Raw genomic sequence first — 70,746 nt, 5'->3', positions numbered from 1 at the left:
ACTCATCCTCCCCCCCAAAAAAAATAAAAATTCAAAAAAATATTTCTATAAAGAATGAAATCTTGCCATTTGCAACTACATGGATGGAACTAGAGGATATTATGCTAAGCAAAATTAGTCAGAGAAAGACAAATGTCATATGACTTCACTCATATGAGGACTTTAAGACACAGAACAAATGAAAATAAGAGAAGGGAAGCAAAAATAATATAAAAACAGGGAGGGGAACAAAACATAAGAGACTCTTAAATATGGAGAACAAACAGAGGGTTACTGGAAGAGTTGTGGGGGGAGTGGGCTAAATGGGTAAGGGGCAGTAAGGAATCCACTCCTGAAATCGTTGCACTATATACTAACTAATTTGGATGTAAATTCAAAAAATAAAATAAAATAAAAACTAACACTCATCTTCTCCTCCCCTCAGCCACTGGCAATCCTGGTTCTTGGGCCTTCAGGCTCAGGTCAGGATTTACACCACCTGCTCCCCCAGTTCTCCCCTCTGACTAGGACTGGGACTTACACCATTGGCTCTCCTTTGTCCTCAGGACTTTGGGCTCAGACTAAACTACATCACCTGCTTTCCTTGGCCTGCAGCTTGCAGACATCAGATTATGGGATGCCATATGCCTCCATAATAGTGTGAGCCAACCCCTCAGAATGAATTTCGACAGAGGGGGAGAAGGGGGGGGGGGAGAGAGAGAGAGAGAGAGAGAGAGAGAGAGAGAGAGAAATCCTACTGCTTGTTTCTCCTAAGAACCCTAATACAGGCTACTTGCTTAGAAGTAGAAGAGAAGACAGAGAAGCTTCCTCCTAGACTAGAAAAACTTTTTCTGGGCTGAGGAGCAAAGGAAAAAGTGAAAGGAGGTGGTCTGTGAGGCTAGAGTCACAGGAGCTGGAGGAGAAGGAGCCCTGTGTTCAGCAGTGATGCCCTAGAGGTTGGTCCTGCGTGGAGCATTCTGAGACTTCCACCACGAGGCGGCAGCATCGGCTCACAGATGCTACAACCGGCCGAGCCCTTCTCTGCAACATTCTGGAATATGCTTACAGAACACTAGAGGGTCCTGATCGCTTGCCTCCGTAAAGGGCAGAGGGCTGACTCAGAAAACATTTCCTGATAGAGGGACAGTCATCTTCACACCTCCGCAGGTACATACATACTCCTACACTCATGCACTTGGAAAGTACTGTTACCAAAAAAAAGGCAATGACGACAAAGGAGGAGAAGGAGAAGGAGAAGGAGAAGGAGAAGGAGAAGGAGAAGGAGAAAGAAAGAAAGAAAGAAAGAAAGAAAGAAAGAAAGAAAGAAAGAAAGAAAGAAAGAAAGAAAGAAAGAAAGAAGAAAAAAAGAAACTACTATTACATACTACAGAGGTGTTGCTATTTTATTATTTTAGAGAGAGAAAGAGTGTGCATGTGAGTGGCAGAGAGGGCAGAGAGGGAAAGAGAGAGAATCGTAAGCAGTCTCCACACTCAGTGCAGAGCCTGACACAGGATTCAATCCCACGACCTTGGGATCATGACCTGAGCCAAAATCAAGAGTCAGACACTTGGGGCCCCTGGGTGGCTTAGTTGGTTAAGTGTCTGAATTCAGCTCAGGTCATGATCTCGTGGTTTGTGAGTTAGAGACCCTCGTTGAGCGCCACGTAGGGCTCTGTGCTGACAGCTCAAAGCCCGGAGGCTGCTTCTGATTCTGTCTCCCCCTCTCTCTGCCCCACCCTGCTTATGCTCTCTCTGTCTCTCAAAAATGAATAAACATTTTTTTAAAAAACTTTTTAAAGAGTCAGACGCTCAACACTCAACAGACTGAGCCACCCAGGCATCCCCAGGTGTTGCTATTTTACACACACACACACACACACACACACACCGCTCAAAAGATGTCCAAGCTGAGAAAAGACCCCTTAACTACCAAATCTCAAGGTTCAGAGGGATCGTCTACCTGTTCCTTACTTCCTATTTTAAATACAGAAATCACTAGAGACGTAGCATATTAAACAACAGTTTCAGTGTCAGGATTTACTATCCCCCAATGTCAACCAGGCAGTTGTACCTTGCACATCCAAGAACTGCAGGAAACCACAAACAAAAAATTCACTGATGTTTATTGAGCACTTCCCCATGCCAGTCTCTGTGAAATAACTTTATCCTCTATTTTTACTTCAAGTAACTGATATTCAGTGCAGGTTAGTCACTTCTCCATTGTCCTACACTACCTATGACAGAAAAAAGATTCAAACCAAATTTGTCTGATTCCAAACCCCATTCTTTCTACTATTACAGCTTTTGCTACAATATAGGAGGGGGAACATGACAATATCCAGTTCTTTGAAAGGAATTCAGTGTCACAATAACACAATTTTTTCCTTCTACAAATAAAATCTAGTCGAAATAAACAAAGAATTTTGCCAAATACTAAGTAGGCATTTTCTTAACAAAGACAAGACATAGGTAAATGGTATGGTACATGTGAATTCTCACAGGTATCATATAAAATGCAGTTTTCTGTAATCATAATAGCACCCACAATGCCTCATCACCATATAAACCTTTTTAAGTTATATGAAAATTGCCTAACTTGTTCTCAAAAATGTTAATATATAAAATAAAATCAGCTGCATTTTTTCTTAATTTACATCCAAGTTAGCATATAGCACAACAGTGATTTCAGGAGTAGATTCCTTAATGCCCCTTACCCATTTAGCCCATCCCCCCTCCCACAACCCCTCCAGTAACCCTCAGTTTGTTCTCCATATTTAAGAGTCTCTTACGTTTTGTTCCCCTCCGTTTTCATATTATTTTTGTTTCCCTTCCCTTATGTTCATCTGTTTTGTCTCTTAAAGTCCTCATATGAGTGAAGTCATATGATTTTTGTCTTTCTCTGACTAATTTCACTCAGCATAATACCCTCCATCCACATAGTTGCAAATGGCAAGATTTCATTCTTTTTGATTGCCAAGTAATACTCCAGTGTGTGTGTGTGTGTGTGTGTGTGTGTGTGTGTGTGTGTGTATACCATATCTTCTTTATCTATTCATCCAATGGACATTTGGGCTCTTTCCATACTTCGGCTGTTGTCAATAGTGCTGCTATAAATATTGGGTGCATGTGCCCCTTTGAAACAGCATACCTGTATCCCTTGGATAAATACCTAGTAGTACAATTGCTGGGTCATAGGGTAGTTCTCTTTTTAATTTTTTGAGGAACCTCCATACTGTTTTCCAGAGTGGCTGCACCAGCTTCCATTCCCACCAGCAGTGCAAAAGAAATCCTCTTTCTCCGCATCCTCGTCAACATCTGTTGTTGCCTGAGTTGTTAATGTTACCCATTCTGAAAGGTGTGAAGTGGTATCTCTTTGCAATTTTGCTTTGTATTTCCCTGATGATGAGTGACGTTGAGCATTTTTTCATGTGTCAGTTGGCCATCTGGATGTCTTCTTTGGAGAAGTATCTATTTATGTCTTTTGCCCATTTCTTCACTGGATTGTTTTTTGGGTGTTGAGGTTGGTAAGTTCTTTATAGATTTTGGATACTAACCATTTATCTGATAGGTCATTTGCAAATGTCTTCTCCCATTCCGTCGGTTGCCTTTTAGTTTTGCTGATTGTTTCCTTCGTTGTGCAGAAGCTTTTTATTTTGATGAGGTCCCAATAGTTCATTTTTGCTTTGGTTTCCCTGGCCTCTGGAGACATGTTGAATAAGAAGTTGCTGCAGCCAAGGTCAAAGAGGTTTTTGCCTGCTTTCTCCTCGAGGATTTGATGGCTTCCTGTCTTACATTTATGTCTTTCATCCATTTTGAGTTTATTTTTGTGTATGGTGTAAGAAAGTGGTCCAGGTTCATTCTTCTGCATGTTGCTGTCCAGTTTTCCCAGCACCACTTGTTGATGAGAACATTGGATGTTCTCTCCTGCTTTGTCAAAGATTAGTTGCCCATACGTTTGTGGGTCCATTTTTGCATTCTCTATTCTGTTCCATTTATCTGAGTGTGTGTTTTTGTGCCAGTAGCATATTGTCTTGATGATTACAGCTTGAATACAGCTTATAATACAGCTTAAAGTCAGGGATTATGATGCCTCCAGCTTTGGTTTTCTTTTTCAAGATTGCTTTGGCTATTCAGGGTCTTTTCTAGTTCCATACAAATTTTAGGATTGTTTGTTCTAGCTCTGTGAAGAGTGCTGGTGTTATTTTGATAGGTATTGCATTGAATATGTAGATTGCTTTGGGTAGTATTGACATTTTAACAATATTTGTTCTTCCTATCCAGGAGCATGGAATATTTTTCCTTTTTTGTGTGTGTCTTCTTCAATTTATTTCATAAGCTTTTTACAGTTTTCATTGTATATATTTTTCACCTCTTTGGTTAGATTTATTCCTAGGTATTTTATGGTTTTTGGTGCAATTGTGAATGGGATAGATTCCCTGATTTCTCTTTCTGTTGCTTCATTCTTGGTGTACAGGAATTCAACCAATTTCTGTGTATTGATTTTATATCCTGCGATTTTGCTGAATTCATGAATCAGTTCTAGCAGGTTTTTGGTGGAATCTTTTGGGTTTTCCATATAGAGTATCATGTCATCTGTGAAGAGTGAAATTTGACCTCCTCCTGACTGATTTGGATGCCTTTTATTTCTTTGTGTTGTCTAATTGCTGAGGCTAAGACTTTCAATACTATGTTGAATAAATGGAGAGAGTGGACATCCTGTCTTGTTCCTGACTTTAGGAGGAAAGCTTCCAGTTTTCCCCCATTGAAGATGATATTAGCATTGGGTCTTTCATATATGGCTTGTATGATCTCGAGGTATGATCCTTCTATCTCTACTTTCTTGAGAGTTTTTATCAAGAAAGGATGCTGTACTGTGTCAAATGCTTTCTCTGCATCTATTGAAAGGATCATGTGGTTCTTCTCCTTTCTTTTATTGATGTGATGAATCACATTGAGTGTTTTGCAGATATTGAACCAGCTCTGCATCTCAGGTATAAATCCCACTTGGTCGTGGTGAATAATTTTTTTAATGTATTGTTAGATCCGGCTGACTAATACCTTGTTGAGGATTTTTGCATCCATGTTCATCAAGGAAATTGGTCTATAGGTCTCCTTTTTAGTGGGGTCTCTGTCTGGTTTTGGAATCAAGATAATGCTGGCTTCATAGAAAGAGTTTGGAAGTTTTCCTTCCATTTCTATTTTTTGGAACAGCTTCAAGAGAATAGGTGTTAACTCTTCCTTAAATATTTGGTAGAATTCCCTTAGAAAGCCATCTGGCCCTGGACTCTGTTTTTTGGGAGATTTTTTATTACTAATTTGATTTCTTTACTGGTGATGGGTCTGTTCAAATTTTCTATTTTTCCTGTTTTAGTTTTGGTAGTTTATATGGTTCTAGGAATTTGTCCATTTCTTCCAGATTGCTCATTTTATTGGTGTAGAATTGTTCATAATATTCTCCTATTGTTTCTGTTTCTGCTGTGTTGGTTGTGGTCTCTCCTCTTTCATTCTTGATTTTATTTAGGTCCTTTCCCTTTTCTTTTTGATCAAACTGGCTATGGGTTTAGCAATTTTGTTAATTCTTTCAAAGAACCAGCTTCTGGTTCATTGATCTGTTCTACTGTTTGTTTGTTCATTTGTTTTTGTTTCAATAGCATTGATTTCTGCTCTAATCTTTATTATTTCCTGTCTTCTGCTGGTTTGGGGTTTTATTTGCTCTTCTTTTTCCAGCTCATTAAGGTGTAAGGTTAGGTTGTATATCTGAGACCTTTCTTCCTTCTTTAGGAAGGCCTGGATTGCTATATACTTCCCTCTTATGACCGCCTTTGCTGCGTCCCAGAGGTTTTTGGGCTGTGGTGTTATCATTTTCATTGGTTTCCATGTACTTTTTAATTTCCTCTTTAACTTCTTGGTTAGCCCATTCATTCTTTAGTAGGATGTTCTTTAGTCTCCAAGTATTTGTTATCTTTCCAAATTTTTTCTTGTGGCTGATTTCGAGTTTCATAACATTGTGGTCTGATAATATGCACAGTATAATCTTGATCTTTTTGTATTTGTTGACGGCTGATTTGTGTCCCAGTATGTGATCTATTCTGGAGAACGTTCCATGTGCACTGGAGAAGAATGTATATTCCACTGCTTTAGGATGAAATGTTCTGAATATATCTGTTAAGTCCATCTGGTCCATTGTGCCATTCAAAGCCATTGTTTCCTTATTGATTTTGTTTGGATGATCTGTCCATTGCTGTAAGTGGGGAAATAAGCTACATTCTTAGTTTAAGGTTAGATGTTACATAAATCTGGCCCTGAAGTCTTTTTTTATATACTACTGCCAGCCACAGGGCCATTACAGTCAACATATTGATGGGCTTAGGTTGCAGGAATAAAAGAATACAGTTTTAAGCAATTGAAATGGTCATCACACTCTGTCTAGGACTTCTCAGGATGGTACTAAGGTCTTGTTACATTTATAGCAGGTTTTGTTTACCTGAAGAATGGCTATTGATGCCAACTTATTATGACATAAGATGAATTTTATTTTTTTAATTTTTTTTAATGTTTACTTATTTTTCAGAGAGAGATTGAGAGACAGAACATGAGTGGGTGAGGGGCAGAGAGAGAGGGAGACACAGAATCTGAACCAGGCTCCAGGCTGTCAGCTGTCAGCACAGAACCCAATGCGGGGCTCAATCTCATAAACTGCGAGATCATAACCTGAGTCATAGTCAGATGCTTAACTGACTGAGCCACCCAGGCACCCCTAAGATTAGTTTTATTAATCAGAGAAGAGAGATTAGGACAGCCATGAGCTGAAGAAGAAATGACCTAACAGGGGGAGCATAGCACCTGTACTCAAACATACATAGCCTTTATTATCTGGCTCTGGTGATCAGATGCAGGCCTATGAACTGAAGGTACACAGCGTTTATCTCATTATAAAGAAAAGCATTGTCACACCAAGTGCTGTCCCACAAATGAAATAGATGGCCTGATCAGTGCACCAACAAATATTTGATGAACCAATGAAATCCATAAGCGGAAAATTCTTCCATATACCGTGATATGCATAATGGTGTTGGAGGTAGGCTCTGTCTCTGCTGTCACAGGGCCTTCACTGTGAAAACAGAGCAGGAAAAAAAAAGGGACTTATAACTATAAAACATGAAATGTTCTATAATAAAGACAGAGTGCAAAACAGCCCATCCAAGAGGCACCTGACCCTAACTCTGGGTAGTCAGAGAAGGATCCTCAGAGAATGGTTACCTAATTTGAAACCTTACAAATAGTGAATGGGAGTTAAATTTATAAAGAAAATAGAAGAGAGGTGTCTGGGTGGCTCAGCTCAGGTCATGATCTCACAGTGTGTGAGTTCAAGCCCTGCATGGGGGGCTTGGGATATTCTCTCTCTCTCTCTCTCTCTCTCTCTCGCTCGCTCTCGCTCTCGCTCTCTTGCTCTCTCGCTCTCTCTGTCCCCTCCTGCCCCCTGCTGTGCACTCTCTCAAATAAATACACTTTTTAAAAAAGTAGAAGAAAGAGAGGATTTTCCACTGAGGACAATTCTCCTTCCCATAGTTTTCTGTGACCTTCATAAACACCAAGAAAAATAGCCCATTGTTATCAGTTATCTACTGCTGTGTAACAAACCACTCCAATATTTTGTGGCTTAAAATAACAATCATTTGTTTGCTCATGATTCTGCATCTTGGCTGAGCTCACCCATGTGTCTGCAGTCATTTGATAGCTCAACTACAAGGGACTGACCAACACTGCAGTGGCCAGGGTACCTAGGCTTTCCTCCACTAGCCTCCTAACTTCTGGAAGGCCAGACGGAGTTTCTTTACCCAGTGGTCTCAGGGCTGCATTCCAAGAGGGTAAATGAGGAAACAACTCTTCTTTTTCACAGGAAGAGCTGCAAAACACTGTGGCTCTACTTTTCAATCTACCACAAGTGTGCTGAGAAGACACCAAGTGGAAGAAATTAGGCTAGACTCTGGAGAAGAGCTGGAGCTTGAATTCAGTCTAAAGGATGAGTAAGAGTTCACTGAGGAAAGCAGGAGTGCACAGATTTATGTGGGCATATAGATGTCAGGGAGCACAGGTGACCTGTCTGGGGAAAGACACAGCAAAAGACGAACTATCTAAACACGCATTCGGCTGTTTATGTATGAGATGATCAATAAATATTTACTGTAGCCAATCAAGGACAAGATCACAAAGGCCTCTATGACAAATGTAGGAGTTTGCCCAGAGAAAATTTTTGATCAGGGGAGTTAGACAATGTGACTTTTCCTTCTACATCTGAAATGCCATTTCACAGACACAGCATAAAGTGACATCCAAACTATTTATTCCTATGGATCTGGTCAAGACTTTAATTATCTGTACTTTCTGTGGCTCTTATGTGACCTGTGTGAATTCTGAGTCCTTGTTCTGAGCACATCAATTTACTCAGGTTGGAGGAGAGAGAGAATATCCTCAGCAAGTACAATGACCCCATCAAACATGATAACTGACATTGAAGCCAGAGGATGACTATTAAAGCAGATAGGAAGGCAGATAGCTAACACTTAAGCCAACACATGTGATCTCCCTCGAGCTGGATCTACACAGGACTTTTTTTTCTATTCTTCCTCAATCAGTTAAAAGAAGACATCTTACTGCTAAAAGGCTACAGAAAGAAAGAACTCAGATAACAATCCTACAACTAACCAACATTGGCAAAGCCAGGAGAGAGGTGACTGAGGTTGCCCAGGGTCATCCCCTAGTCAGGGTGGGGAGGGGAGCAATGACAGGAAGCTGCTAAAGGATACAAAATTTCTTTGAGGAATGATGAAAAAAGCTCAAAAATTTACTATAATGATAGTTATACAACTCTGTGAATATATTAAAAACCACTGAATTGTATACTTTATTTTTTTTAAGTTTTGTTTTTGTTTGTGTTTTTTGTAATCTCTGCATCCAATGTAGGGCTCAAACTGACTATTCCAAGATCAAGAGTCAGGTAGTATTCCAACTGAGCCAGCCAGGCACCCTGAATTGTACAGTTTAAAAGGGTAAATTAGGGGCACTGGGTGGCTCAGTCAGGTGAGTGTCTGACTTTTGATTCTGGCTCAGGTCACGATCTCACAGTCATGAGATCAAGCCCCTCATCAGGCTCTGAGCTGACAGAGCAGGGCCTGTTTAGGATTCTCTCTCTCCCTCTCTATCTGCCCCTCCCCAGTTCATGCATGTGCTCTCTTTCTCTCTCTCTCTCTAAATAAATAAACATATTTTGGGTGGCTCAGTTGGTTAAGCATCCAAGTTCAGCTCAGGTCATGATCTCACTGCTTGTGAGTTCAAGCCCTGCATTGGGCTCTGTGCTGACAGCTCAGAGCCCGGAGACTGCTTCGGATTCTGTGTCTCCCTCTCTCTCTGCCCCTTCCCCATGCTCACATGTGGGCTCTCTCTCTCTCTCTTTCTCTCTCAAATATAAAAACATTTAAATTTTTTAAAATAATAAATAAACATTTTTTAATAAAGAAGAAAATAGGGGTGTCTGCGTGGCTCAGTTGATTGGGCGTCTGACTCTTGATCTCAGTTCAGGTCATGATCTTGCAGTTTATGGGATCAAGCCCTTCATCAGGCTCCCCACTAACAGCGTGGAGTCTACTTGGGATTCTCTCTCTCTCCCTCTTTCTCTGCCCCTCCCCTGCTCTCGTGCACTCTCTCTCTCTCTCAAAAAGAAAAAAATAAACTTTAGAAGGATGACTTAGTGATGAATCCACTCTACAGCATATGTAGCCCCAGACCTGTGTGGACCTGTGGGGTTCCTTCCTATCTCAGCAAAATAGAGTCAACCTGAGGCCCAGGGACATGTCTTCAGTCTTGCTAATCTAGTACAAAATGCATTGAATCAACAAGTCTTTATTTTTCCGCCTCCAAGAGACTCCACTTCTCCCCACAAAACAAAAACAGAAGGATAGTTTTTGCCAGCATTGAGGTTAACTGGATAATGTAAATTCCAAAATCAAAAGTTATTGGATTCTTGACCTGCATTTCTGCAGACGCTTCCCTTGAGTTAAACAAAGGGCACAACTAGAAAGCAGAAGACATTTATTATATTTGTTTTTGCCTTGAGAATATGTCTCCTCTTGATTTTGAAAACACTTTCTGACCACAAAAGTAGATCAGAGGATGGTTCACAGCCAGCCTCCAAATGGCAGGATTTGCATGAAAAGAGAGTTTCCACTTTAATTCAACTTAAATTTTTTGGAGCAGCATTATTATCATTCACATTATTTCTTAAATGTTTATTTATTTATTTTGAGAGAGAGAGAGAGAGAGAGAGCACATGTGCGAGACTTGGGGAGGAACAGAGAGAGAATCCCAAGCAGGATCTGTGGTGTCAGCACAGACCCCAATGAGGGGCTCAGTCTCACAAATCGTGAGATCATGACCTGAGCCAAAATCAAGAGTCAGATGCTTAACCAACTGAGCCACCCAGGTGCACCTGTTTTTTTTTTTAAATATATATCTATTTATTTTGAGAGAGAAAGAGAGAGAGAGAGCACACGCACAAGCACAGGAGGGACAAAGAAAGAGATGCACAAAAATGAGCAAAGGCAATCATGATGACACATATCTTAGAGGGCTTTCACATACTGCAGTCTCACATGATGCTCCTCCTAGACATGGTTAGGAAAGTTTTAATTACATTTATTTGCACATGAGAAAACTCAAGTTCAGAAACATCAGAATCATATAGTAGCCAGGACTTAGCTTTGGCAGAGATGGAGCTCTTAGTTCAGATGCCATTAATACAATGTATTAGTCTTCTGATGTTTTGCAAGTTTTGAAACTTTGCTGAGTTTCAGTCTCCTCAACTTTACAGTGACAATGATAATGCGTCTCTCTTAGGTTTGTGTGAAATCCAGGAGAATTTATTCACCCATCCACACGTATGCATAGACACACACAGGATGCCTGGTGCTTCAAAAGAGTTTAGAAATTGGTTATTAAACTGTGGCCTCTGGTTATTAAACTGTGGCCTCTGGATCAGACTACTTCAGTTGAAATTCCAGGCTTGTCATCTGCCAAAGTTCACAAATTTAAGAAGTCGGGCTTCTCATACCACGTTTCCTTAGCTACAAAATGGGGACAATAGTAGCAGCTGCCCCCACAAGTTTGTTGTGGAATTTAAAGATGATAAAGGCATATAAAGTTCATAATAAATAGTCAAAAAATGATGGAGATAAAAAGTATAGTGATAACAAAGGTAATTATCGTCTTAATTCTCAATTTGATCAGCGTCCATAACAGGTAAGGTAAAAGCAGTTTCCAATTCTAGGTCTTCTGACTTTAAATACTGACTTTAAATACTTATTTCCACTACTAGGTAAGACCACAAAGTCAAAAGCAAGGATATGAAATATTTTCAGGTCCCAAGAAGTCTTTGGTGGCAGAAAATCATTGAGCAACGTTCAGGAAACGATACATACTTCTAAAAAAGAGAGAAAGGAACACTTCCTAACTTAGTGAATGAGACCAATATTGTTGCCCTGATTCCAAAACTAGATAAAGACATGACAAAAAAAAACTAAAGATCAATTTCTTTTATGAATATAGATGTAAAAATCCTCAACTAAATACTAGCAAAGGGAACCCAACAGCATATAAAAATAATTATTCACTATGACCAAGTGAGATTTATCCCAGGAATATAAGATAAGTACAAAAGACAAAAAACAATCAATATAATATACCATATCAACAATATAAAAACAAAACCACATAACCATCTTAACAGATTCAGAAAAAGCATTTGACAAACTCCAACACCCTTTCATAATAAGAAAATAAATACATACATACATACATACATACATACATAAATCTCAATAAACCAGGAATACAAGGGAACTTCCTCAACCTCATCAACAGCATCTTTGGAAAATCTACAGCTAGTGTCATACAACTTGATAAAAAGACTGAACACTTTCCCCCTAAGATCAAGACAAGAATGTCCACTATTGCCCCTTCCATTCAATATTGTACAACATCATACCACAGCAATTATGCAAGGAAAAGCAATAAAGACATCCAGATCAGAAAGACAGAACAGAATCTTATACATATCTTATACCCAAAGAATCCACTAAGACACTATATGAGCTAATAAGCAAGTTCAGAAAGTTGCAGGATACAAGATCAATAGAAAAAAAGTAGCTGTATTTCTATACACTAGCAATGAATAACCTAAAGATGAAATTAAGAGAATAATTTCACCTGTAATAGCATCAAAAAGAATAAAATACTTAAAAATAAATTTAATCTAATAAGAACAAGACTTATACACCGAAAACTACAAAACATGTCAAAATTAAAGAAGATCTAAATAAGTGGGAAGAAATCCCACTTTATGGGTCAGAAAACTTAATATTGTTCAGGTGGCAATCCTCCCCAACAGATTCAGTGTAATCCCTACCAAAACCTCAGCTGGCTTCTTTGCAGCAATTGACAAGCTGATCCTAAAATTCATAAGGAAATTCAAGGGACCTAAATAGCCAAAACATCTTGAAGGAGGACTCACACTTCTTATTTTCAAAACTTACTACAAAGCTACAATAACAAAGACAGTGTGGTACTGGCATAAAGATAGACATCAAAGGAAGAAAATTAAGAGCCCAGAAACAAACCCATACATCTATGAACAACTGTTTTCCCACAATGATGCCAAAACCATTCAGTGGGGAAATGAGTCTTTTCAACAAATAATGCTGGGATATCTGGAGATGTAAAAGAATGGATTTGGGCCCCTACTCCCCACCGTATACAAAAATTAATTTAAAATGGATCAAAGGCCTAAATGTAAGAGCTCACATCATGAAACTCTAAAAATAAAACACAGGGATAAATCTCTGTGACTTTGATTGGAAAGTGGCCTCTTAGCTACAGCACCAAAAGTACAAGAAACAAAAGAAAAAACAGATAAGTTGGACTTCATCAAAATGTAAAATTTCTATGCTTCAAAGGATACCATCAAGATTGTGAAAAAACAACCCACAGATTGAGAGGAAATCTTTGCAAATCACCTATCTGCTGAGGTGCAATATACAGAATATATAAAGGATTTGTATACTTCAATAATAAAAAGACAAACAACTTTTTAATTTTTTAATGTTTATTTATTTGAGAGACAGAGAGAGAGCACGAGCAGGGAAGGAACAGAGAGAGACAGAGAATCCCAAGCCAGCTTCATGCTGTCAGCACAGAGCCCTATGTGGGGCTCTATCTCATGAATCACGAGATCATGACCTGAGCCGAAATCAAGGGTCAGACATTTAACCAACTAAGCCACACAATGCCCCAAATAATCAACTTTTTAAATGGATAAAAGATACCTGCAAAGAACATACACAAATGGCCAAAAAGCACATGAAAAGATGCTTAACATCATTATCCAGGAAATGCACATCTAAACCACAATAAGATACTTCTTTACACCCACTTAGACAGCCATAAGTTTTTCAAAAAGAAGAGTGGTGAGGATGTGGAAAAATTCAAACTTTCATACATTGCTGGTGGGGATATAAAATGGGAGGGCCACTGTGGAATAGTCTGGCAGTTACTCAAAATGTTAAACACAGAGTAACCATATGACCCAGCAATTCCACTCTTTCATGTACATCCAAGAGAAATGAGACATGTTCATACAAAAACTCATGCATGAATATTCACAACAGCATTATTTGTGATCGCCAAAATGTAGAAACAACCCAATGTCTATCAACTGACAGGTGGATAAACAAAATGTGGTATAACCACATAATGGACTATTATTTGGCCCTAAAAAGAAATGAGGTGTGAATGTATGCTGCAAGATGAGTCAACTTTGAAAACATTAATAAGAAATGCCAGACACAAAAGACATGTATCGCAAGAAGGGATGAGGAGGATGGCAATGGAGATGACTACTGAAGGCTTGGGGTTTCTATTTGGGATCATGAAAATGTTCTTGAATTAGATGGTGGTAACAGTTGTACCATCTTCTGAATAGGCTGAAAACAACTGAATTGTACACTTTAAAAGGGTTCATTTAGGTATGTGAGTGGCATGTGAAATTAGATCTCAATTTTAAAAAGAGAGACAACAAAAGCTGACATTAAGACCAGCATGGGAGGGCCTCCTCATGGCTAGAATGGGACATCTCTGACTTTAAGCAGGTTTCTAGGGAAACTATATTGCAAGACCAGTGTGGTCTGGTCTTGTGCAAAATGTGGTGCAAAACTGTGTTGGTCCTGTGCCTGAGTTACAGAGCTCCTGCAACTGGTTGTGAATGTCAGAGAACATCTTCAACTTGGTTTTGATAGAAGAGTTTCTGCCATGATCACAAGGCACTCATATACTTTACTCCTCCCTTCTTCTGCATCATTACCTGTCAAGGTGGTCATTTACATCTGGAGTAGAAAGTGCCTTGCCTAAGTCCTTCACTCATTAATTTATTTATTTTCCTGGTACTTTCACTTGTGTGAAGTCAAATAGTTTGTGTGTTAAGCTTCAATTTCCATATCATTGTTGGGAGACAGGTCTCCCTGGAATCCTCACTTTCTGCAGGTCTGGACCTTCTGAGCCAAAGATATGTGTGAGGGGTGCCTGGGTGGCTCTGTCGGTTGAGCATCTGACTCTTGATTTTGGCTTAAGTCATGTTCCCAGGGTCATGGGATCAAGTCCCACACCAGGCTCCACTCTCCCTGCCCCTCTCCCCTGCTTGCACTCTCTCTAAAATAAAATTAAAAAAAAAATTTTTTAGGATGTTTGAATAGCAAACAGCCTTGGAAGCTAGAAATATGTTCCCTCCTGAGCTATTTTGTTATTACCTCCCCAGAGATGTCCCAGAGTAGTAAAGATAAGCCTTCTCCTCTCTCCCTGGGAGATTGGCTTACATTCCGGAATAATGAGTAATCTCTCTCTCTCTTCCCCTTCTCCAGAGGGGAAGATGGGCAGGTCATCAGTTTCCTAATTTTACGGTTCCTCTCCTGTGGGGCACCCCACTACATGTGCAGGTAACACCCAGCCCTCATTGCATTTCCCCGCAGAAACTGGAGCATGGGGAAATGTTGTTCTGGTTCCTGTTTTCTCTGTGAGTAATAAATCTGTGTCGCTGACCCAGCAGTCATATCTTCTGTCAGTGTATGTATATAAAATTGTGCCAGACTAATTCATAAGCTTGCAAGTCACGTACAATCTCAGATCTTTCACAATTTCTAACTTAACGTTTTGTAAAATTGGTAATTGCAATGCTTATCCCTTAAGAGTTTTAATCAAACCATGTGAATAATGCACTTAGTTAATTATTGGCCAGTCACTGTGCCTTATTTTATCCATTAATTTCTCTGCTAAAGACACAAAGTTAGGGATGCAGTAGAAAACAAGGAAGGGATTTGGCTCTCAGATTTCTGCCTGAAAATATGAGTTGGAGTTCTGGTTCCACCACTCACCAGTTTTATGACGAAAGACAGGTCACTTCTCTCTCAGACCTTTGTGTTCTCATCTGTGAAGTTAGAATAATGGGAAAGGTCAACATTTAATAGATATTTTCCTAGAAACATTAGACTCATGAGATTATTCTGGGGGAGAAAAGGGTTCTGCGGACACAGAGGTCTGGGAAATCTTGCATCTAATAAATCTCCCCTAAAAATGTGTAAGGCATATAGTAAAAAGTCAGAGAGCCCTGCAGAAAAGAAACCTGTTTGATTGAATTAAGCCAATGTTTCCAAAATGTCATTTGACGGCAGTACCCTTGTTTCCTCATGACAGCAAACTACCATCGCATGGACTGTATTGTAGAAAATGCTAAACTACATGACCTAAGAGTCTTTCGAAGGTCAACAACCTTTTTCGTCTCTACTGTCATGCACCCACACCTGATGTTTTGTTCTACAGTTTCAAGCTCAGGTGTGAGTGGCATTGTCTTCTTGTGGACAGGAACCATACTTGTCACTCCTAAGTCACATGGGGTGGGCAACCAACAGATCTATATTTGCATAGAGCCACACCAGTAAAATACACACCCATCAGCAAATGCACAAAGAAGACAGCAACATCGGAAGTTTATACATGAGCTGCCCAGAATTCTTACTGCCACCAAACACACTTTGTTTTTCTACCATTCCTGGGAAGCCAGGTAGGGCAAAAACTTTAGTAATCAGGTGGAGGGAAAAACTTGTTACCAAGAAGCCTTTTTCTGTCTTCTAAATAGCTACATCCAATAAGAATGATGGCCTGGAATCTGGAAGCTTTGGATTTTAATTGTGTACACCATGAACTCACTCCTGGTTTGAAGTGAGTTATCTTCTGTATCAAATCATGTGTTTTTTCCATCTTGAAAGTGAGGGAGGGGGCTGGGTGGTGTCTGTCTTCTCATGCAGTTTGAGATTGTTGCTTCATTCTGAAGAAATGGCATCTAAAGGCAGCTTTCGGTCCAGCAATTCCACAGTGTGTCAGTCCAGCCTTCTGCAGGAGCCTTCTGGTCCCATGCAGTATGCATTAGCCTCTTTAGCCTCCAACAAGCAAAGCTGGAGGTGGGAACAGCTCGAGCCCATCTGGGTCTTTTCAAAAAGGCTACATCATGCCTCTCGGGGTCTGTGCCCCACACTAATGTCACTCATACTCTTTGGGAAATGCTCTCTCCAGTGTTGAGGACAGGCTGTGTCCACCAAACCAATGGCTTGGCCTTCTGTGATACTGACATTTTCTTTTCTTTAATGATTAAAAAATGTACAAAAATACTCGTTTAAGTTGTGTGAAGGAGTTTACTTCAACCTCCAAAAGCAACGAGAGCTATGCCTGGGCCTGGAAGTGGGACCAGACACATGGCTTAGGTTAAGGCAAAAGAAGAGCTTCAAGTTTGAAGCTAAAGTTTGTTCTTATTTTGTGTGTGTGTGGCTCGGTCAGGGACTCAGCATGGCTAAAGCATAGCTTACTTGGGGGAACTACATGCTGTGAATGTGTAAATTGGCTCCTATTTTTCCAAACTGTGCTGAGGAGCTCAAATCCCCTTAACCACTGAGCACAGGGAATTTCTCCCCAGTGCAACCTCCAGCCTTGGCTTTGAGGTCACTGATTGCACCCTGTCCCTGCCCTGCCTATAGTCAGCTGAGCGAGGCCTTGCGCTTATCTGGATCCCCTCAGTCACCCTCTCAGGGCTGCACGCTTGCAGGGAGAGGAACAAGGAAGGCCTGGTTGGCTCTGACCTTATTGATCTGTGACCTGGAGCCACTCATGTGGCCTCTCAGGGCCTCAGACACTTTCTGTCCCTATAAAATGGGGCTGATAATCCTGCCATGAAAACCTCATCAGACCACTGGTGGAACACCTCCTGCTCCTCCCCAACTCGTGCTGTAATATCTGGGAGCATCTTGACTTTGTCTATCTACCTCTTCCTCTGGTATCTTCCAGGCTTGACAAGTGCTGCTCCTTCATCCTGGTAACATCCTTCCTTAAATTTTACTCATTCTTCTAGAGTCAGATCAAGTGTTTTCTCCTACAAGTGACTTTTCTTGACATCACAGGCTGACTGTCTCTATTCTGCACTCCTCTGGCAGCGGCACCTATATTTACATTTGCTACTGAACTTAGAGAACCTGAAATCAATTTCAACCTTTAATTAAGATGCTCAGAGATAGCCTTGTCTGAGGAAATCCTCAATGTCCTAGAGCTTGGAAAGCTTAACTTCCCAGCCTGCTGTCCCAGACCTGAGCTGCAGCCTCCAGCCCACCCATCCCTCCTGAAGGCTGGCTCCCCCCACAGCCATTTCTGTCCTAATGGAGTGTTGTACAACCTTTAGTCCACAGGTAGTAAGAAGCCAAGGACCGGTTTTCCCTCCGACATCTGTGAATGCCTTAACCCCCTTTATTCTACATTAAGTCCTAGTTTAAGTTCTTTGAGAATGAGCAGAGGAGGGGCAGAGAATACCAAGCATGCTCTACTCTGGCAGCTCAGCCCAATGTGGGACAACGTGAAGATTAGGACCTGAGCTGAAACCCAGAGTCCACATGTTCAACCGACTAAGCCACTCAGGCACTCCGGTCCTATTTTAGCCCTAACATCTCCAAATGGTGAAACACTTCAATAAAATAACCATGATTTTGGGAAAAAAAAAAAAAAGATGCTCAGAGACAGGGGGGCCTGGGTGGTTCAGTTGGTTGAGTGGCTGACTCTCTATCTCACAGTTCATGAGTTCAAGCCCCACATCAGGCTCTGCACTGACAGTGTGGAACCTGCTTGGAATTCTCTGTCTCCCTCTCTCTCAGTCCCTCCACCACTTGTGCACTCACTCTCTTTCTGTCTCAAAATAAATAAATAAACTTTAAGACACACAGATGCAACATATTCTTTTGTAACTGGCCTTTTTTGCAATGTCCTCCTCGGGTGGCTAACACTAGTCTAGACACATGACTGACTGTTGAGAGTGAAGGCACGTGGGGTGCAGGGGCCACCAAGACAGTAGAAGGACCCAAGGGGTGTGTGTGCAGCACTGGCATTGTCTGCGACATGGGAGGAGGCCAGCACCTGCCTCTCTCCATGATAGGCAGATCCTGCAAGGCCTCTCAAGGGTTATGTGGAGGGGACTGGACTCTATCTTGAGGAACCTCTGGAGGATTTTAAGCAAGAGAGATATGATTGGCCATATGTTTTAGAGGTTTATGTTTATGTTTATGTTTATGTTTACGTTTATGTTTTGGCCAATATTGGCCACTGGCTACTGTAAGGAGAATGTATAGAAGGGGCAAGACTAGAGTCAAACAGTCCAGTGAGTGGCTTTTAGTGTGACCCACGAGAGGGCTGCATCTGGATGGCAAGAGGACAGTGGCTCCCTTTCCTTCCATATAATAAGGAGAAAGCTGGGGCTGAATCCCAGCTCTGCCCCTTCTTGACTATGGACTTTGGGTGCCCACTTCACAGCACTCTGTGAGGGATAAATGAGACAATAAATGTTTTAGTAGTAGCAGTATTCCAGAAATGTCCTGGAGGTCAACTGGGGAGTATGGGAGGTGAGGGAGAGCCAGATCAAGGATGACTTTTGGATTTCTGGCTTAAGGAAATGGGTAGATAAGTCAGAAACGACTCAACTATGAGCATGTCAGGTCTTGGGATAGGTAGGAGGGCCTATTTGGAATCTGTCAGTGGAATGTGGGGAGGCCCTCCTATCTCAGCCCTGGCTCTCACTCCCATGGGCAGGGCAGGGTGGATCCAACATAGGTAGCCAGAAAGGGTGGAAGTGATTGGAAACAACAACAGGCCAATTATCTGAAAGGCTAGGCCCTATCAGAGGTGCTCTGTAGGGCCCTGGGTAAGTCACTTCCCTGTCTGGGAACTGACTTCACACACATGTGAATCGGGGAGACATCCTCGTCCAGCCCTGGTTTCCCCAGACACTGAAAGCTGGGAAGTGCAGATCGTGATGTTGAAACACCTCCTCTGCATTCAGGGCCCCGCTCATGTGCCCCCTCCTCCACGCCACCTCTCCTGGCTCCCCAGCCAGCAACAACCACTCTTCACTCTGGGCTCCTAAAACTGCACACCCAGAGAACTTCCTTCCAAGCTATGTCTGGCCCCTGCCCACCCCACAGTACTGATCCACCACACGGCTCATTGCCGCAGGTGCTGCTCTGCCCCGCTCACTGCAGGTGGCCAGCATCGGCCCAGGGATAGTCCGGAATCTGCAGCTCCTGCTGGCATGATCCTAGCCAACGGGGGAACTGGATGATTTTCCTTCTGGTGGAAAGTCTAAGTGTGAAGCAGAACAAAGACACACCCAGGGGCTGTATGACAGGGGAGCCACAGAAGGACACCATTAATAAAGTATTTTTCAATCATGTATTAAAATCCTTAGAGTTCTCAGGTAGAGATGGGTAGGTGGGCTTTTCCAGAGTAATTTCACATACGCAGAAAAGTGTTTGCAGACACTCTGTGAGAAGGTGGGAGAAGTTTCCAGAGGGCCCACCAGCCAGAAACCAGGATATTCGGAGGGGGGGGGGGGGGGCTCAGAAGATGCTCCGGCACCCTGAGGAGAACCACAGTCCCCAGAAACTACCCCCTTCACCTCCTGCTAGGAGGAGGCCGATTGTGGCAGGGCAGTGCCTGGCCCAGACATCCCCCAAGCTATTCTTCTGAGGCTTTGTGTTTCTCCTAAGGCAGCCTGGGAATAGAGGACAAGGGCTGTGAAGATACAAAAGAGCCTGGTCAGTCCAAAGAAAGAGCTACCTCCTCAAATGAGGTGGCCCTCTCACCCAGCACTATCCCTTCTCCATCCAAGGCCACTGAGGCAGCCCAGCATCCCCACCCTGGCCCAGCAGGTCTCCCCTGTCCTCCTCAGCAACAGGAGGCCACAGAGCTTCTTATCCGATGGGCTTGAAAGCTGGCACACAACTACTCCCCACCACTCCCACATACGGAATACCTGCATGCAAACAGGCATGTACATGGTCGTCTGCAAAGAAACACACCACTCACGTCACGTATGCACACAAATGCCAAACACAAAGTCTCACTCAAACACGATCACCCCCACATGCACATGCATGCCCTCCACAGACATCAAAGACAGGCATGTCCATATACAGCTATACACACACACACGAGCACTGCAAGTACTCTCCTTACAAATTTTATATACACAGTTGTGTACTAGATGCTCTGGGATGCCGCTCAGGTCCCCGGCCCCTCTATCCACTGAAGCATCCACTTGCCCAGGCAAGGTCACTCAGCAGGATGAGGCAAGAGGGAGTTTGGGAGGGGGAGTCGATGCACAGGTACAAAAGGTAGGCCCCACTGCCTCAATTCAAAACAACTCTTTGGGGCTGCTTCCTTCATCCTCCCAGGTGTTGATCAGAGTGCTCCCCAAAAGAGCCATGAGTCTGTGCAGAACTCTTCCTTTCTTTAAGGACCTTCAGTCCTCCGGACTGGGGGAGACTAGAACTTTTCTCCCTGCGGCCTGAAGGCTGACCTCTCCTATAGCCTGGGCCTGGAGCCCTGAGAGGATTCCTGGAAAGACCCCCAAGGGGCTGACTCAGGGCTGGGAGCAGATCAAGGATCCTCTGAAATACCTGCAAGTGATGCTGAAATAGGTACAAAGGAATCTATCCTTCATCTGTGCTTTTGATTCTAGTCTCAAACCCTAGCTGGCCATGTGACCTTATGCAATACTTCCCTCTTCTGGCTTCAGATTTTCCATATATATAGTAGGAAGTCTGGAGTTGGAGACACAAGCTTCCTGTGATACCTATAAAGGGCTGGCAAGGTACGGTCTAGATCTGTGCTGCTCAAAATGTGGTCCACTGGCCAGCAGCACGGCCCTCAGCAGGGAGCTTAGAAAAGCAGAATCTCAGGTTCCTCCCAGCACCTGCTGAATCAGAATCTGCATTTTAACCAAATCTCTGGGCAGTGCTGATGCACACTCCAGTGTGAGAAGTACTGTCCTAAATGAGCTCTGAAAGCCCTTTCAGTTTCTAGAGTTCTATAAGTTTCTATAGTCTATTGGAGTAGAGAATGTGGGGCTTTTGGTTGAGAAGAGTTATTGATTTGCCAGCAAAGATTTTTGTCATTCTCTGGTGACCAGATAGCTCTCTGATTTCTACAACTGGAACCGAGTCCTCTCTCCTGGGCCCTCCGCTGGCTCCCTCTCCTCCATCTGATCTTTGCCACGTTCTGCCTCCTATTAGCTCCTTTAAATGATGGCTAGTGTGGACCCTTTGCACTTTATCTTTGCCCCTTCCTTTAGACTCCTGGCTGGAATGGAGACATGTGGCTACTACCTGGGATCACTGGTTGAGAGCCACACTTAGGGAGGGCAGAGTCACAAGCTGGAAGTACCTCGGTCCCTGAGGACTTTGTGGGGCAGAAATGCCATGCCAGCCCTGGACTACCTATCTCCAGATTTTTAAGTCATAGAAGTAAATTTCATCTCGTCTAAGCCAATTATTTGGGGTCGCTATGACTTGCAGACAACCCCAGTTTTAGCTGATATACTGGCAATTATTTCAGACCCCTTTTCCACCTCTCCCTGCATCTAATCACCAAACCCTTTTTATCTACCTCCTTGATATATCCCAGATCTGTAATCTTTTCTCAACCACTGCCACTTGCACTGAACTCAGACAATCAGAATTTCTTCCCTGGGTTACCGTGTCAACCTTCTTTCTACCTAGTCGCCCTACTTTGTAAGGTCTGTCCCTTCCCATCTGTCTTTCCTACCAGTAACTCAAATCAGCTGTTGTATGAGAAACTTGAATATATATATATTTTACAGAGACCAGTAGAACAAAGATACACACCCAAAATGATGACCATTGTTAATATTACCTGTAATTTTTTATGAGACAAATATGACAAAGTTGTGTCATTCCCTCCACAAGGGCCTGATCCTGTACTGAACTGTATCCTTGGAGTATTTTTTCAAACTTTACATACATTTACAAATGAATATATGAAATGATTTTGTGAATGTTAAAAATTTATCTAAGTGGTGCCATACTAACCTATAGTTCTGCAACTTGCTTTTTAATATTTTTACGGTTTATCAATTTTGATACCTATAAATTGAGTTTGTTCATGTCAGTAGCTCTACAGCGCTCCATCGTGTGAGTATAACAGCACATCTATTTACCTATTGATGAGCAACTATATTATTTCCTGCATTTTTCTTTCATAAACAATGCTTCACTAACATCCTTATATATGTATGAGGTCTCTGGGGTCTATAGCTGGAAGTATAATTGCTGGGTCTTAACAATAGTGATGGTTATGGGATGAAATGCATCCCCTCAAAATATATGTTCCAATCCCAGGTACCTGTGAATGTGACTAATTTGCAAGTTGGGTCTTTGCAGATGTAATCACCTTAAGATGAAACCACTAAGGTGGGCCCTGATCCAATATGATCCGTGTCCTACAAGAAGAGAACCAGAGAGATACACACAGGGAGAGAACACCATGTGAAGACAGAGGCAGAGATCGAGTGATAGGTCTACAAGTCAAGGAACTGCTTGCTGGCAGGGACTTGTGGCAACTGCCAGAAGCTGGGAGTGGCAGAGAACAGATTCCTGTCTCGGGGACTCCCTGCTGACACCTGATTTGGGGTCTCTAGCCTCCAGAACTGTAAAACAATACATTTCTGTTGTTTTAAACCATACAGTTCGTGGTAATTTGTTAGAGCAGCTGTAAGAAGCAAATGTAGTGGTGGAATCAAAAGACTTGGCCTGTGGGAACATAAGTTGAGGTCAGAGAGTGAGCAGATGAGTCTGAGACAGTTGGGGCTAGACTGGGAAGGGCCTACAATATGACCCTAGATAGGTATTTGGACTTATTCATTCAGGCAATGAGATGCCACAGAGGATAAATTACATCAGCAAGGGACACAGTTGGGGTTAGAGAAGTGTCAAAGAAACAGCCATTCTTTAGCCATTTCTGCAGGGGGTTGTTTGTTTGTTTGTTTGTTTGTAAAGAAGGTTCCACACCTAATGTGGGGCTTGAACCCACCACCCTGAGATCAAATGTGGCAAGTTCCACCACTGAGCCAGCCAGGCGTCCAGAAATGGCCATTCTTTAGAGTGGACTTGTTTGAATCATTCAACTTCTGAGATCTCAGATTTATTCACTTTTTCCTTTAAAAGTGATTAATTCCCTTCCACACACAACTGCAGGATTTGACAAACACCAAGTTTGTCATTAACAACCACAGGTTATCTCGTGCTTACTAAACCAAGCCCTGTTTTTAGACATAAGCGGCTAATCTCACTTAATCCTCACAAATACCCCACGAGACAGGCCTGTTATCTTCTACAAACAGAGATTTAAACACACACACACACACTCGGGAGGAAGGTAAAGTGATACGCACTTAGCGAAATACTCAGTTGGGTGCTTGGCTGTAGGCAGACTACTTCAACTACATCAGCCTAAATTTTCTCATGTTTCAAACTGGCATAAAAACAACTACCTCTACTGTCCGGTCCACGGTGATTAAACGAAAAAGGTTTTCAAGCTCTTTGAACCTTAATATACGGTGTCGTCACCATTCTCCGGAACCACGTGGCCGGAGTTGGCTTGGAGGGGCGTGGTGCAGACTCCGGGGCCGCCCCGCCCACCCACCGCTCAGCCTTGGCCTCGCCGCTGCGCTCCGGCCGCCAGGGTGCGCTGTAACGCGGCTCAGACCGGCGGGCGGCCGCTCTAGCCGCCCCCGGGAAGTCGCTGTCCTTACCTTCAGAAGCAGCCCGCGCCTCGGTGTGTGCGCCCGCTGGCCCTCCGCTCCGTCCTGCAGCTACCCACTGCCTTCTCGCCGCCCACCATGGCCCTGCTGCACACCGGCCGCGTCCTGTCCGGGGTCGCCGCCGCTTTCCACCCGGGCCTCGCTGCCGCGGCTTCTGCCAGAGCCAGGTAAGCAGGACAGACGGAGACGGAGCTGGGGACAACAGGCCTGCCCAGCCGGGCTGCGGGCGCCCCCGGACATATCCCCCCTCCCCCCAAACGCAACCACCACACACATGCTTTCTCTGACACCCCTTCGGCCTCACTGGGCGCTGAAAATTGAGCGCCGGCGCCTCAAAGTAACCCTCGGGGTCCTACATCCCTCCCCTCTTTTGCCCCCAGGACTGCAGGAGAACGTGTCAGCGCGTTCCCCGGGGTTAGGCAGTGTGGCCTTCTACGGCACCCGGACTTCCATTCAAGGGTGGGGGGTCACGAGACGCGGATTCGGCGCGGTGGGGGTGGGGTGGCGAGGGAAGAGCCAGCGGGGCTGAGGTGCCGGTCCCGGACGGCCTGGCGCCCATTGGCTGAGCCGCCGAGGCTGCCTCGCACCGATTGGCTGCGGCGCGGAGGGGCGCGGGTGCCCTTGATGGGCTGCCCAGGGGCACGGCGGGGCTCACCTATCGTGGCCGCCCTCCGGCCTAAGCAGGGTTGGCAGGGCCGCGCGGTACTGCCGGTCGTGGGCCTGGGAGTAGGAAGTACTCGAGAGGAAGGTACCCCGCGGAGGCCCTGGCTTTCCAGCCCAGCTTTCTTTTCTGCATCCCCTGACCTTGGCGCGCGGCATCCTCCCATCCGCGTTACCGCCTATGTCGCCGGTGACCCCTTTGCTTGGAAAAGAACAGAGGTGTAGTTCACCTCCGTTTTGTTTGCCCTTAGGGGGTCTGATTGTAGAGAAGTCACCGTTCTTCCTCTCCACCTCGCTCTGCTCTCATTCAGTAAATACTTCGTCAGCTATGAGCCAGGTACTAGACCCGATGCTAATGATGGAGGCTGCGGTGAACACGCCTGACGGGGAAACAGGTGCCACTCAAAAAATTATAAATATGTCATTAAGCCTTGCGTGCTAAGTATTGCCATTAAAAAGCACGGAGTTTAAAGCGAATTAGTAATTCCTTCCTAGTGGAGATCTGAGCCAGGCGGTTGATTCACTCAAGAAGGCGATTTGGGACAGGATCCTTAAGTACCACCTAATGAATCTAGTCTCCAGCCCACCTCCAGCTAGATATTGACTACAAGGAGCAAAGCCTTGGCCTCTTTTATGTGCCTTGGCCTTTCCTTTGATTGCGCGTTGTCTTCAAGTCAGCAGAAGTGTGTCCTTACGGAGCCTCGCACTCTTGGCAGTACAATTTTGTCTGGGCTTTCACTGCTCCTTCTCTCCCAGATTTGGCTCCTCTTTGGCCCTATGTCAAGGTGTGCTCTTTAAGCCATGCTACCTAGTGAGCCAGAATTAGGGAGTGGTTATCATTCATGCAGCCGGTTTGGAAAGGGGTGCCTAAACGATGGGCCAGAGAAAGTCTTTCAACATTGTAGTAACCTTAAAATAATTATTGTTTTATAAATTTGGCTGCGTGTCCTAAAGCTTACTTAAAGTGCTTGGTGAAAATCCCTATGGGTGTGACCTTTTAGTCATTCTTTGAGTGGCTGACTCATTTTTCTTTTCAGTCTTCTCACAATTAGAATGTACGTTCCACGGGGGCAGAGACCTTACCTACTTTGTTCCCTGATATAAAGCCTTAAAATAGTTGAGTGCCTGTAGTTGAGGAGGTGCTGTTCAGGTTTAAGCAATGATACTTAATTGGGTAATAGAGCCTATAATGATCTGTTCTTAATTCTGATTATTTAATTTTTTGTGAAATAACTGAAGGAGTATCACGAGACCCTTTGGAAGGGCAGTGTGTGGTAGTTGTATAATAACCAGTAGCTAGAAGATCAAAATTGTACTATCTTTCCCATTTTTTACTCTGTGATCTTGAGCAAATTAATTAACTTCTCTTATTTTAAAATAAGAATATGGGGGCGCCTAGGTGGCTTAGTTGGTTAAGTCACCAACTCTTGATTGTGATCTCACAGTTGTGAGATAGAGCACCACAATTCAAAATAAAATAAGAATGTGAAGGAAAACATTTTTTAACTATTCTTAAACTATATATTTTAAACTATTTTAATTTTAGTTTTTTTAGTTTTTTTAATATTTATTTTTGAAGGAGAGAGAGAGAGAGAGAGAGAGAGAGAGAGAGAGAGAGAGACACTGTGAGTGGGGGAGGGGCAGAGAGAGAGGGAGACACAGAATCCGAAGCAGGCACCAGGCTCTGAGCTGTCAGCACAGAGCCTGATGTGGGGCTTGAACTCACAGACCGCGAGATCATGACCTGAGCTGAAGTCGGCCGCTTAACCGACTGAGCCACCCAGGCACCCCTAAGCTATTTTAATTTTAAAGCACCAGGTAGGTTCCCAGGAAAATTACAAGACATTTGAATTAGAAAAGCTTATCTGAATAGTTTGTACCTAACATCTTTTGGTTTGTTAGCCAACATTGCTCAATGGCTGAGGTTTTGCACTTGTCCAAAGTACATTTGTAGGAATCACTTTGTAGGCCACAGGTTATCAGCATCAGTTTTGTCCCTAGCACTCTTGTTTTCAGCTAGTACTGTCCCTTGAAAACATCATGGTTCTTACATTGTGGGTATAGAGTCTTTACAGTTATAAGGGAGGGAATGATGAAGGGCATAGAGGTTCTGAACACGATTACTAATGTAGAACTAATCAAATTGGGTATCCATGCTCCTGTATTTAGATTAAGATTCAATATGGTGTAGTTGCTTTTAGAATTCTTAAAAGATACACTCCAGAGGCGTCTGGGTGCCTCATAGATACTGTTATGTGCTCAGAAAAAGAAAGATTCCACTCTTGATCAGATCCCTGCCAGAAGACTTGAGGCTTTGGTTTCTCAGAGAATCTCTGTACTCAATAAACTTTGTAAAGAACTTGATGAATAAGTGCTTTTCACATCATTTAATAAGAATGGCACCTTCTGTGCTTGTGGCTTGGGGCAGCAGTCCTGTCATTGTTGATTAAAGGCCTTAGAGACCAAGACATCTGTTTTGAAATGACAGTTGCTTCCTGCAGGTTTTCTATAATAGGTCTTTGACATTCAAAGTATTCCTTTCACTCACCAGTTAATGGCAGGGATATATACAGGCAGGTGGCTGCAAGCTTTCAGGGTCTAAACTGTGGGTAGGACATAAAGGAAGCTTTCTTCAGGCCCAGGTCAGAAGTTGTTTCAAGGTATCTGTTTCTTACTATTGCTTAGGTACGGGAACAACTAAGCAGCCTACAACAATGAAAAAGAACAGAGGGGTTTTGAGTCCTGGCAGTAAAGCTAATGAGGGAGATGGATGGTAATGATAATGTCTCTCAAAACTGTAGGAAAACTAGTAGTAATTGAAAAGCAAGAGGCACCTGGGTAACTCAGTCAGTTAAGCATCTGACTCCTGGTTTTGGCTCAGGTCATGACCGCATGGTTTGAGAGTTCAAGCTATGCATCAGGCTCCAAGGTGGCATGGAGCCTGTTTGGGATTCTCTGTCTCCTAGCTCTGCCCCTCGGGCATGTTCTCTGTCTCTCAAATAAATAAACATTTTAAACAACTGAAAAGCAAGAAAGACCTGTATTTGGTCATAAAATTATGACCATTTCCTTCTTGAATTGTCTACATACTTGCCTTGCGAGGCTCCATACTGGCATGGTAGAATAGAAGCATAGAAGGAATAATTTAGTAGCAATGATACCAGTGAACAACAAGCACTCATCCTATTCTAGGCTCTGAGTGTTTTATATTTAATAACTCCTTTCATCCTTATAACAACTCTGTAAGGTAGGTACTGTTATGTGCTCATGTATAAGGAAGGTTGAGATGTAATTGGCTTGCCTGTGCGCACACAGGCTTGTAGGCAGCTGAGCTGTTATTTGAATCCGTGCAGTTTGCCGAGTACTGACATTATCCGAGGCAAGCTGATAAAAGTCTGGGAAATCCAAAAATGGAATAATCTACCCTTTGATAACAGAATTAACTATATGTCACAATTACAGCTATTAATACAGAGGTAGTTTCAACTTGTCAGGAGAGCATAAATTTAACTCTGTAATGCTGTGCTGAGCCATCCAGTGTGCCTCGTGGAGGAGTGAAATAAACGAGTGCTGACTGGCCACTGACTAGTTCAAGAGAATCATTTTCAGAAAAGAAACTCTGAATAATTCACTGAACTTGTCAGCGTGGTGACCGTAGAGAACTTTCACTGTGCTGTGCTGAAACATTTAGTTGAGATTGGATAAGTGATTACTAAAGGAACTTGAGCTGTTTCACCTGGGTAATTTGGAACCTTGCTTCCCTAGCTTTCACCTTTCCCTGCAGCACTCCCCCTGCCACCCCTCTGCCCCCAGCTCTTTTTCACCCTTAGCCTTTCTTATGCCTCTGCTGGGAACGCCTTTTTCCTCCTCTCATCGGTAGCACTTAGCTCATGTGTCACCTCTTCCTGCAAGCCTTCTAAGCCTATACTATCTCCCCCTTTCCCAGGTTATTAGGTCCTCTCCTCGGTCTCTTAAAACTAATATTCTGTGCTCTGAGCCTGTCTTTATCGCTGAAGGTCATCCTCCGACCCCAGCCTGCCTACAGGTCACCCCACTGGGCTAATGTGGTAGATAGTCAGGGGTTGTTTTACTCTCCCTGATATTCCCAGCTCTTAGCACATAGCACATTCTCAATGATTGATTTAGACAATCATAAAGACTTTTCTGTAATCTGCATCTGTAAAGAGCTTTTTGCTAATTTATCCTGAAGAAAAGGGATAATCTTTTTTTTAGAACAGTAATTTACCATGAGGTAAAACCTCAGTTTTGATACATTAATGCATCCTGCTGCTGAGAGTGTGTGTTAGAAACATAGATGGTGCTTCTTGGGTGCACCCTTAGAAATCTCGCAGTAGTGGGGCACTGGGGGGCTCAGTTGGTTGAGCGTCCAACTTCAGCTCAGGTCATGATTTCATGGTTTGTGAGTTCAAGCCCCACGTCAACTCGCTACTGTCAGCCTGCGTGGGATCCTCTGCCCCTCCCCACTCACACTCTCTCAAAAATAAATAAAATAGTTTTTAAAAAATCTCTCAGCTTAAAAATAAAAAATCTCTCAGTAGGTTTAGATGAAAGATAGCCTGAAAGTTTTATGTTTTCTATGTTTAGGATTCAGTTTGAGAAGGCCAGATCAAAAAAATTGTTAGGTGATATTTGGTCACTTGATTAAAATAGGATTTTAAGTATCTGAGAATTAATCATTGTTTACCTATTTAATTAAAATGAGAAAATATTGAATTAAACATACAACATGATTGTAAAGAACCTTAGTTCATTCCTATATGAGGAACTGTGTTTTGTTTTTGGACATAAGAATCAACATAAAGCATAAAGAAGTATTCTGGTAAAACACAGAATCTCCACTGTATAGGCATATAACACAGAAGGTAAAAAATAACCTTTTATATTATAAAGTCATTAATCATTGAACCAAGGAAGAATAAGCAGTCTTTTAAAAAATGTTAACACATTTCTTAGTTTCTTTTCAGACTTAGTTTTTATGAATCAAGACAAAATTCACTTTGCAAGTTTTGTCCTTATATGCTCTTTCATATTTGGAACAAGCTGATACTCTAGTGTAAGAGATTCTTAGTTTTAATTTCTGATACAGTAAATATCGGTAGTTATACCCCACATAAATAAAAGCTATTTCAGACCCCCAACAAGTTTTAAGAGGAAAAACAGATCCAAAGACCAAAATGTGAAGATCACAGCTTTAGAACAACATGACTTTTTTTTTTCTTTGAAAGACTAAAACATACACAAAGTTGTACTTCTCTTGTCACAGTTGATCTGAGTATAGTCTCAACCACTCATTAAAAATAACTTTTAGGGGCGCCTGGGTGGCGCAGTCAGTTGAGCATCCGACTTTGGCTCAGGTCAAGATCTCACGGTCCATGAGTTCGAGCCCCGCATTGGGCTCTGTGCTGACAACTCAGAGCCTGGAGCCTGCTTCAGATTCTGTGTCTCCCTCTCTCTGGCCCTCCCACACTCATGCTGTGTGTGTCTCTGTCTCTCTCTGTCAAAAATAAATAAACAATTTTTTTTTTTTTTTTTTTAATAACTTTTAGAGGCACCTGGGTAGCTCATTCGGTTAAGCGTCTGACTTTGGCTCAGGTCATGATTTCGCAGTCCATGAGTTCGAGCCCCATGTCAGACTCTATGCTGACAGCTCAGAGCCTGGAACCTGCTTTGGATTCTGTGTACCCCCCTCTCTCTGCCCCTCCCCCACTCGTGCTCTGTCTCACCCTGTCTCTCAAAAATAAATGTTTAAGAAAAAAAATTTTTTTGAATAACTTACAGCCAGGATGCCTGGGTGGTTGGATCAGTTAAGCCTCCAACTCTTGATTTCCACTCAGGTCATGATCTCACAGTGGTGAGATCGAGCCCCATGTCTGGCTCAATGCAGAGCCTGCTTCAGATTCTCTATCCCTCTCTCTCCGCCACTCTTTCTCTCAAAATAAGTAAACTTTACAAAAATAACTTTTAGCCAAAGTAACTTCCATTTCACAGACAAAACTGAGGGGGCGGGCATTGATGCCAGTCCTGCGCAAGCATTTTAGCAGACTAGTGGGTGCACATAGTTCAGCTTCTGTAGCCACACACATATCCCTTTTATACTTTCTTTTATATATTTTTTCTCTTTTATTTAATGTTTGTTTATTTTTAAGAGAGAGAGACAGAGCATGAGCGAGGAACGGGCAGAGAGAGGGCGAGACACAGAATCTGAAGCACACTCCAGTCTCTGAGTTGTCGGCACAGAGCCAGACATGGGGCTGGCACTCAAGAACTGAGATCATGACCTAAGCTGAAGTCGAATGCTTAACCAACTGAGCCACCCAGGCACCCCTACGCTGTCTTGAAATGGCAACAACATGCTTACTAAAATGACCCAAAGCTATAGCCTTCTAGCCTATGTAAAAATAAGAAGTAAAAATATATGAAATTTAAATTATGTTTAGTAATAAATGTGTCTATATCCTCTCTTAGAAATTGTCTAAGAATCCAGTGATTAACCCTTTAACCCATAATTAAATTAGTCCACGATTTTAAGTTACTTAAAGGTCTTGGGAATTGTCTTCAAGCTAACACATTACAAAATACATTATTTTTCTTCTAAATACCCATAACTCCGGTCTAATGAGAAAAATATCAAATCCAATAGAGGGGTACCCTGCAATATGCCTGACCAGTACTCCCCAAAATTGTCAAGGTGATAAAAAAAAGCAAGGAATATCTGAAACTGTCATCACCAAGAGAAGCCTCAGGAGACATGACAAATAAATGTAATATGGTATCCTGGGTGGAACTTTATAACAGAAATAGGACATTAGGTAAAAACTAAAGAAATCTAAATAAATTGTAGGCTTAATGTGTCGGTTCATTAATTGTAACAAAAGTACTCCACAAATATAAAATGTTAATAGTAAGAGGAAACTGTTGGGGGGCAAGTTGTGGGAACTCTGTACTAGCTGCTCAATTTTCTGTAAATCTAAAACCATTCTAAGAAATTTAACCTAATAAAAGTTAATAAAAAAGATACATAATTTTTTATTTTTTTAGTTTAAATATAATTAACATACAGCATTATTATATTAGTTTCGGTTATGCAACATAAGGGTACAGCAATTCTATGCATTACTCAGTGTTCATCAATCTAAGTGGGCTCTTAATTAATCCCTTTTACCTGTTTTTACCCATTCCCCACCCACCACCCCCCTGGAAACCATCAGTTCTCTATATTTGAGAGTCTGGTTTTTTGTTTGTCTCTGTTTATTTTGTTTCATAAATTCCACATATGTGTTAAATGATACAGTATTTGTCTTTCTGTGACTGGCTTATTTCACTTAGCATTATGCCCTCTAGATCCATCTGTGTTGTTGTAAATGACAAGACTTCATTCTTTTTTATAGCTGAGTCATATTCCATTGTGTATGTATACTATATCTTCTCATTCATCTGTGGATGGGCACTTGGGCTGCTTCTATCTTAGCTATTATGATGATGCTGCAATAAACATAGGGGTGCATATATCTTTCGAATTAGTGTTTTTGTTTTCTTTGGGTAAATACTTCATAGTGGAATTACTGGAGCATATGGCAGTTCTATTTGTTTTTTTTGTTTGTTTGTTTGTTTGTTTTGTTTTTTTTAACGTTTATTTGTTTTTGAGACAGAGAGAGACAGAGCATGAACAGGGGAGGGTGAGAGAGCGAGGGAGACACAGAATCTGAAACAGGCTCCAGGCTCTGAGCTGTCAGCACAGAGCCCGACGCGGGGGCTTGAACTCAAGAACCGCGAGATCATGACCTGAGCCGAAGTCGGACGCTTAACCGACTGAGCCACCCAGGCGCCCCTATGTGTTTGTTTTTTTAACTTTTGTTGTTGTTTTCTTTTTTAAGTACTCTCAATACCCAACATGGGGATCAAACTCACGACCCTCAGATCAAGAGTCACATACTCGGGGCGCCTGGTGGGGCAGTCGGTTAAGCGTCCGACTTCAGCCAGGTCACGATCTCGCGGTCCGTGAGTTCGAGCCCCGCGTCAGGCTCTGGGCTGATGGCTCAGAGCCTGGAGCCTGTTTCCGATTCTGTGTCTCCCTCTCTCTCTGCCCCTCCCCCGTTCATGCTCTGTCTCTCTCTGTCCCAAAAATAAATAAAACGTTGAAAAAAAAAATTTTTTTTTAATTAAAAAAAAAAGAGTCACATACTCTACCCACTGAGCCAGCCATGTGTCCTCTATTTATCTCCATAGTCTTTTCCACGGTGGCTGCACCAGTTTGCATTCCCACCAACAGTGCATGAAGGTTCCTTTTCCTCCACATCCTAGCTGACACTTATTTCTTGTGTCTTTGATTTTAGCCATTCTGACAGGTATGAGGTGACAATATGTCAGAATAATTAGTTGAACACAAATTCAGATTTTTCATAGCTTTAAACATTATATTAGGAATGCTTTGTGTATAGTATGAGTAAACCAATGTAAGTTTAGGAAAAACAAAGCCACATAGAATAAAATGTATGCTTGTGTCTAAATAAAAGACCTAGCTTTTTTTTTTTTTTTCCTAAGCCTCACATGGAGCCCCATAAGGGACTTTAACTCACAACCCTGAGATAAAGACTTCAGCTGAGATCAAGAGTCAGACACTTAACTGAGTAAGCCACTCAGGCACCCTAGAAGACATAGCTACTTTTATTATGTCAGTTAAACTACTCTCAAAGGTTTATCTCATTTATGTGAACTTGAATTTTTTAAACATTTCTGAGTTAGTTTCTTTAAGAAAAAACTTTTGTCTAGCACATTTAAAGTAATAGGAATTCAGTCCCTATAACACAATCAGAACAGAGTGCCTTTGAGATTTTTATAATCCAATTTATCAGTACCCTCCAGAGCTGGAAAACATTTCGCATTCAGACACTCAGACAAAACAAAAAAGCCTTTCTGAATTACAGACACATAGAGATCTTATAGCTCTTTAGGTCTAAAACTTCAGCTCTTTAGGTCTAAAACAGGCAGAGAATAAACACAAATAAAAGCCTCACAATTCTGATTTAAAAAAAAAGAAACAAGTGGCGCCTGGGTGGCGCAGTCGGTTAAGCATCCGACTTCAGCCAGGTCACGATCTCGCGGTCTGTGAGTTCGAGCCCCGCGTCAGGTTCTGGGCTGATGGCTCAGAGCCTGGAGCCTGTTTCCAATTCTGTGTCTCCCTCTCTCTCTGGCCCTCCCCCGTTCATGCTCTGTCTCTCTCTGTCCCAAAAATAAATAAATGTTGAAAAAAGAATTTAAAAAAAAGAAACAAAATCACACAAACAATAAACCATATTATGTGTCATCTCTCACCCAACAGAGAATAGATCTTTGCTGTCCATTTACAGAAATTACTGAATGGTCAGATCATAAAACCAGATTCACAGTCATTACTGCCAATGAGGACTAACTTACTGGCCATACGTGGAACAGAAACAAAACCCCAAATCAGTAGGGGGTGGAGAACAAGCCAGAGAAACAAGCCTCAGAAATTTAAAGCTCTGTTGCCTCGGAGTGCCAGGGTGGCTTAGTAGATTGAGTGTCAGACTCTTAATTTCAGCTCAGGTCATGATCTGGAGTTAATGGGATCAAGCCCTCCATCGGGCTCTGCGCTGTGTGGAGCCTGCTTCTGATTCTCAATCTCTCTCTCTCTCTCTCTCTCTCTCTCTCTCTCTCTCTCTCTCTCTCTCTCTCTTTGCCCCTACTCTGCTCACTCGCATTCTCTCTAAATAAATAAACTTTTAAAAGAAAAGCTTTAAAGTTCTATTGCCCAAAAAAAGGTTCTGTTGCCTCTTGAGATTACCTCAGGGCACTGAGGACAGATGTATACTTCTCTGGCAATACAGTTCACCTGGCCCTGGTGGATGACCTCCCCCGCCACCACCACCCCAAGACTGTTAAGGGATAATTTTTAACATTTATTTATTTTTGAGACAGAGCATCAACGGGGGAGGGTCAGAGAGAGAGAGGGAGACACAGAATTGGAAACAGGCTCAGGCTCTGAGCTGTCAGCACAGAGCCCGATGCGGGGCCTGAAGTCACGAACCGCGAGATCATGACCTGAGCTGAAGTCGGACGTTTAACCGACTGAGCCACCCAGGCGCCCCAAGGGATAATTTTTTTTACGAGATAATTTTTTAAGGTAAAATCGTGACTCTCATATAAATAAAGAGTAATGAACATTGTCCAGCATTTTTTAACTTTGTAAGTAGTGAAGGAATCAGTAGGATGTTACAAGCAGTTCTTGTTGATTTTTAATTCCTAAATACCTCAAAATTCTGTCTTCCTCTCAAGCCCTACTGCCCCATCCTCATTCAGGCCCTCCTCTAACTCTCTGGCCATGTAATGAGCCAGTGCAGTGAGTGATCCTTCTACATCTACTCTGACCACTCTGCATTCAGTGCCCCACCTTGCTCGCAGATGGGCTCTAAAAAGGCAAGGCTATCCATGCCACTCCCCTTACCTGATCAACAACCCTAACCCTCCTCACACCCAAAGAAAACAAAACTTTAATGACTCCACATGTTCTCATTATATCCAAGATGAGACACACAGGAACCTGTATTTTTTTTTAATGTTTTTATTTATTTTTGAGAAAGAGAGAGAGATCTAGTGAGGGATGGGCAGAGAGAGAGGGAGACACAGAATCCAAAGCAGGCTCCAGGCTCTGGGTTCTCAGCACAGAGTCCGATGCGGGGCTCGAACTCAAAAATTGTGAGATCACGACCTGAGCTGAAGTCGGACACTTAACCGACTGAGCCAGCCAGGTACCCCAGGAACCTGTATTTTTAACAAGTTCTCCAAAAGATACCCCTTAATAATTTTGAGAACAAGATAAAACCCAAGCCCCTTTGAGGGGACAGTGTCACATAATACTGTTGCCCTTGTTTGCTTCTTTTGTGTCATCTTTTACCACTCTGTTTCTCATAGCCCTCTTTGCCTGGAATTCAGGACAGGTGTGGGCTACTTTAAAAGCCTACACATGCACCCTGTCCTCCCCATCCACCTTCTCCTCCTTGCATTTGTGTTAAAATCTTTGGTCTTCTGCATTCTTCTGCAAAGAAATGGATTTTCAGCAGATCTGAGATGTCTCTGGCCATGGAAATCTAGCTACTATGACTGATTTCATTTTATTTCCCATTTCAGCTCCTGGTGGACCCATGTGGAGATGGGGCCCCCAGATCCCATCCTGGGAGTCACAGAAGCCTTTAAGAGAGACACCAACAGCAAAAAGATGAATCTGGGAGTTGGTGCCTACCGGGACGATAATGGAAAGCCTTACGTGCTTCCTAGTGTCCGGAAGGTGAGTTTGCCGTTCATCTCCTGCCTTCTCAGGGTGGGTAAACTGGAGAGAGCTCCTAGAGAGTGGCAGAAAGAGCGCCACGCTGGGAGTCAGGAGACCTGGGTTCTAGTTCTGGCACTAACTGCTTGAATCACTCAGGTTGTCTGCTGTGGTCTCCTTGGCTGTAAAAGTGACAGATTGGAACTGTGTGGTCTTTTTCAAGATTGAATTTACGTGATTTTCTACTGAAGCAGGCATCGTCTCGTATTTAATCCTGAGGGTACACATAAGGACGAAGAATTAAACATTGCCTTTTGGTGATAAGAATAGCCCTTTGTGGATGAGGGTTACTGTGGTTATTTTCCATTTCCTCTCATGTTGATTGCCTTAATAAAGCTCTCACACAGGCATGCTCTGTCCTTTCTTCCTACTGCACTGTAGAATAATTTGTTTTATTTTTGTTGTATTTTTATTGGTAGTTTTTCTATTGGTTATCATTATAACTTTAAATAATCCTCTTAGAACAGTTTTTTTGAAAGAAAGTATGAGTGTCCTTTTCCTCTGCACCTCCTCTGTTGATATATGAATGCTTCTTTGTCACTTCTCAAAGTGGGGTGGTGATGCATCATTCCCCCATACAGGCACAGTGAGTGAACATTTCAAAAGAATACTTCCAGGTGAGGGTAAGGAACTCTCTAACCATCTGAGCTGCGCACTATACAGCAGGCTGGCCCAGCCCTCATGAGCCACTGAAATAGTAGAACGTGGCCTGAATGAACCACTGGAAGAAGAAATTTCTTCCAAAAGTGTGGGAGTGTGGGTTAGGTGTCCTCTCTATGACTCTCTGAGTACAAAAAAAGGGCTCAATTGTGAGGAGAAGACCCATTGAGAACTGCTGGCTGCTGGGTCTCAGGTCATGCAGAAATTGCTCTGGTCTCAGCAAGTCAGTTTAAAGTACTCAGCAAGTATTAGCTGTTTTGCAGGCTGGAACACCACCACAAGCTTTTGTACATACTTCAAGTTGTTCCCCCATTCAGCTGAGATTCAGGAAGGTTTTACTAATTTGCTGAGACTCACACAGCTAAAGGGACAGCCACGCCTCCATCTCCAAAGCATGAAGATATGTGGCTGTTACTGTTAACGCTTTGAAGTTCTGAGACTGGCGTATACCTTGAAATACTACTTTTTTATGTATTTAGTTTGATTTTATCATCTCATATCTACTTATAAGTGTTTTAAGTGTTGCTCGTAAACCTTGTTCTTGTGCATTCCAAGAATGCCATTTTATATTAAATATTGACCAAGAGAACACTGTACCCATTCATATAAAAACCTAAACCATATAAAAAATATATATGTGATTTTAAAAATTAGAAATATTTCTGTTCTGCAATATAAAATATTAAGTATTCTACTTTTTTTTATAGTTTGTATTTATTTTTGTGTTTTCAAGATTTTCTTTAGATTCCAGTTAACATGCAATGTAATATTAGTTTCAGATGTAGTACTTAACCCTTTTCCTTGGACAGTACTTCCAAAATAAAAACAAGGCTTCACTTCCTTTATATTGAATATATATGTTTAAGTTATAAAACATTAAATATTAATCACAGTAATTCCAGGTAAGGAGAAGAAACTAAGCGGGTGCATTTTCTCTTGTCTAGGCAGAGGCCCAGATTGCTGCAAAAAATTTGGACAAAGAATACCTGCCCATTGCAGGACTTGCTGAATTTTGTAAGGCATCTGCAGAACTAGCCTTGGGTGAGAACAATGAAGTGTTGAAAAGTAGCCGGGTAAGCAGAGCAGACTCGGGCATCCTACAGTCTGTGTTTAAATTTAACAGTTTAAACAAATGTGAACTAATTTAAACAAATAGAGATACATCACTTTGTATGATGGTTGTTTGCAGTAACCACACTATTGCTAATATCTCTCCTTTAGAAAGTAAGTTGGCACTTGTTAAATAAACGATTTCATATAACACCAATCCCAAAAATGCAGCAGTAGTCCTGAAAATGGAATAGTAATTTGATTGAAGATTTGACACTGCTCTGTGTATGCCTATGTTTATCTTGTACTGAATATGCTTTAGAAACTTAAAAAATGAAAGGACAAACTACAGGACGCCTGGGTGGCTCAGTCGGTTAAGTAAGTGTCTGACTTCATCTCGGGTCATGATCTCACGGTTCGTGAGTTTGAGCCCCGCATCAGGCTCTGTGCTGACAGTGCAGAGCATGCTTGGGATTCTCTCTCTCCTTCTCCCCCTGCCCCTCCTCACTCAAAATAAATAAACTTTTAAAAAATAATAAAATGTAGCAATATTATTATAATGTATTGATTTGCTTTTCAAGGAGCTTTGATGTTCAGAGACACATTGAATTTTGTATAATTCTAGAATATTTTAATGTAGTGACCATGGTATATGTATAAATTAGCCCTTATTCATGGGGAGCGAGTTTGGGTCTTGAAAGTTTCTCATCTACCATATGATACCAATAACAAGCCCTAAGGAATTAGCTTCACCATCAGCAAACGTGTTGGAAACTGAAGAGGTGGGTGTTTTGAGAACTCCAAGGAGAATCAATCTGTCTCTTAGCAAATGGGGAAATGAAACAATTAGTGCTGTTTTCTCGTTTGCAAATACCCATTTGGAACATTGTCTTCAACTTCTGAAAAATGAAGGGCAATGGCTACAGAGTACTGCCTCTGTGGGCTTGGCCTCGGTTCTGTATCTGTGGGCCTCTAGCGAGTGTTGGACCTCCCTGACCGTGGTGTCTCTCCTTCAGTATGTCACCGTGCAGACCATTTCTGGAACCGGGGCCTTGAGGATTGGAGCCAGTTTTCTGGTGAGTCTGGAAACTCCTTCAGGAAAAAGCTGTAAGACAGTCTGTAAGCTGAGGAGGAGGGTGTTTTCCTATTGCATGTGTGTTTGCTGACTTCTTTCCACATAATTGGAAGATTTCCTATTCTCTGATAAATGGAGTCACGGGTAAGGAATATGAAAGTACTTTAATTTGGATTTAAGTTTAAAAAAAAAGTACTTAAAAACTACAAGGAAGATATAATAATAATAAGGCACCTGGGTGGCTCAGTCAGTTAAGCATTTGACTCTTGGTTTTGCCTCTGGTCATGGTTTCATGGTTAGTGGGTTCGAGTCCTGCATCAGGCTCTCTGCTGATAGTGTGGAGCCTGCTTGGGATTCTCTTGCCCTTCGTCTCTCTCTGCCCCTTCCCCGTGAACATGTTTCTCTCTCTCTCTCTCTCTCTCTCTCTCTCTCTCTCAAATGATTAAACTTTAGAAATTATAATAACAATAAATATAATTTATTGAGCACATATGTTACTAGCAGCTTTTGTTTTAACTCAGTTAATCTTTATGAAGGAGGTTCATTTAATGCTATTTTACAAATGAAGAAAGTGAGGCCCAGAGAGGTCCCTAACTACACAGCCAATTTCCTTGTCAGAGCCTGGATTCCAACCCAGGCAGTCGTGATGCTGAGTCATACCGTCTCTCAGTCATTACTGTCTCTCAGTCATTGAGATAAACTGAAGAGAAAAATAGAGAAAAATGTCTTCCTCCATAAACTATGTCACTTTATTTTTCCTTCATTTTTCCATTCCCTTTCATCCCATTTTTTAGCAAAGATTTTTTAAGTTCAGCCGAGATGTTTATCTGCCCAAACCATCCTGGGGAAATCACACACCCATCTTCAGGGACGCTGGCATGCAGCTACACGGTTATCGATACTATGACCCCAAGACATGTGGCTTTGACTTCACAGGCGCTATAGAGGACATTTCGGTAAGTGTGGCTTTCAGGGCAAGAGGGGTGAAGGAACAAGCTTCCTTGTGGAGATTTGATGCCTCACATCTCAGTCTCAATATCTGACTTAAAATACTGGGATGAGCTAATTCTCAGAACTCAAATTATCTTCGTTGATCAAAAATAGTGACCCTACAGCATTTCAGGTAAATTATCTTGTTGAGGGCTGCAAAATCATCTGTTGGTTGTCTTTTTAGAAAATGCCACAGCAAAGTGTTCTTCTCCTGCATGCCTGTGCCCACAATCCCACGGGAGTGGACCCTCGCCCTGAGCAGTGGAAGGAAATAGCAACAGTGGTAAAGGTAAGGAGACTGAACTGACTGGTGACAGTTCTGTGTTCAGTAACTAGCCTTAGATGTTTGCCTTGGCAAAGTCTTAACAATGAGAATTAATTACCCTTGAGCCCACATTGTTAAGTTGTCAGGAAAGAACTTCTCTTTTGCATAATTAGCAGTTCTTAATTGATGATACGTGAGCAGCTTGCAAATAATTTTTGTTCCTCAGCCTAGATGTGGGTAATTCTGATAAATCTTGTCATTGACTAGCCTGTACAGTGGGTACCAACTGGTCCCGGGATGTCTGTCGTTTGCCCTGGTCCTTGTTACTTGTTCATCTTTTATACACTGTTTCATGTCCCCTCCTATCCTTGCCTGTTTGCTCAGCATTGCCATTACCATTCACAGCATCAGCTGTCAGAGAAGGCCCTCGTCAAAATTTTAATGGAGGAGGGGCACATTGGTGGCTCAGTGGGTAGACGTGTAACTCATGATCTCAGAGTGTAGAGCTTGAGCCCCACATTGGGGATAGAGTTTACTTAAAAAAAAAAAAAAAAAAAATTCCAAGGGAGGAAAATATTCCTTTTGCCTTATGTCCACGTTTTCACTTCTTTTGGTTTCCCTTTCTTTACATTCTGTCAAACCTAAGGTGTAAATAAAATGAGATGGGGGGGGGGGGGGAGACAGAGAAAGAACATTCAGAGAGCACTTTGAAGATGAGATGGTTCTCATGAGGCCTTCCCATGATTTCTGGGTATAAGGTGAGGCTGCCAGAGTTACATTAGCCCCAGAAAAGGCTGATGCTGGTCCTGTGTCGACTGGACCACAGTAATTACCCAGACTCCTGTGGGCCTGAAAAGAGCTTCCTGTTGGATCAAGCAGCTTTCTGGGAAGACTGAAATTAAGAGTCTCTTTTCTTAATGTCTTTTTGAGGGACCATATCCACCAAAGTAAAAACATATATAATGATACCTTAACTCAAGGAAAATTGAACATCTCCAAATTGCCATTTGGAGAGAAAACTGTGTTGACTCTATGTGAGGCACACATTGTCCCAATAAGCACAGGCAGCCATGTGGGTTGTCTTGAGAAGGACTCCCTAAAGCTTTGCTCTTCTCTTTCCTTCCCAGAAAAACAACCTCTTTGCATTCTTTGACATGGCCTACCAAGGCTTTGCCAGCGGTGATGGTAACAAGGATGCCTGGGCTGTACGTCACTTCATCGAACAGGGCATTAACGTTTGTCTCTGCCAATCCTATGCCAAGAACATGGGCTTGTATGGTAAGCGGAAGGCCCCAGTCTGTGATGTCTGTCCCAGTGAGATTGGAGAAGCGCTGGAAAAGGACACCACAGAGTGTCTGTGCCTGTCCATGCGTGTGTGTTACCCAGAGAGGAAAGACCAGTAACGTGGATCTAACTGATCTTAGTCACATCATCTTTTGTGTCTCTGAATTCCTCCAGCAGAGAAAACTATTGTTTCTCTAAACAAGAAGTAACCATTCCATGAGCCAAGAAGTTGGATATAATAAGAGATCATTGAGTTCTCAGACTTTCTTTCTGTTATCTCTAAAGTCACCATACTGGATGTTGAAAGGTTTTTATTTATAACATATTTTTGTGGCGTTGCTGATGGAAGCATAACATGTAGCAAATTGAATCATGATTTGCTTCAGCATTTTAGATTGGAAAACTCGAAGACAGGATCGCTTTTTGTCTTCTCAGGTGAGCGTGTGGGAGCCTTCACTGTGGTCTGCAAAGATGCTGATGAAGCCAAAAGGGTGGAGTCACAGTTGAAGATCTTGATCCGTCCCATGTATTCCAACCCTCCAATCAACGGGGCCCGGATTGCCTCGACCATCCTAACCAGCCCTGACCTGCGAAAACAATGGTAAGAGCACACTGCCACTCCCCAGCCATCTGTCTGTCCCACCACTGATCTTTCAAAGCTCCTTTATAATCAGCAACTAGTGACATACAAATATCACGCAACCTCCATATATGGAAGAGGCAGAAGGGAGAGAGGAGTGGGCATTTGTTTTTTAGCACTTCCAAATAAATACATTGGAGACAAATGATTGAGAAATGGCAGGGTTTTTTATTCTATTATCTCCATGCTAAGTAAAACCTGCCTTCTCCTCAAATTGAGTTCAAATTGAAGTACCTTACATAGGAAAACTTTTTTTTTTTTTTTTAACGTTTATTTATTTTTGAGACAGAGAGAGACAGAGCATGAATGGGGGAGGGTCAGAGAGAGGGAGACACAGAATCTGAAACAGGCTCCAGGCTCTGAACTGTCAGCACAGAGCCCGACGCGGGGCTCGAACTCACGGACCGCGAGATCATGACCTGAGCCGAAGTCGGCCGCTTAACCGACTGAGCCACCCAGGCGCCCCGGAAAACTTTTTTTTTTTAAGAACACTATATTTTTGGTTCTTAATCCTAGTAATAACTACCACTGAACCAGTATTTCTGCTTATTTTGAGTTTTTATTTTTCCTACCATCTGAATCTCTAGGCCCCTGTGCTCTTAGTGTTACTCGATCTCTTTAACCACAGTCCACATAAGACAGATATTTGTATCATGACTCTGAACACATTACCTGTAAACATATATATAACTGACATGGTTGTCCAAACTTAATATTAGGCTTCATGTGTTATATTTAAATTTTTTTAATGTTTATGTATTTTTACGAGGGAGAGAGAGCATGAGCAAGAGAGGGTCAGAGATGGGGGCACCTTGGTGGCTCAGTCGGTTGGGCATCCAACTTCGGCTCAGGTCATGATCTCGCAGTTTGCGGGGTCAAGCCCTGCATCAGGCTCTGTGCTGACAGCTCGGAGCCTAGCGCCTGCTTTGGATTCTGTGTCTCCCTCTCTCTCCTTTTGTCTTTCTCTCTCTCTCTCTCAAAAATAAACATTAAAAAAATCAAAAAAAGAAAAAAAAAAGGGTCAGAGAGAGAGGGAGACACAGAACCCAAAGCAGGCTCCAGGCTCTGAGTTGTCAGCACAAAGCCTGGTGCGGGGCTCAAACCCACAAACTGAGATCATGACCCGAGCCAAAGTTGAACACCAAACCAACTGAGTCACCCAGCCGCCCCTTCGTGTGTTATATTTTAATATTTTCTTTTTTTTTTTATTTAAATATTTCCTGAATGCCAGTTGCATCCATCTACCTTGAATTTATGACCTACTCATGAGTCAAGACACACAATTTAGAAAAACTTTATCACCTACTAATGGGTCCTGACACAATGTAGAAAACCTTGCTCGAGATCAGAGGTTGGCAAACTTCTATGGATCAAATCTCGTTTGTTCCCTGTTCTTGTAAAGTTTTATTGGAACACAGCCGCACCCATTTTTGATGAATTATGTGTGGCTGCTTTTATGCCATATAGTAGAATTTAGTAGTTGTGACAGAGAGCAAATGGCCCACAAAACCTAACAAATTTATAATTTAGCCCTTCATAAAAAGTTTTCCATGTTAACTCTACTGGAACTTAAAAAAAATAAAATTTAAAAAGTAAAAAATAAAAAGTTTGCTAACCCCCTGCTCTATATAATTCAAAGTTAATTAACCAACGGGCATCTGGGTGGCTCAATTAAGTGTCCAACTCATGATTTCGGCCCAAGTCATGATCTCACAGTTTGTGGGTACAAGCCCCACATTGGGCTCTGTGCTGAAAGTGTGGAGCCTGCTTGGAATTGTCTCTCTCCCTCTGCCCCTTCCCTGCTCGTGTTTTCTCCCCCCCACCCCACCAAATAAATAAACTTAAAAAAAAAAAAAAAGCCAAGATGCCCATGAACGATGTGATTTGTTATAACAAGAGTTTGTCCTGTGTAGCCAGTTAATTGGGGGAATAGATTCCTGAGTAGCTTCCTGAAGAGAAAAGCTAAATCTGTTGTCTGCTGTCTGCAAGGAACTTTATCTGCAACCCCCCAACTTTTCACATGACAGCTACTCTTTCTACCTTAAATTAATCCTGTGAAACATTGAAGTAAGTCTAGTTCAGGGTAGTTCTTTCAGTTCAGTAGTCCATGGAAGGCTTACCAAAATATTAACTACTTTTTAAATTCTACTTTTTTCCATTATAACATTAACGTGTAAGTACATTTCAGAAAGTTTAGGAGAGGGAAAAAATTAACTGTAAATATAGTCACTGTAACCCAGCTTTTTTCTTCACTATTTTTCATCATTGTAACATACTATATATTTTACTCCTATATATGCGTGTTGTAGGATTAGTTTCGATTTGTCTCTTAGAATTATACTAAGCTTTTTTTTTTAATGTGTGCACATCAGTACACATCGAAAGTCTGTAGTGTACAAAGATGACAAAGGTAGTATGCTGGATGAGTAAGACATTTCTACCTGTAGAGTTTATAATCCAGTGAGAAAGGTAAGTGTATGGCATTGATAAAAGAGACAAGGAATAAAGGCGGATGAAAGGAGCAGCCATCGATTCTAGGGGGAAATGAGGGAGGACCTAATGAAGACAGCAGCATGCGGGCTGTGCCTTGAAGAGAAAAGGCGGCTTTTTTTCCCCCAAAGGAGATGAAGAGTAAATGAAAACCGGACAGATGTGCATGAAGAAAGGCACACATTACATGATGTGCATCAAAAGTCCCAAGTGGTTTTTTGTGGCAAAGACACTGAGTGGGAGGAGGATGGAGAAGGCAGCAAAGCTGGGAAGGTGGGAGCAGATAGATCATGGAGCACCTTCACTGGTATCTTGAGAAGTCAGAAGTTCATTCTGTGGGTAGCAGGAAGCACGGAAGGGCTTCACCAAAGTTGCCCTGGATCTGGCCGTGGTCACACTCCCTGCCTTTAGCACCCCGGCCTCAAAGTAAATGGAGCTGGAGAGACGGAACCATAGGAAATGTAAACCCAGTGCCATCCCTAGAAGGGCCAGGGCTCCAGCTCCAGCCAGTAATCACTCTGCTAGTGCCGAGTTGCCAACTTGCCATCTTTTCCAAGGGAGGACAAATCCATGTTTTTAGGAGCAAGTGCCCAATTGTAAATGTTTAACGAGTCACAAATGACTAGGACTGTCATTTGACTTGTAATTGGCGATTGTGATCTGTTCTGTGTATGGCCTCATCATAGGTGGTTAAAGAATGTGAACACATAAGAACTGGGGGTAAACTATAAATGTTTCCACAGTCGTCTAGTTGCTGAGAACACATAAGAATTTCCTCTAGAGCCATAGGAATAGAATGGGAAGAGGAGATTCTGAGGAAAGCAGTGATTATGTACAGAACCGAGTGAGCCATGTGGATCAGGACTCCTTTCAGCCACCCAGATAGAATTACATCTCTTCCTGGGGCCTTCAACACAGCACTGTTCTATGGGCTCTTACCTTCTCTTGCCTCGTTCCATAGTTGGTTGTTCCCAGGTTTGTTCCCAGTGTCAAGTTGTAAGATTTACAGGCAAGGACTATGTCTCAAGCCTCCCTTTCTCCCTACCACCTAGCACATGGCTTGGCACATTGTAGCCTCCCAGTGCACTGTCTTAACTGCAAACGCAGGAGTGTTTCTTCCATCCATGTTAAAAATAAAGTCATAGTTTACTATTTAAAACACAACTTTTGCCCCCACATAAAGCATGGAGAACCTTAGCCTTCCTAGGTTTGAGTCGTTCTTTCATTTTTCTTAGTAACTCAATTATGTTAATCATTTTAGCTGCCTAATCAAAATAGTGTTCTAATAGAAAACAGAAGGCTATAACTAGCATATAACTCAGGATAGGACAAAGAATTGAGGCACACTAGGGGAATACTCATGTCAGCTGTGGCTTGTCTGTCAGTGCTTGTCTGGAATTGAGCTGCATCTTGGTGGGTTTTTGCACAGGTTGCAGGAAGTAAAAGGCATGGCTGACCGCATCATTAGCATGAGGACTCAGCTGGTCTCCAACCTCAAGAAGGAGGGCTCCTCCCACAACTGGCAGCACATCACTGACCAGATTGGCATGTTTTGTTTCACAGGACTGAAGCCTGAACAGGTGAGTGGACTCCAGTTTCTCCTCAGCTGACCAACTGATGAGTCTTTGCAAAATGATGGAATTCCTCATAGATCACTTAGCTGTTCAGATTACTGTTAAAACAGTCATTTGAAGCCCTTTTAGGTAAAGGAAGAGTGTGGCATTCATTTTGTTTTGTTCTTAGTCATTTACCTGTGTCCCCCATGAGGTTGCACACTGCTGAGGAGCAGAGCACATTTTGATCATTTTTGTGACCACTGCTGCTTCTCTGAAGAGTTTCCCAAACCACAAGGAGCCTGAATATTGATAGGAGACATAGCTGTTCCATAGCTGGATTCTGGATCTATCTTTCCTACAAATGCTGAAATGTGATTTTTTTTTTTTTTTTTTTTTTTTTTTTTTTTTTTTTTTTTTTTTTTGCCTGTCCACACCTCGGTATTCTTCATCCTACTTTAAGATAGCATTTTGTCCTTCTCTCCCTCTGCACTAGCCTACCAAATTCTGGGAATAGGGTTTAAACGAGAAAATAGAGTTTTCTGTTATTTTCCTGTTTTAACACTTGGCCACTGTGCCACACCTGGCTGGGCAAATCCCCCTGCCTGGGAGTGCTCCTGTACTCTTTTCTCTGCAGGTGGAGAGGCTGACCAAGGAATTCTCCATCTACATGACAAAGGATGGCCGCATCTCTGTGGCAGGAGTCACCTCGGGCAACGTGGGCTACCTTGCCCACGCCATTCACCAGGTCACCAAGTAATTTCCCTGCTGAGAAAGAGCAAACAGCCTTCCTGTCTACAGCCTCTGCTGTTGTGAGATTCACACAGAGGAAGGAGGAGGGCAGGTGGCGGTGAGCAGGTCATTTCTTTTCAGCGACAGTACTTAACACTCAACCATTGTGTTTCTCGGAGAAGAACATGTAGTGAAATAGGGCAGAGGCATCTGTGGCTGGTGTCTGAAACTTTGTGGCTCAAAACCAAACTCCTGCTCATGCTTTAACTCCAGCTGTTCCAAGAGTTTACATGTACAAGAAAGCCCAAAAAAACCTGTCGATCATGCCATTGCAATGTTTCTGAAGCTTTAACTGGAGCACCATATGGTGTTGGGGCACCTCTGCAGATCCAGCACGAGAGTAGCACCTACAAGAGGTGTTGTGGGAAGACCTCATTCTAACATTAGCAGTCAGTCCCGTGTCCTCCTGTGATTGAGCAAGCTTATCAACAGACCTTGTTCCAGAAATCATGTTTCATGAAAACCAGCAAGTCTGCTGCCATTGCAGCGAGGAAAATAAAAGATACTGTTTCCTGTCTTATTTAAGGGGGGAAAAAAGGCCCTTCTTTTTAATACTTTCAGGCATTTTAATGTTCCTCTCTTCTCCCTTATCATTGCTGTTCTTTTCCTTATGCACAGAGATCTATAACTAGCCTAGATTTTCACCCTCTTCTCGTGCTCAATTGATCATCAACCCCATCCTATAGGATTTACTTATTTGAAGAATGAAGAACATATTTTACCGTTCATCCCATACCCTCACCTTTCTCATCAGAGAATAGCAGAGAGTAAGTCACTGCACTTGATTTTCGTGTCCTCTTCAATGATGGTCTCCTGTCGAGGTGTCGCCTCTGCCCAGTTGGACCCCTCACTTCATCCAGTGCGGTCGTGCATTCTCTCATCTCACATCATGAGCAGGCCATGCAGGGCAGACCGGGAAAGAGGATATCTGGGCTTTGGTTTTAACCTTTGTGTGCTGCCAGCTAGGCTCAGGCTTCACCCTCTGGAAAGAAAACCGCCATCTGCTCCGATCACGTAGACTTCTTGCAGCCTGGTTTCTGTGTTTAAAATAAAGATACTGTAGACCCCACCACTGTCTACTATGTTATGTTTTTCTTTAATGGGAGGAAAGGGTGGGAGTGGCTCTGTGTCCCAGAAGTGTGCGGTCATGTTCAGCTGCCCATAAGCCAGTGGGTGTGTTAGCTGTTCCGAGTGTAAACTGAAGCCACGTCTTTGTCTTGCCATTCGGCCTGTCCAGTCCAGCGATGTTGAAAATGCAGGTATAATCCTTTAGATTTTTGGGGACATGTGGAATACCTCAAAGGAACCTATAGATAGAGCAGGGATGAAGAAGGGGGGTGGGTGGGCAGTGGTGACTAGGTGTCTACAGGAGCTAAGCAGGTAATATAAACAGTGAATGTAAATTAAAACTGATGCGAACTAGAGATGAGATCATGACTGGTAAGCAGCCTTCGTCTCAATATTGACTGGCAGGGAAGTGACAGCACTGCGAGAACCAAAAGTTTAGGGTTGTGGGTCTTAAGTTTTTTTAATAAAATGAAAATCCTTGTTTTTATGGGAGGCCAATTGATGCTTAAAAGTTGGTAACTAATTCAATTTTTTTTTAATGATTTGTAAGCAAGATGCAAGCAATAGACTGCCAGTGTGGGGCCTTTAGCCTGAAGTCATGTGCTCTGTCAGCAGACTTCTCGCACTAGTGGCATCTGCTTAGCATCAGTGCTACCCAAGGCTATTCTGTCCCCTCTGCTTCGTGCTAGGAGCCATTCAAGATGGGACGGCTACTGGCCAGACAGACAGTGGAACAAGAGTCAGGCTCAGAGGCCATCCACGGTGTTCTGACAGTTGTTGGGAGGGGAAAGTGGGCTCTTGTTTCTCCTCACTCCCTGAGGGACACAGTGCATGGGGAGGTCACTCCTGACCCTTGGCTCCTCTGCTAATGGAAACACCACGGTGGTAAAAGGAAAAGTGAATGGACTGGATCACTGGATGTCTTTGGAAATATCTTTAAATAAAATGAACATTAATTGATCCATAAAGGAACTAACTGCCTAGGTTAGGAGAAACTGCTTTAAGTCTCCTTGTCTGGAGCTGAAAGATTGAAGGTTGGCTGCCAAAACCTCAACCAAAAAAGGAACTTAACTGCCCTGCTGACTTGTTATTTTTAAACCCATGTATTACCAGCTCACCCTGGACTGGACTAAGTCCCATTCCTCACTGAAAACAGAGCTGGGAGATGTGAACCTGATGCTTCTCTCCACTGTCCAGGCTGTTTGCTTCACCTTTTCCTGGTTTCTTAGAGTCTAAAATGTTAACATTCTTCCACCTGATGGAGGAAATTGCCCACTCAGAATAGTCTTGCCTTTGTTCTGTTATAATTTAAGGTCTAATCATCCCCCAAACTGGATTGATTTTTAAATTTTTGTTTTTAACGTTTATTTATTTTTGAGACAGAGCATGAACAGGGGAGGGGCAGAGAGAGAGGGAGACACAGAATCTGAAACAGGCCCCAGGCTCTGAGCTGTCAGCACACAGCCCGACACGGGGCTCGAACTCACGGACCGTAAGATCGTGACCTGAGCTGAAGTCGGATGCTTAACTGACCGAGCCACCCGGGCGCCCCTGGATTGATTTTTAAAATATTGGTTCCTGGTCTTACCTTTGGGCATTCTGACTCAATATGTCTGAGATAAGGCTTGGGAATCTTTTTTTTTTTTTTTTTTTTTAATAAAAAAAAAACTTTCTAGGTGGTTCACGTATAGCTGACCCATGGACCAGTCCTTGGGTATTCCTAGACTGCTTCAAGCTTACATCTAAACAACCAAAGTCCAGGGTCACCTGGGTGGCACAGTCAGTTAAGTGTCTGACTTGGGCTCAGGTCATGATCTCACAGTTATGAGTTCAATCCCCACATTGGGTGCTGCACTGACAGTGTGGAGCCTGCTTCAGATTCCCTCTCTTTCTCTCTCTTTCTCCTCTGCCCCTCCCTCACTTATGCTCTCCCTCTTAAAAATAAATGTTAAAAAAAATTTTCAAGGAATGAAGTGCTAATATATTCCTCAACATGGGTGAATCTTGAAAACAGTATGCTGAGTGAAAGAAGGCAAAATATATGTGATAAAGTCACAGGTCAATCTCTCTGAGGTGGATGTTCTTTGGATGCATCTAAAAATCCTACATGTTCATTCTCTAAGGATCACTGTACAATTATGTTCACTTTTACCTTAAGTTATTTGTATTACTTTTAAAATTTTCTCTTTTCTAATTAAAAAAAAAGTCATGGGCACCTGCCTGGCTCAGTTGGTAGAGCATCCAACTCTTGATCTCAGGGTCATGAGTTCGAGCCCCACAATGGGCGTGGAGCCTACTTTAAAAAAGGGGAGTTGTCTGGGTGGCTCAGTCAGTTAAGTGTGTCTGACTCTTGGTTCCTGCTCAGGTCATGATCTGAAGGTTTGTAAGTTGGAGCCCTGAATCGGCCTCTGCTCTGGCACCATAGAGCCTGCTTGGGATTCTCTGTCTCCCTCTTTCTCTGCTCCTCCCTCACTTGTCTGTCTGTCTCTCTCTCTCTCTCTCTCTCTCTCTCTCTCTCTCTCTCTCTCAAAATAAATATTTCTTTAAAAGTCACATATTCGACAAAAAGTCACAAGTGACTATTTTTATGAAATGGCAATACTGGGCAACTCCATAGAAGCAGAGTAGGTTTGTAGTTTCCAAGGGCCTACAGGAAGGAGGAGTAGAAAGTGACTACTAATGATTACAGAGTTTTTGAGAGAGTGATGACAATGCTCTGAGACTGGGTAGGTTGCAAAATTCTGAACATAGCAAACACCACTGTATTGGACACTTTACAAGGGTGAATCTTGTGTTAAAATGCATAATGAAGCTCAATAAAGTTATTTGTTTCAAAAACTTGCAGGGGTGCCTGGCTGGCTCAGTTGGGAAAAGCATGGGAAGCTTGATCTCAGAGTTGAGTTCGAGAGCCGCCTGTTGAGTGTAGCAATTTCTTAAAAAACAAAACAAAACTTGCAAACAGCTCAGCTATCCTTCAGCAAGTGATTACACAAACTGGTGCATACACACCACGAAATACTACTCAATAATAAGACATACACGACAACTTGGATGTGTCTCTGGGAATTAAGTACAGAAAACCAGTCCTAAGTTACAAACTGTTTGATTCCATTTTTTTAATTTAATTTTTTTAATGTTTATTTATTTTTGAGACAGAGACAGAGCGTGAACAGGGGAGGGGCAGAGAGAGAGGGAGACACAGAATCTGAAACAGGCTCCAGGCTCTGAGCTGTCAGCACAGAGCCTGACATGGGGCTCGAACCCATAAACTGCGAAATCATGACCAGAACTGCAGTCAGTCGCTTAACTGACTGAGCTACCCAGTGCCCCTGTTTTTGCTTTTTTAAGTCTATTCATTTAATTTGAGAGACAGCAGAAGCAATGGGGGAGGGACAAGAGAGATAGACTCTCAAGCAGGCTCTGCACTGTCAGCACGGAGCCCAACGCAGAGCTTGGTCTCACCAACCATGAGATCATGACCTGAGCCAAAATCAAGAGTCAGACCCTTAACCAACTGAGCCACCCAGGCACCCCCATATTATTTCTTATAACTGCATATGAATCCACAGCGATCTCAATAAAAATTTCAGTTAAAGATGACTTGGGTTATGTGGTATTTCCTGTGTTCCCTCATCAATGAGGATCTTGATTCATGGACAGATACATGTAGTGGAGAGCATATTCTCATAAGACAGACCCGGGACATTGGAATGGCAAAGATTACGTGACAACTTGAAAATGTTGCACACAACCGGGAACAGAAGCCAGGGCTCTGGACACCCATTCCCTCATTCCACAAATATTTTTTTATATGAGTAACTAGATACCTCAGAAACTGTTTTAGCATCTAGGCCCTGAGGTTATGGCCATGAACCAGTCCTCTCACAGGAAAGATCACACAGCTCAAATGGGTAAAAGTGGTCCCTCACTGTCAGTGAAAGAAACTCCAGGGTCACTGGTTGCGGGTCTGAGGCCAGGAGGGAGACACAGGAGGATAATGAGGCCAAATCGCTTTTGTCCAGTTCCTAGGCCTGGCAAAGACACCAAAGCTCCTAATGTTCTTCCTAAAAGGAAGGAGGAATGTTTCGCTTTGGCTAAGAGACCAGGATTAAAACTAACAGGATAGGGAAGACTGGGTAGCTCCGGTCATGCTCTCACGGGTCTCGAGGGTTCCAGCCCCGTGTCAGGCTCTGTGCTGACAGCTCAGAGCCTGGAACCTGCTTTGGATTCTGTGTCTTCCTCTCTCTCTGTCCCTCCCTGCTTGTGCTCTGTCTCTCTCTTTCAAAAATAAATAAACATTAAAAACATATATATATATATATACATATACACATATATGTGTATCTATACATATATACGTATATATACGTATATATGTGTATATACGTATATATACGTATATATGTGTATATATGTATAGATACACATAGATAGATAGATAGATAGATAGATAGATAGATAGATAGATAGATATAACTAACAGGTTATGCATGGTGGTCTGGGAGCGGAGAGTGGCTCGCAGCAAATGTGTGGTTGAGGATTCAGAGGGCCGTCGCCGTCCAAGCCTAAAGCCTGCAGAAAACTACAACTTCCAGCGTCTCCCGCGGCCCGCCTGAGCCCTGCCTGTCATGTGACCTCGGCTCACGTGTCTCTGCAGCCGGCTCGGGTGGGAAGCACCTTAGGTAGGTGGTAGGAGGTGGAGGCGGTGGAGGGTGGAAGTGTTAAGTCTCGGACCCCAGCTGTCTAGAGCCCTGCCCACTCCGTGCGGGGCTCCGAAGCCCGGCGTCGTCCGTCCCCGGCCAGCCCTCAAGAGGACCGGCTTTGTCGCGCGCCGTAGTTCGGGCTGTTTCCACCTAGTGCTAGGCCTGAAGCGCCTTCCTAGCTTACCTCACAGCAGCCCACTCGCCTGGCTTGGGGCCTGGGGATCTTCCCCTCCGCGCCGGGTGCGCCCTAACCCACCTCCCAGTGCAGCCCTCCCTGCTTATTTCTGGAATCCAGCCCCAGACTGGACTGGGAACCCGCTCCGGTTGGGATCTGAGAGGGCCTATTGCAATGGTTACAGCTCTGGCCTTGAGCCTGTGGACATCATTCTTCTGGTTCTGCCGACTATCTGCTGTGACATTAGTCCAGCCTCTTTCCTTCCCTGGGCCTGTTCCTCTAACTGATCTGGTGCTCCATTACTGAGTTAGCGTCAGAGCTGCTGACGCTCTGCTGACCAGCGCAGAAACAGCTCACACTCTTCTCTCCACTGACAGCAGATTTTAGATAAAGTCTTGAAGAAGAAATTGGGGCCAGAGAGGGAAGTGAGGAAAATCAGATCCCAGATCTTCGAGAAGGAGCTGTAAGGACAACCCACCCTCCACCATAGCCCATCAGGCAGAAGGAGAAGGTAAGGTGGGGACAATGGAACCGGGGACTTCGCATGGAAGGATAGCCGAGAGATCTTGGACCAGTGCAGAGACCTCTGTGTCTGAGATGTGAGCAGGGTGGAGGAGGGGGTCTCACAGCTCTGGGAGCGCTGACTTTGCAGGGCTCTTTCTTGAGCTATGCTGGAAACCTGGGAGCCCAGAGCTCTCTGCCTCCACTACTCACAGCTTTGATTTCTTTTTTTTTTTCTTTTTTTTTTTTTTTTTTTGCTGTGTTACTGGTTGAGTAACAGGTTGCATAAGAAGAAGCCTGTGGCATCTGATCTTTCTGGACTTGGAGCCAGCAGTAGAGATATTTCCTCTGGAGCTGTGTCCCTTGGTTGCATGCTTGGTGAGAGCACCCAAACTCTCCGTTTTCCCTCTCATGAGCGTATGGTTCCCACCTTTGTTCATCCATCACCAGGAGAAGCAATGAGAAGCATCCGACGACCTGGGGGTGGGCGGTGGCCTCATTAGCCATTCTAAACCCCTCAGTGTGCTGAGGGCATCAGAGAGACGCCTCTCTGATAGGCAATGGTTAGGTCAGTCACAAGGGAGAAGAGTCAGAGTTAGCCTTGAATTTTCAAGGGCTTTGAAAGCTACACAGAATTTAGACTCTGGGCTAGAGGGCAGTATGTTGGACTGTAATATATTGCAATACCCACACTTCTAGGTGAGGGCTACAATTGCAAACCCTGTGGTGTGGAAACAGGCTGGGAGGCCAGATAGATTTAAATTTTTTTTTAACATTTATTGATTTTTGAGACAGAGAGAGACAGATCATGAACGGGGGAGGGTCAGAGAGAGGGAGACACAGAATCTGAAACAGGCTCCAGGCTCTGAGCTGTCAGCACAGAGCCCGACGCGGGGCTCAAACCCACGGACCGTGAGATCATGACCTGAGCCAAGGTCGGCCACTTAACCGACTGAGCCACCCAGGCGCCCCAGAGGCCAGATAGATTTAGACCCAAATCCTGCTCTGCCTTTTGCTAGCATGTGACCCTGGGTCAACGATATGATCTCTCTGAGCCTTATGACCACTGTGATAAGGACTGAATGAGATAAGATATGTCCAAGATACTTCTGCCCAACAGGAGTGTAGCCTCTCCGTAGTGCTGATGTGTTAGTATTCCTCTCTCTTAGGTTTAGGACTTATTTACCTATGGGTCTCTAAGCCTGAAGCAAGCAGGCTTTACATCAGATATATTTCTGCCTCTGCCACCATACACTGTGACACCCAAATGCAGTGTTCTGCAGAGGCACACCTGGGTTTGAATGTCAGCCATATGACCTTGGGAATGTTGTTTCAGCGTTCTGTGCCCATCTCAGGATAACAGTAGTACCTGTGTTTCCCATCTAGGTTGAGAAGAGCCAGAGCTCACAGGCCTCCTAGGATAACAGCCCCAAACAGGCTAGTGCCGCCCTCCAGCTGCCCAGGGGATGTGGTTGTGAGGCAGAATCCACAGACCCCGTGGGAAGAGGGCTCCGAGTGCCATGGCCCAGGTCAGCATCAACAATGACCTTGGCGAGTGGGGTCTGAGCACGGACTCCGGGGAGCGGGCCCGTCTGCTGCAGAGTCCCTGCGTGGACACAGCCCCCAAGAGTGAAGGGGAGGCGTCTCTTGAGAGTCTGGGCAGAGGCACCACTTCCACAATTGGGGCCATCTTCATCGTTGTCAATGCCTGCCTGGGTGCAGGGCTGCTCAACTTCCCGGCGGCCTTCAGCACTGCAGGGGGCGTGGCAGCCGGCATCACACTGCAGATGGTGAGTGTGCTGGCCTTAAGAGCAGAAATGCAGTTCAGGTGTTGGGTCTGAGCTCTTTACCTTGGAAGGGAGGCTTTACCTCAAGGATAGTCAGTCAATGACACAGGCTACCACTGCTCCCACCCTCACCCTTGGCAGACATTACTAACCTATCCCAGCACTCTTACATCTGAGGCCAGGTGAGGCTGCAGAAGGCTTCCCAGCAGTTTGGACATCGACTGCATATTTAATAATTTTGTAGTTTATGTTTAAAAAGTGGGCTCTTACTTTTTAGAACTACGTGCTGGAATATTTACTGGTGAAATGATTTGATAGCTGGTATTTCCTTCAACGTAATCCAGAGTGGCAGAGGGAAACAAGATGAGCCATGAGTTGCTTATTTTTGAAGCTGAGTGATGGGTGCATGGGCGGTTCATGATACCATTTTGTCCCTCTTGTGTGTATTTGAAATTTTCCACAAAACTTCTTCTGTTTTTAAAGAAAATCTCAACTCGGCAGCCTCCAGCAATCTGGTAAAGTTGCCTACAAGATGAGGCTTATTTACCAAACTGGCGGTAGGCATTGGCCTAGTAAATGCTGAGCAAGATCAGGCTGCCCTTTGTTGCCAGGCCTGTCCCACACCCTGTGGCTCTGTCCTGCTTGCAGGGCATGCTGGTCTTCATCATCAGCGGCCTCGTCATCCTGGCCTACTGCTCCCAGGCCAGCAATGAGAGGACCTACCAGGAGGTGGTGTGGGCTGTGTGTGGCAAACTGACAGGCGTGCTGTGTGAGGTGACCATTGCCATTTACACTTTTGGCACCTGCATCGCCTTCCTCATCATCATCGGGGACCAACAAGACAAGAGTGAGGTTCCCCCTCAGTACCTATTTCATCCCTCCCGCTCGGCCCTCGGGATCCTGGGTGGAGGAATGGGCACCAACACCTGCCCAAGGCCTAGCCTGGGTCGAGCCTTCTTCCGTGAATCCTCCCTCCTGGCTGCTGAGCCCATTAGACAGATGGAGGCCCTGAGGCTCAGCAGAGCAGGAGGGCCACAGCCTGCAGGAGCCTGGCATGACATTCCCTCCTTCCTCCCTGTGCAGTTATAGCTGTGATGGCAAAGGAGCCTGAGGGGGCCGGCAGCAGCTCCTGGTACACAGACCGAAAGTTCACTATCAGCCTCACTGCCTTCCTCTTCATCCTGCCCCTTTCCATCCCCAGAGAGATCGGCTTCCAGAAGTATGCCAGGTTCGGAGGCCCCACCCCAACCCAGGCCAGACAGAAGCTCTAATCACACACAGCTAAAGGCCCAGGCACTGCTAGAGAACCCCTCTCCTTCTGGGGCAGCCAAAGTGGGCAAGGCAGCGTGGACCACAGCTCGCAAGGCCACCAGCATAAGATTTCCTTTTGTGTCTGCATCAAGGGAGACAGTGGCCCTTTGCATAGTGAGAGATCCTGTTCCAAATGTCCTTGTCACAGAAGAGATAGGTGGTTATCAGGAGTGTGAAGGGAGCTTCCAGGCCAGGACCTTGGCTTTCGCAGGGAGGAGGGGATTTTTTATCATTTGGAATTGTCAAGCCTGGCCCCATCTTCCATGCAGCTTAGTATGAAGGGACAGGACTGGCTTCCTGGCTCAGGGTCTGAAAAGCTGTGTAATTCTGAGCCATTTCCTATGATCCACAATTGGCAGGGTCACACTTGGCTGTCTCCAAGGTCCCCTTTAATGTTGACATCCCCGTATTTGAATCTTCAGCCCTTTTACCTCCAGCGGCTCCTACTTCTCAAAGGCCCTTGTAGCAGTCACCAAGTGAGGGCTGCACTGATGGAAGAAACACATATGCTTTGAAGCCCAGACCTCTAAGCTGAACCAGTGCATTTCCTAATGGTCAGAAATGTTAGTCTGGTCCCCTCTTGCGGTCCAGCTCCCTCCAAGCTGTGACTGGTTTCTCTAAAACCTATTTCTTTTTTTTTTTAAGTTTATTTATCTATAATAAATAATCTATATATCCAACATGGGGCTCAAACTCATGACCCCAAGATCAGGAGTCACATGCTTTTCTGACTGAGCCAGCCAGGCACCCCTCTAAAACTTATTTCTCATGCATTTTTTGAATCTTTGTTTGGAATAATCTCCCAATTTATTCAGTAGACACTGTGGTCACTAGAGCTGAGGGTAGATACCCCTGGGGTGGAATCAGAGAGAGGGCAGCTGGGGCTGGGGAAGAGGAAACTCAAACCATTCTTTCTGGCAGCTTCTTGAGCGTCGTGGGCACCTGGTACGTCACTGCCATCATTATCATCAAATATATCTGGCCAGATAAAGAGATGACCCCAGGGGACATCCTGACTAGGTGGGTAAGAACCCCAAGGAAGCCCCTACTTGGGCTCCAGGAAGTACTGGGTCAGACATCAAAAGGCCATACAGGTGCTCTTTTTAAAGCTCATTAGGTCACCAGAGCTTGACTTGTTGGTCATTGGAGAAAGGAGGCAAGAGTGAGAACCAACATCCAATATCCAATATCCAGCAGATAAGCCATTGTAAGACTTGGCCTCCAGTTATGGAGACTACCAGGGTAGAATTGCACATTTTTGCAACTTGTCCTTATCTGTAATTTCTGTATGAGGATGAATCTGTTTTCTCATTTAAAAAAAAAAAAAGTTTCTTGTTTTTGAAAGAAAAAGGAAAGCAACTCCAGTGCAGCAACCAGAAATTCTGGATTTTGGTCCCAGGAGGGTCTTCCAGAGTCTCAGTGTACTGACCTGTGAAATGGAGATGTGCCCTCTCCCTGTTTCCAGACTTAAGGGGGTTGAATATGTAGAATAGTGGTTGGTGGAGGCCATGGTGGGATGAGTGAAGAGTAAGGACATGGGGTGGTTGGTGGCTCTGTGGGATTCACAGGCAACAGACTCTTGTGTGTTTGTCCACAGGCCAGCTTCCTGGGTAGCCGTGTTCAATGCTATGCCCACCATCTGCTTCGGATTTCAGGTGCCGGTTGCAAGGTTCCTGTTGTCCTCTTAGCTCACTCCCCACCCTGGGCAGGAACCCACATTATAGGGAGGATGGGGACATCCTGGGAGGAAAGACAGAGTCAGAGCACTGGGACTTGTCCCTTGTCCCTGGTGCCTTTGTCCCCAAACTGCCTCCCTCTGGAAACTGGGAAGGGGTCACTTCCCCACCATAACTGTGACCTTCACCCTAACAGTGCCACGTGAGCAGTGTGCCAGTCTTCAATAGCATGCGGCAGCCCAAGGTGAAGACCTGGGGTGGGGTGGTGACAGCTGCCATGGTCATAGCCCTCGCTGTCTACATGGGCACGGGTGAGTGCTCCCCTCTGACGGCTGGGCTTGGAGTGCTCCCACTTTTCCTCTTTGTCTCCAAGTCCTCTGGCCAAGCTTTCCTGGGGACAGCCCAGCATTCCCAGCATATCAAACACTTCTGTAGGCATTGGCTTGAACCTGGGCTGCCTTGGGCCTCCTCCCCCCCAAATGAGAGACATGTATTCACCCATTCACTTGGCAGCTGTCAGTCAGTGCCTCGTGAGTGCCGGGAACTGTTCCCAGCACAGGGGATGCCGTGAAGATTGACAGACCTGGTCCTGGTCACCTGGAATTGACAGTCTAGCCAGAGAGTCTTACAAGAGTAAGGCAGGAGTCAGTAAGGACATCCAGACAGTGGGGAGTGCCACCACAACAGTGAGACAGGGAAGCTGTGAGTGGGACTAGGAGAGGTGGTGACAGCCTCCATGGTTCACAGGAGGCTCCTGTCTGAGGGGGTGGCATGTAGGGAGCCCCAGTGATGAGGAGCGAGCATCTGAAGGGCTGAGAGAAGAGTGTTCCAGACAGAGAGGCTGGAAATGCCAGGCCCCTGAGGCAGGGACAGACAGGGCTGTGCAGCTGGAGTGGGGTGATTTGGGGGTGGGGCAGGCAGGGAGGCTAGACAGGGACCAGAGTAGGTCCTGTTGGGCCTGAGGACTATGGGGAGCCCAAGAGGAAGCATTTCCAGCAGGGGCACATCTCGACAAAACATGGCTGCGGGTGCCATGCGGGGAATGGTTTGGATGTCAAAGCAGAACAGGAAGACCAGGCCGTGATTCCTTCCACAGGTGTTATGGGGCCAGCATTGTTCTACCTCTGAAGACAAAGCCAGGAGCAAGAGCGGCAAATAGGCCAAGTCCCTGTCCTCCTGGGGCTTGTGTTCTGGCTGGAGAGATTCACAGTGAATAAGTGTAAAAGGAAAACACACACACACACACACACACACACACACACACACACACAGGAGAGTGCTGAGGAAAATAGAGCAGGGTGCTGTGAGTGAGCACCCAAGGTCAGGGGTTATTGTGGATGGGCAGGGCGGACTCATTCTCTGAGGAGGGGACACCAGAGCTGTGACCTGAATAGTGAAGAGATAGGGGTGTGAAGGGCTAGACAGACAGAAGGTTAGTGCAGAAGCTCCAAAACAGGAAAATGCTGGGTGAGCTCAGGATGACAAAGGTGGCAGTGGGGAGGGGATGTGAGAAGTCAGGGACAAAGCCTCGGGTCCCAGCCTGACACCCTCTTAGCCTCCAGAGCTGCTCCAATGCCCTCCCCATCTGAGTTGCAGCCTGGAGTAAATGGTCCATCCCCCTCACCCTCCCAGGATTGCCCCTGCCAGCCCTCTTGTCCCTGTCCTCAGGCATCTGTGGCTTCCTGACCTTTGGAGCTGCTGTGGACCCCGATGTGCTCCTGTCCTACCCCTCGGAGGACATGGCTGTGGCTGTTGCCCGTGCCTTCATCATCCTGAGCGTGCTCACCTCCTACCCCATCCTGCACTTCTGTGGGCGGTGAGCCCCCTCCCCACCCCATGGGAGTGCTCCCTCTCACCAGGACTCCTCAGCACCCCTGAGAGCCCTTTGAACATAGTCCTTTGGCCTTTTGTGAGTCCTCTAAGAACCTGTAGTCAGATCCTTCCCTGAATACCTAGCCTCTGGCGTACCCAGACCCTTCCTTTTCAGGAGGATAATAGCATCAGTTCCCACGAGGTGAGCATGTCCTGGGCCAGGCCAGGCCCTAAGCACATCACATCCACCATCCCGTCCAGTCCCCGTGGCAACCACAAGAGTACTGCTGGACCCATTGCACAGAACAGGAAACAGGATCAGCGCTTAGGGCCTTACCCCTAGTCTACGCACTCAGAGGTCTGGCTCTGTGAACCGGAGGTGGGGGCCTATGAGACACTCTCTGTGTGGGCAGGGCGGTGATCGAGGGCCTGTGGCTGCGCTACCAGGGGATGCCTGTGGAGGAGGACGTGGGGCGGGAGCGGCGGCGACGCGTGCTCCAGACTCTGGTCTGGTTCCTGCTCACCCTGCTGCTGGCACTCTTCATCCCTGACATCGGCAAGGTCATCTCAGTCATCGGAGGCCTGGCTGCCTGCTTCATCTTTGTCTTCCCAGGTATGGACCTGTGCCCGCCCCCAGCACACCTCCCCCCCCCCCCCCACCCCGCCCACGCAGTACTGGCTCCCAGGGTCTCCCAGCCTCAACTCCTCCCTTGCTTACCTGCCAGGAGAGTAACCACCAGCCCTTACTAATCACCCACCTCAGGCTCTGCGCTAACCCCTGCCCCTCCTGAAGAGAAGGGATAGATGTTATCTCCATTCTGTTGATGAGATGTGAGGAGGTTAAACAGACTCAACCATTGAGTAACAACTTTTCTGACCCAAGTCTGTCTAGGTGCACAGCCTACACTCTTAACCTTTCATTCGCTTCTCTGTTGCTGCCTGACTGTTAGGGATCCGGCTGGTTCAGCCCATTACAACCCAGAGAGTGCCAGGGTTTGGAGGCAGCACCCGGATACAGAAGTCGGGAGACCCAAGTTTCAGACACAAGTCTGCCACCGGATCCCCAAGAAGTGCTCCCACCTGCCCAGCCATGAGTTCTGCCTGTACCCAGCTTATTTCTCTCTAAGAGACCAACTTGAAAGTCCTTGCCACTTTGCGAGGAGCAGGGGGGGCTACATCTGCTCAGAAGTGCCCTGGGAAGGTCCCTCGGGGTGGTGGGGGCTACTGCTGAATCCCCTTCCGTGGCTGCCCCTTTGGCTCTGGGGCTCGCCTGCAGCCCAAGGAGAGCCTGTCAGACGCTGGCCTCTCCCGGGAGAGCAGATGCAAGGCCTCCGACTGCGCATGGAGTGGGGCAGAGGTGAAGAGTAAACACAGGCCTTTCTCCATTCACTGCTACCTCTTGGTAAAGGGGGAGGGTGGGCCTGAGTGAAGGAGCCCGCCTGAGCTCTCGGGTCCACGTCTTCTCTTCCAGGGCTGTGCCTCATTCAAGCCAAACTCTCGGAGATGGAAGAAGTCAAGCCAGCCAGGTAAAGCAGAGCCTGGGGCGTGTGGAGGTGCCAGATGAGGGATGGGCTGGTAGGGGCAGGGGCGAGATCAAGAGACCTGTGGACTTAAAAATAGCAGAAGAGTTTTTGGGGCGCCTGGGTGGCTCAGTCGGCTAAGTGTCCGACTTCGGCTCAGGTCATGATCTCACGGTTTGTGAGTTCGAGCCCCGCTTTGTGCTCTAGGCTGACAGCTCAGAGCCTGGAGCCTGCTTCAGATTCTGTGTCTCCCTGTCTCTCTGCCTCTTCCCCACTCATGCGCGTGCGCACTTTCTCTCAAAAATAAATAAACATTAAAAATTTTTAAAAACAAGACAAACCTCATACCTTTAAAAAAAAAAAAAAAGGCTTGGGGCGCCTGGGTGGCTCAGTCGGTTAAGCAGCCAACTTCGGCTCAGGTCATGATCTCACAGTCCGTGAGTTCAAGCCCCACGTCAGGCTCTGTGCTGACAGCTCAGAGCCTGGATCCTGTTTCAGATTCTGTGTCTCCCTCTCTCTCTCTCTGACCCTCCCCTGTTCATGCTCTGTCTCTCTCTGTCTCAAAAATAAATAAACGTTAAAAAAATTTTTTTTTAAAAAAGGCATAAGAGTTGTCTAAATACCTAAGAAATGGGTGGCACGTGCTAGCTGTGACAGTTTAAATGCTACTGAAGGACTTTAGAGAAAAAAGTGGAAGTTCCTCTTGCCCCTACAACCCACTCCCCACCACATCCCTTCTCCTGAGAGCTCTCTGTCATCAGTATGGTTTTCTAGTTGTTTCTGTGTGTGCATACATGTCCAAATATATAGAGCTACACATACGTATGCACAAACACATGAAATTTTGTGTCTTGTTTGGTTTTTTCAAAAATGGCTTCATGCCAGACGCTTTTCTACCACTTGCTTCCTTTCACTTAACCATGTGTGTTAGAGATCACTCTACGTCAGCACAAGAAGATCCATCCACTTCTTCCCTTTTTTAAGGGCTGCGGAGTGTTCTAGTGTGTGAATGTGTGAATACTCTTATACGTGTGCATCTTGACACACCTGTTTCAAGGATCTTACTAGGATCAATTCTTAGAAAGAAGTTGCTGTATCAAGGGGCATGCTCATTTTTACTTCTGCACATGGGTTCAAATTTCCCTCTAGAAAACCAGTTAGAGTCCTAGCAGTAGAGTGAGGGTACCCTGTTCTCCACACCCCTGCCAGTATTGTCTAGAACAGCCTTTTTTTTATTATTTTTTAATATTTATTTTTGAGAGAGAGAGAGACAGAGACAGAGTGTGAGCTGGGGAGGGGCAGAGAGAGGGAGACACAGAATCTGAGCAGGCTCCAGGCTCTGAGCTGTTAACACAGAGCCCTATGCAGGGCTTGAACCCACGAACCCACACTTGACCAACTGAGCCACCAGGCGTCCCAGAACAGCCTTTTAAATTTGTGTTAGTCTAGTAGATGAAAAACACAATATTGTTTTAATATCCACATTTCCTTGAATAGTACAGAGGTTGAAAACAGCTTGTAAGCTTTTTAAAAAGAATTATTTTTGCATATTCTATATACTTCATTCTATAATGAAGTAATATTCATTATAGAAAACTTTAAAAGTGCAAGTGTAAGGAAGAAATTTTGAGTCATCTTAATGTCAATACCCTGTTGTATCCTCTTACTGCCTTGTCATTATACTTGATATATATATTTGCAGATGTCTGTGCTTTTTTTTTGTAAATGGAATGGATCACACTCCATGTGACCTGCTTTTTCCTGAACATGTTTCCATCAGGAGGCATGCATTCTAATCCTGGTTCTGCCCTTGGCTTGCTGTGACCTGTCAATGAGCTCCATTAGGTCTTGGTCTTCTGACCCATGGACTGGATCTTACACTTGGCCCCACATACCTTTGTATGAAAAGTCATTTAGAAGTAGGAAGTGCTCTACTCACTAGAGAAATGCTATAAGTAATTACAATAATTAACTGACACACACACACACACACACACAAGTCTGCAAAGCCAAGGGTAGGTTGACTGACTAGGCCTCTCTCTCCTGCCTTACAGCTGGTGGGCGCTGGTCAGTTATGGTGTCCTCTTGGTCACCCTGGGAGCCTTCATCTTCGGCCAGACCACAGCCAACGCCATCTTTGTGGATCTCTTGGCATAACCACTGCCTCCCAGGCAACACATGGCCTTTGCCACTGGACCCAGGAGCCCATCTCTTATTAGAGTTGTGGGTCACCTTGAGTCCAGCATCATTCCTAACTGCTGGTAGGATGACATCTGGACATCCTTTTCCAAGAACGGTTCTGGAGTAAAATCAGGCCTCACACCTCTGGATGGCTCAGACCCAGCTCCCCCTGCTCTCCAGTCCCGGCAGTTCCAGGATGGAGGGAGGAGGTCTTGTATCACAGAAGAACCTTCTCTGTCCTTCAGCTCTCGACTTCTCCACCCCTGAAAAGCATGGGTGAGGAGGATCAAAACATCTCGGAAAAAAGACCACAGCCTGACTTTCTTTTGGAGAAAAGTATGGGCAAAGGGCCACTCAACAGAGCACCCTGTCCTGAGCAGGACCTGTGCTCATTATCCCGGGACTCAGTGCCTGCTCCAGTTGGGCAGCCGCTTGGCCAGCCGTGACTTCTCTGGGATCTGGCAATTTCCAAAGGTAGCACAAAAGTCATACAGACGCACAGAGGTAGATAGAGTCATGCCTTGTCCACCCCCAGCCTGGGTCCAAAGTGAACCTGTAGACCTCTTTTCCGTGGCTAATTGACATCTCCCGAGACTTTGAGGCCTCACCCTCTTTCCCCAAAGCTGAGGGTCCAGGCATCCCTCTCCTCCTCCATCTCCAGACATCATCAAGTCTAATGTTTACAAACGGTGCCAGCCCGGCTCTGACCCAAAGGACAGGGGCCGTCCCGTGCCACCACGGTGCTGTGAGTACTCCTCAGTTAGCTTTCCCCTTGGCAGGAAGTCTGTTTATCTCACTCAGATTCCAGATGGGCCCCTCGTTTCTGTGGCACAGGGTGGGTAAGAGAGAAGGCTGGGAATCTTTCAAACCCACGCAGGTTGGGCCGGTCAGGGTCCAGGTGAGCCTCTCTGTTACCTTCTCTTTCAGTGACTGCTTCTCTCTGCCTGCCCTCTGCTCCCCTCTCCCCTGGCAACCCCAGCAGGATAGCCCACAGAGAAGAAGAGCAGCCGAGTTGTCACTGACTGGGCAGCACTTGAGTGTAGTCACGCCGGTCTAGAAGTTTCCCTTCTGGTCCAGATCTTCTCTGCTCCCTCCCCCCAACATTTCTTCAGCCCCTCCCCCAGTTTTCTAGCTCAGTCTCTCCTGCTCATGTAACACTGGGGCAGGAGGTGTGCCCAACCCTCTCGTGTCAGCTTCCTCAGCTCCACAAGCCCACCAGACCTGGCCTCAATGACCCGACACCGAGGTCACACGTGGGTTGTACCCCAGGTGGGGTGAGGAGGGACACTCTTCTCCCATTCTCAATTCCCAGTTTTCCCTCCTTGGCTGTTCACTTTGACCAATGCCAGGCATTGAATCAGGCCTCCTCCACCTGGAACTCCTAGAATTTCCTTGGCCCTGCCTGCCCCAAACCTCTGTACCAGGGGTGAGAGGGACCCCCACCCCACAGCCCTCCACTCAGGGCAGTGAGACCACAGAAGCAGAGACTGGCCGCGGCCAGATGGGCTTCTGCTCAGGTCCCGGACTGGATGACTCACCTTTCTTCACATCCCTCAGCCCCTCAGCCCCTGGAGCCAGACCCCCTGTGCTGTTTTCTCTCCGCCCCCTGCACAGCACCAGGTCCTTTCAGTGTCCATCCATGTTCAGTCAAGGGATGGGGGTGTAAGGGGAGTCCTCGCACAGAAACAGACCCATCAGGAAAAGGAGCTGGAATCTGGCCATGTGGCCTAAGCTCAGGAGCCCCCTGCCCTGCCCTCCCAGCCAGGGTATTTTACTGTTTCTTTTCTACTTGTGCACATTCATACCAGAGAGGATGGCTAATAAAAAGAGACTGTGCTGCTGAGCTGTGTGGCCTATGTCCAGTGCTGGGGACACAGTCCAGACCACTGACAGGAAGAAGGTAGGCTGGTGGGGAGGGGGTGGGGCAGGCACTTCTGGCTTCATTGTCTTTGACCCCTGTCAGGGATGAGTCCTGCTGTGTTCCCCTGACCAAGACGGGAACATGCAAGTGGTTCTTGGTGCCTCCCCTCTCTTCCACATCCCATCAGGCCCTGCCTGCCAACCTGGGGATTTACCCTGGGCTCCTGTCCTTGGTTTAAGTCCTGCTTGTGTCTTCCCCGCACCATGTGGCCTCAGACTGGCCTCTGTGCTGTGTGTCTCTTGCCAACCTCACATTTTGGGGTGAGCTTCCAACTCCTGAGCATCCGCCCTCATCCTTTCAGAGGCATGTGTTGAGCAACCCCTGGTTGTCCTGGTAGTGGAGCCAGGTAGTGACTGCTCAGTGCTGGCAAGAAGGTAAACTGAGCAAAACAGACAGCAGCTCCACCCTCAGACCAAGTGGTCACACAAGTATCTATTTGCAAATTGTGATATGTGCCAACAGGAGAACATATAGAATGTTCTATTGGGGGGCCTGAAGCTTGTCTGGGGAGTCAGGGAAGGCTTCCAGGAGGAAGTGACATTTAAGCTGACCCCTGAATGATGAGTAGGAATGAATTAAATGAAGAGAGGTGAGGAAACCTTTCCAGGCCATGGGAACTACATGTGCACTTGGTATTGGAAGAACATTGTCTGTGGGGTATCCTGGATGTGGGAGAGCAACAGGGATGAGACTAGAGCATTCTGGGGTGGTCTTCAGTGGCGCCCCCCCTTGCCCACAGGGTAGAGTGTAACCAGCTCATCTTCCACCACACTCCCTCCCTCCTGGTGCGAGTGGGGACTCTCTCCAGGGAGAAAATACTTCTGAAGTGGCCTAGTACTTTTGAGGGCTGGAGGAGTGAGACAGCTTTGGGCCGCCCTTCACAGGAGGACTAGGGGACGAGAACTTGAGGTTTGGTTTCACTTTCTCTGAACAAAGAGAAGGAAAGGTTACATCTATGCTAAAGGCCAAACACCAGATTCATCATTTGTTCGTTATATTCAAGATTTTGCCCGTGTCGTGTCGCCCCCATACTTGTAGGCACTTGATCACATCTCCCCCGTTGCACTGTAAGCTCCATGGGAGCAAGGGCATATCTCCTGTTAAAAAACAAAATTCAACCGAGTAAACTGGAAGATCTAATAGGCTTTATTAAGGAATTCATGAATCAAGCAGTATCCTGTCTAGCAAGTACAGAGATGCTCCAAGGAGTTGTGCAAAATGGAAGGTTTTTACAGGAAGGGAGTGGGACAAGGTGGTTATTAGCCAATGAAAAGAAAGCATTGCTTCAGGCCAAGTCACCCTCACTTAAAGGGAAGGGCAGGGGCTCTTGGGTGGATTAGCTCATCTTCCTTTGGGGGATGGAGAGGGCCCAGGTGACAGATTGCCCCCTTGGTGCTGATCAGAAAATTCCTGACTGATCAGTTAAGACATTTCTGGGGAGGTTGAAACTGCAATTAAGTCTCATTTTGCTGTCCTGGAGGCAAATGACTCCACCTTGGGCCTGTGGTATTGTTTTTAACACTCCTTATCCATCTGGTGTCTTAGTCTGGAGCCTGGCCCATTGTAAGCAAGTGTCCTATAGTTGTGGAGCAAATGAATGAATAGCAACGAACATTTGTTGAATTCTTCCTTTGTGCCCCCACTTCTCCTGCATCATCCTCTCTTGATCCTTGCAACAGCTCTGGAGGGAGGCTAAGAAAGACTATCACATAGTTTGCTCATGGACACACATTGGTAATAAAATTGAAGTCCGACTGCACTCTTGTCATGCGTGGATAAACAAGTGAGCAGAAGGCTTTCTCAGAGCCAGCCTAGTGCTTTCTGACCCCTGAAGGCAAGCTCAGGAGCCTAATACCCCCATGCTGGCACCAACACCAGTTCTTGGAACCTTTGGATCATCCTCCCAGCCAATCCCTGTCAAGTACTGGGATGCCTGCTGACTAGTGGCTCTGGGCAAACTGCGTCTCCCCTCTGGGCTTCTGTTTTCCCCGGCTCTAAAATTGGAGTGATAATCACTGACCTTATTTACCTCCCAGGGAAAAGGGGAACCAATGTAAAGACAGCACAGGAAAAATGACAGAAGTGCTTTGTAGCCAGAAATCGACATTCACAGAATAAATATGAGAACTCGGTGTCTCCTCAAAAAACTGGGATTTCCCTACCGCTTCTTGGGAGTCAGGGTACTCTTCAAGCTTTAATACAACATACAAAATTTTTTTAAGTTTGTTTATTTTTGAGAGAGAGAAAGATCATGAGTAGGAGAGGGGCAGAGAGAGGGAGAGAGAGAATCCCAAGCAAGCTCCATGCTGAGCCCCAGCAGGGTTCTCAACCTCATGACTGTGAGATCATGACCTAAGCTGAAATCCAGAGTCAGATGCTTAACCAGCTGAGCCACCCAGGTGCCCCTAATGTACATGCAAAAATTTTATCTCCTTAGGATACAAGTTCTGATTCAGTAGATCTAGGGAGCCTGAAGTCTGTATTGTTAATGCTCCCAGTGTTGCCCATGCTCTGGAGCTTGGACCGCACTTTGAGTAGCAGGAGACTGGTGGACGGAGCAAAGCCTTCTAGAAGCCTCAGATAGACCTGAGGTGGATCTCGGCAATGCTTCTTAACACTGTGGAAACCCAGAGAATCAGTTCACTTGTCTCAACCCTGCTTTTCTCCACTCTAAAGTAGGAGTGATGGTGCCCACCTTGTAGATGTAAATATTTCAAATCCAAGGACAAATGGCATAATAACATATGTGAAGTGCCTGGAAGCTGGCCAGGATTGTGTTGGTTATTTCCCTGTACTGGAAGGAAGGAGGGAAGCGCGTGAATGTACTTTCTTCTTTTGGTCAATAGAGGTCACCTCTGTGTAGTTTCTTCTTGTGAAAGAGGAGACTTCAGGGACGCCTGGGTGACTCAGTTGAGTTTCTCACTCTTGTTTTCGGCTCAGGTCATGATCCCAGGGTTGTGGAATCAAGTCCCATGTCAGACTCCGTGTTGAGTGTGGAGCTTGCTGGGGATTCTCTCTCCCTCTTCCTCTCCCTCTGCCCCTCTCCCCCAGCTTGCTCTATGTCTCTCTTTAAAAAAAAAAAAAAAAAAAAAAGGAAAGAGAGGAGACTCCAGTCCTCTGAGTCACTAGGTAATTTAGCTGCTGCCTAGTACCCCTGAGTGATGCCCCTATATTGGGGTCAGGACCGCAATAATCACACAAACCAATTGTGTAGGTACATGTGCTAATGTAGATTAGATATTATAAATCCGGATTTGGTAATAATTCATTGCTATGATACAATGAAAAAAAATTCAATAGGTACAGAGGAAGGCCAGAGAGAGATATTGTAGCCAGGAAGAAGGCTGACACACTGTCCTGTGAAGGAACACTGTGTGTCCTGGGAGGGAATAGGCACTAGATTCACTAGGTCATTCTTCCATGAAAAATGAAACTGATGTATCAAAGGAGGAGTTAAGATGATGGAATAGTAAAGGGACTTTGGGCTAGTCTCATCCCTCCAACACAGATCAACATCAAACCACCTTGAACACTTAGGAAATCTATCCGAGGATTAACAGAACAACTGTGTAATTTGAGGGAGAGAGCACAGCAGCTTCTGTTAACAAGCTGACCAACACACACATAGGATCTAACTTCCTTTATCTATTTTTTTATTTTTAATTCATTCTGTTGTTGTTGTTTTCTTCCTCCAAAATGACAAGATGGACAAATTCACCTTAAAAGAAAGAACAGGGGGTGGGGGCTGCCTGAGTGGCTCAGTCAATTCAGCATCCAAATGACTCTTGATTTCAGCTCAGGCTATGATCTCATGGTTTGTGAGTTAAAGCTCCACATCTGGTTCTGCGCTGACAGTGATGAGCCTGCTTGAGATTCTCTCTCTCTGCCCCTCCTCTGCTCTCTCTCTCTCTCAAAATAAATAAATGAAATAACTTAAAAAGAAAGAAAGAAAGAAAGAGAAAGGAAGGAAGAAAAAAGAAAGAAAGAAAAAGGCACTTGGGTGGCTCAGTCAGTCAAGTGTACAACTTTGGCTCAGGTCATGATCTTGCGGTTTGTGAGTTCAAGGCCTGCATCAGGCTCTGTGCTGACAGCTTGGAGCCTGGAGCCTGCTTCGGATTCTGGGTCTCCTTCTTTCTTTGATCTTCCCCTGTTCCCACTGTCTGTCTCAAAAATAAACAAACATTAAAATAAATTACGGTGGGAATGCAAGCTGGTGCAGCCACTCTGGAAAACAGTATGGAGGTTCTTCAAAAAACTAAAAATAGAACTTCCCTATGACCCAACAATTGCACTACTAGGCATTTATCCAAGGGATACAGGTGTGCTGTTTCAAAGGGACACATGCACCCCAGTGTTTATAGCAGCACTATCAACAATAGCCAAAGTATAGAAAGAGCCCAAATGTCCATCAGTGGATGAATGGATAAAGAACATGTGGTATATATATATACAATGGAGTATTACTCAGCAATCAAAAAGAAGGAGATCTTACTATTTGCAACTACATGGATGGAACTGGAAGGTATTATGCTAAGTGAAATGAGTCAGAGAAAGACAAAACTCATATGACTTCACTCATATGAGGCCTTTAAGAGACAAAACAGATGAACATAAGGGAAGGGAAACAAAAATAATATAAAAACAGAGGGGAACAAAATATAAGAGACTCGTAAATATGGAAAACAAACACAGGATTACTGGAGGGGGTGTAGGATGGGGGATGGGCTAAATGGGTAAGGGGCATTAAGGAATCTACTCCTCAAATCATTGTTGCACTATATGCTAATTTGAATGCAAATTAAAAACACATTACAGGACAGCTGGGTGGCTTATTCAGTTAAGCGTCCAACTTTGGCTCAGGTCATGATCTCACGGCTCGTGGGTTTGAGCCCCGCGTTGGGCTCTGTGCTGACAGCTCAGAGCCTGGAGCCTGCTTCTGATTCTGTGTCTCCCTCTCTCTCTGCCTCTCCCCTGCTCATGCTCTGTCTCTCTCTCTCAAAAATAAATAAAAACTTTTTTTTTTAATTTTGAAAAAAGAAAGAAAGTA

The 70,746-nt window shown here is 44.7% G+C and overlaps 2 protein-coding genes across 8 annotated transcripts; both read left to right on the top strand.

Moving 5' to 3' along the window:
• The first annotated feature begins 24,147 nt into the window (after positions 1-24,147).
• GOT2 (glutamic-oxaloacetic transaminase 2) lies at positions 24,148-48,113 on the top strand. The gene is made up of 10 exons (XM_043599353.1): positions 24,148-24,390; positions 36,050-36,206; positions 37,850-37,978; positions 38,972-39,031; positions 39,825-39,986; positions 40,205-40,309; positions 41,413-41,563; positions 42,005-42,170; positions 46,129-46,279; positions 46,890-48,113. The coding sequence occupies exons 1-10, from the start codon at positions 24,302-24,304 to the stop codon at positions 47,010-47,012; spliced, it is 1,293 nt and encodes a 430-aa protein (XP_043455288.1). The 5' UTR covers positions 24,148-24,301; the 3' UTR covers positions 47,013-48,113.
• Positions 48,114-52,742: 4,629 nt separating this feature from the next.
• Positions 52,743-65,621, top strand: SLC38A7 (solute carrier family 38 member 7). 7 transcript variants are annotated; one of them, XM_043599349.1, is made up of 13 exons: positions 52,743-52,794; positions 53,368-53,501; positions 53,772-53,869; positions 54,878-55,281; positions 55,927-56,125; positions 56,362-56,506; positions 57,511-57,609; positions 58,187-58,244; positions 58,462-58,576; positions 59,934-60,081; positions 60,491-60,690; positions 61,549-61,603; positions 63,652-65,621. In XM_043599349.1, exons 4-13 carry the CDS (start codon positions 55,012-55,014, stop codon positions 63,752-63,754), a joined length of 1,392 nt encoding a protein of 463 aa, XP_043455284.1. In that variant the 5' UTR covers positions 52,743-52,794; positions 53,368-53,501; positions 53,772-53,869; positions 54,878-55,011; the 3' UTR covers positions 63,755-65,621. The 7 variants fall into 7 exon arrangements, 6 of the variants coding, with proteins under 6 accessions (XP_043455284.1, XP_043455282.1, XP_043455287.1 ...); XM_043599352.1 differs by having other exon boundaries at positions 52,751-52,794; positions 53,371-53,501; XR_006300140.1 differs by lacking the exon at positions 52,743-52,794 and adding an exon at positions 61,028-61,434 and having other exon boundaries at positions 52,826-53,501; positions 63,652-63,713.
• The last annotated feature ends 5,125 nt before the right edge of the window (positions 65,622-70,746 follow it).

This window comes from Prionailurus bengalensis, chromosome E2 (assembly GCF_016509475.1).
Source record: "Prionailurus bengalensis isolate Pbe53 chromosome E2, Fcat_Pben_1.1_paternal_pri, whole genome shotgun sequence".
Taxonomy (NCBI): Eukaryota; Metazoa; Chordata; class Mammalia; order Carnivora; family Felidae; genus Prionailurus; species Prionailurus bengalensis.
This window is presented reverse-complemented; position numbering and strand designations above follow the sequence as displayed.

What these genes read in the sequence shown, in the direction of transcription:
- GOT2 (XM_043599353.1), top strand. Translation starts at nt 24,302, where the DNA reads ATGGCCCTGCTGCACACCGGCCGCGTCCTGTCCGGGGTCGCCGCCGCT. An exon ending in GCGGCTTCTGCCAGAGCCAG is followed by an intron (nt 24,391 to 36,049) that starts GTAAGCAGGACA and finishes TTCCCATTTCAG; the next exon opens with CTCCTGGTGGACCCATGTGG. An exon ending in AAATAGCAACAGTGGTAAAG is followed by an intron (nt 40,310 to 41,412) that starts GTAAGGAGACTG and finishes TTTCCTTCCCAG; the next exon opens with AAAAACAACCTCTTTGCATT.
- SLC38A7 (XM_043599347.1), top strand. Translation starts at nt 55,012, where the DNA reads ATGGCCCAGGTCAGCATCAACAATGACCTTGGCGAGTGGGGTCTGAGC. An exon ending in CCGGCATCACACTGCAGATG is followed by an intron (nt 55,282 to 55,926) that starts GTGAGTGTGCTG and finishes TCCTGCTTGCAG; the next exon opens with GGCATGCTGGTCTTCATCAT. An exon ending in GGCTTCCAGAAGTATGCCAG is followed by an intron (nt 56,507 to 57,510) that starts GTTCGGAGGCCC and finishes TCTTTCTGGCAG; the next exon opens with CTTCTTGAGCGTCGTGGGCA.